Source organism: Coffea eugenioides, chromosome 7 (genome assembly GCF_003713205.1).
Source record: "Coffea eugenioides isolate CCC68of chromosome 7, Ceug_1.0, whole genome shotgun sequence".
NCBI lineage: Eukaryota > Viridiplantae > Streptophyta > Magnoliopsida > Gentianales > Rubiaceae > Coffea > Coffea eugenioides.
Window position 1 is genome coordinate 13,289,211 of NC_040041.1, and position 72,089 is coordinate 13,361,299.

The following is a 72,089-nucleotide window of genomic DNA, read 5'->3' on the forward strand; positions in this document are numbered from 1 at the left end:
ATGAGCATGGGTTATACTGATCTAAAGATCCTTGTTTCCACCATAATGGATTACTGGTCTTCCGAAGTATGCTGGATTTGGCCAGCAAAGTTTACTCATTTTACATGTTTTTTTTTTCTTTTGATTCCTTTTAACTTTTGTACTACTACTGGTACTGGTTGCGTTGCATCCGTTTTGCATCAAGGTCTAGTTGTTCAATTTCTCCTAGAACTTCTTTTTCCTGGGACAGAATTGTGTAGCGAGATGGCTTCCCAGATTTGATCTTCGTTTCTAAATAGCTAAGCGAATGAAAGGTTTTTTTTTTCCTGTTTGAAGCAGGTGGCATGATTTCCTGAATGTCTAGCACTTTTCTTCTTGTCTGTTAATTCTGCTTAGCTGCATAACAATAACAGGTTTATTCAGTTTGTAACCACAATTAATAATTCATTTGTCGAAGAGAATTAATGGCATCAATTGATAATAACTAATAGGATTTAACACTTATCCTTTATTTTTCATTGTTTTCCGTTACGGTATGCAGCCTTTCTTGACTCTTACTAATAATTCATGAAATCGTATAGTCAGCCAGCTCCGTTGCTCAGCTCTAGGAGTCCAGCCATCCATCTCGAGCCCACTAACATTGGTTAGTGGTAGGAAAAGAAAGAAAGAAAAGAAAAGATCGATATGATCTTTAATCCATTGTCATAGAAACACAAATTTGGTCATCAATGTAGTGGTAGATAATTTGTAAGAACCCATAAGCAACTTATGGTTTCGAAGCATATTTTGATTCGTATTGATGATTGAAATTCAATCCATCAAAACTTTTTTGTGTAAAGAAAAAGGGTTTTGTCTATTGGACACCCGTTAAAATGCACTTCAAATGTTAAATTTTTTAAAAGATAAGATCAATTAGGAAAAGTTAATAAATGCAAGAAAATGTAGTAATTGTTATATTGCGTGTATATATATGATTGATTGGGTGAAATTTAAATGTATTAATGACTGCCAATTCAACACCTGTTAAAATACCCTTATGATAAAACTTAAAGACTTTGTTATATGTCTAGACTTTCTTACCATTATTAAATATAAGAATTAATCTTTTATACATTATAGGGGTAAAGAATTGTTTACACAAGTGTAAATTGCATGTTACATGTCAAAAAAGCAAATTTATACATGTACTTTTAATAAAGTCCAAGCCTAATGCAATGTCTAAGGCCCTGTTTGATAACTCAATTTATCATTTAAATTTAATGGAATCAGATCTTAACATATTCAGACTGTTTGATAACAAAAAATTGAACATCTGAATTTAATTAAGTGGCACTGAATTTTCTAGACAAAACTTGCTCCCAAAATTAAGTGATAAGCTATATTCACTTATCACTAAATGTGATATGCACTCAAATGTATCATGTTTAATACTTAACAATTCAATAATTTAATGGATTCAGACATTAGTTTTATCAAATGCATCCTAAGGTTCCGTTTGATAAAACTGAATCTGAATTTTGAAATCTAAATACTAAAATAATTAATTTATTGAATTTTAAGCACTGAAAAGAAATATATGAATGTCTGAATCGTAATGTTGAACGTATTTATACTGTTTGATAAACAATTATAACTAAATGCTTAACAAGTCAAATTGTACAATTTTGCCCTTCTATCTTTTCATCCAAAAAAGAAATAGAATCTATGATTTAATTAGCTTAAAATTGTTAGGTAAGAAACTGACAATATTTATTTTTAAATCAAATTAATATAAAAGTTGAAATATATTATGGAAAACATTAAAAGAAACATTACGATCTAATAATTCATATAACATCTAATATTTTGAATAGAAAATCTAGAATTGGATAAGGATTTTAATTTGATAAGGATTTTGAATAGAGAATAGAGATTGTTTAATTAGATAAAGATTTTGAATAGAGAATATCATATTGTTTAATTAGATAAGAAGTTTGAACGTAATTAACAAATAATGGTAGATTTGATAGATAAGATAAGATAGTTGAAGTAAATCTGTTGATTCTTATCAGAATTAAGCATTCAGTTACAGTTCTTGTGCTAAAAAAATACACACAAATTCAGCCCCACTTAATGAATTTTGCAAATGAATTTTTATTTATCAAACACCCAAAACTTTTGAATATTTGAAAAAATTCAGTTTCAGCACTTTTTTATGTTATCAAACAGACTCTAAGTCAAAGCTGACGTAGATTAAATATATAATAATAACTTAGGGAAGTGTATGTGTAATGTAGTCGTGCTCCTATGCTTATGTATGACAATAGCACCCAAAATATTGAAATGTACTTGGTTAATTGTAACACATAACTATTAGCTATCAAATGATAATCATAACTCTTGATTAAATATTCATCGACACGACATTCTTTATGTACCTAATTTCTACTTAATTTGTTTGGTTATTAAGCACACAAAACAAATGAAAAGGAAGAAGCTTTAGAATTCTTTTATTTTTTTTGCAATTAATAAAAAAGAAGAGAATTAGTTATAAGTTGATAAAGAAAAATGTTTTAATTTAAGTTATACTTTTATAAGTGAAGAAGTAGAATGACTGAAAGGTATGTAAAAAGCATTACAAATTTCATGAATCATAGTAACTTCATCCAAAAACTCTAAAGGGGGCATTTTCATGAAAAGAAAAATACACATTATTTTGTTATCTTAATTTATAATGCGTAATTTGTGAAAGGGACAAACCCAAATCAATATCCCTCTAAGTTAGGGGCGCAAAGTTTAACTATGGCATAAGTTTAAGGGGTACAACGTAATTAACCAATATCAATTTCCCTACTAATAGTTAAACTTAAAATGTGTTGCAAAGGAGACACTAGTTAATACATTTAATTTGCACATAATTTATCAATTAAATGAACAAATTTAAATTTATTGGCCCCTATATTTAAACAAATTCCCAATTTACCTTACTTTTTCCAAAAATTAACATATGAATATCCTCCTAATACGTGCTCATTCGACATTCGTTAGACAAAATTTGAGTAAAAACTATCACCTTTAGGTTGAGCTCAAAGATTACCCTTTGCTCGCCCTACATAAAAGCATAAAGCGTGGAGTTGTAGCGTGTTAAATTTGTGCTCTCTAATAGCAGCAACTCAAAGACGCGGTTCACTGGCATAGGCCACTTATCGCGCCTTTGTCGCTTCCGCCTCTTTAGCACATGAAGGCGCATCAATTTTCCATTCTTTTGTACTCGCCTTTTCCTAGCGAGACACACAAACACTAACTTGGACTTGTTTGATAATTCAATTCATCATTTAAATTTAATGAATTCAAATTTAATATATTTAGACATGTTTGAAAATGAAAACTAAAATATCTTAATTAATTAAGTAGGTCTAAATTGTGTAGGCAAACCTTACTCCAAAACATAAGTAATAAACTATTCACTTGTCAATTAATGCAGAATGCACTCAAACGTTGGGATTCTAGTATTTACAATTCAATAATTTTTGGATTGAGATATCAAATTTTGGATTTCAATTTTATCAAATGCATCCTTAGTAATCACTGATAACATTACACTGTAACTACAAGAATGAAATCTTCCATGTATGAATTCATTAACTTTATTAGTTTATTGTTTCTTTTATTTTCTTCTTTATTCTGTTTGAATTTTAAAAATAATAGTAAAACTATTGCAAAACTGTTAAAATTTCATATTAAAATTACATAAGGAATGATGTGTCTAATATCATACCTTACATTGTACAATCGTTGCTAAGTCATCTATTGAAAGGGGTAAATCGAGACATCTAACATCTACTATTGGATTTCTATTTTTCTCCTTTTTAATCTTTTTAATACATTAAAAAAATAAGAAAGTGCCCAAGTGTCGCAAACCCAATCTCTTTTCTTATATTATCTATATCTATATAAATTTGAGAAGAGGCTTTTAGCAACAAGTCTCCACACACCTTCCTACTTTCTATTCCATTTTTCTAGCATTTTACATTTAATTTATTTCATAAAATACATAATGTCCACGTTTAAAACACACTACCACATTTTCATCAAATAAGAATTCCACTCCAACTAACACACCTCCCTTCACATACCTTCCCACTTCAATTAATACTCCTCCAATTAGCAATTCCATTTTGATTAAAACTTCTCCAACCCAATAATAAGAGATAACAACATAATTTTACCAAAAATCGCAAATTACCATCTCTTTCAATTTCCTTCTGGTATTGATCTTTTCCAACTTCTTTCTAGTATCAATCTTAGCCCTTAACTTAATTTCACCATAGAACATGTCCGCCTACAAATATTTCATCAAGGCCTAAATTTCAAACTTGCCAAATTGCAAAGGAGGAAACATTTGCAATCACACCTACGGTAAAAATTCTCTCAATTAATTTATTAATGAACAATTATCTACATATTATTTTGAATTAATAATTGTAATCTATACATTTGTTGAATGGTTTTAGGTTAAATATTTTTGGATACTTGCTTACATTCAAAGCATTAATATAGACAATATGTTCTATAAGTTATGCAAAAATTGTGAACAACCATGTCAATCTCATCTTTCAAAAATGGTGTGTATCCATTGTAATGATGTAGTCGACACTATTGTCAGGTAATTATTTTCATATATCTTTAATTTTAATTACATTTTTTTATTGTATATCACAATTTCCTTTTAACAGATAAAATGTTAACATACAAGTTAGATATTCCAGTGGTAACCTCTTGCTTTTCAAGGCAGGCATGCATGATTCACATTTTGCTGTGTTGCTTTTTATCGTAGAGATTTGAAAGGGAAGGTATAAATTATTTATATGTATATATTTTCATACAATATTATTTACAAACTTTCTAAACAAATGATAATTCTAAATTCCACATGCTCTTAATTGTTAGGAAAATGGCGATACATTGTTTCGACCAACACATTAATTCATACAAAAATCGTGCATTCTCATTTATAGTACGAACTCCACAAAATTCAACAGGATTAATTAAACCCCCAAATATCGGCATTCGTACTCAGAGTTGATTGGTGTGAAGAATGTTCCCACCTTCATAGAAGATTATCAAATCGAAGGCAAAATACTTGTAAGTATTTCATTTACTTATCAAATTAAATATTCAGTTATATTTAATTGAACTCTTATGTCGCTCAATTTATGATATAGATTTCTACTTCTTTTTTTTCAGGATTTAACTTCCATCAATGTGGTAATTTATAAATAATGGGGATGTTTTTATCGTATATTGAACTATTGCTACAAAATCTCATTTTTTAACTATACTTTCATGTGCCCTAAATGAGACGAACAATTACGTACATTTCTTACTCTTTTTAAATTCCTCCATCGATTATAATTTTTGCCAAAAACACGATCTACTGTGTGTAGCACAGGTGTTTAGACTAGTTATATGGAATAGGGAAGGCCAATCAAATATTATATTATACGACTTGGTTTTGGATTTGGTAATAATTTCTATATAAGCATGTAATTACTAGCATAATTCTTCCTCGATATCGTTCTTAAGTATACTCTTGTATGGAACAGGGAAGGACAATCCAATCTTATATTATAGGGCAAAAAACCGCGGTGGTCTTCAAACTTTCAACTTTGCACACTTTTAGTCTTCCAACTAATAAGTGCGTAAATGTAGTCCTTCAATTAATAAAAATGTGTAGTCATAGTCCTTCTGTCTAATTTGACTGTTAAGATGGATGGACGATACAAAAATGATACAAAAAATAAAGGGATAATTTCAGAAACCTCCCTTGAGGTTTTCAACAATTTCATTTAGCTCCCTTGATGTTTTAAAAATTACATATACCTCTCTTATCGTTTAAAATGACAATACTACCCTTGAATATTTAATGAAATTTCCTTGTTTGGTATGTTTATATTTAGAATGACTTTTAAAATTATTTTTTATTATTTTTCCTTCTTATTCCTTTTTTTTTAAATTTTTGCCAATAAAACTGTAAAACTATCACTATTATCTCTAGTTTCTATTGCAATCAAATGTCCAATTAGTGATTTTTTTGATGAGTTAACTTTATATGCAATCCAATGTTTTTACTGATCTTTATTTTCTATTTTTTGGTATTAAAATTAACAATAAATCAAAAGAAAATGATCCAAAATCACTATTAAATTATGATAATCCAACTATTTGAAAAATTCATAAATACTAAATGAATTATTTCAACATTTTCTTTTCTATCTTATAAATTTAAATCCATAATAAAATACCATCAAAAGTATTCTATCATAATGATAAAATTATTATTATTGCCGTTTATCAATAGTAGGTACGAATTTGAAAAATTGGGCACATTTTTATTATAATTATACTAGATAATCTTATAATTGTATAGGGAAGTAAATTAAAACTCATTGCACAAGGGTATTTTTGGAAATTTATTTAAAAATTTGACCAAATCAATATTATTTTAAGATTTTGTTACTTAAACTATCAAATCAAGGGAAGTAGGTGTAATTTTCCAAACATCAGGGGAGCTGAGTGAAATTTTTAGAAACCTCTAGGGAGTTTTTTGTAATTATCCCAAAAATAAATGTCATGTGAGCAATGTGTGATGTGTTTCCCGTCTGTCTTAACAGTCAAATTGGACGGAAGGACTACAACTACACATTTTTATTAATTAGAAGACTACATTTACGTATTTATTAGTTGGAGGACTAAAAGTGCGCAAAGTAGAAAGTTTGAGGGCCACCGCGGTTTTTTGCCCTACCTTATACGACTTGGTTTTGTTTCTATATAAGCATATAATTACTAGCATAATTCTTCCTCTATATCGTTCTTTAGTAAAAGATTAATCAATAATCAAATATGGAAGAAAGCAATAATAATTTGCCCCAACACTATAGCCCTTCATCAAATCCTCAGACTAGCGGAGTCCTCAGCATGATTTATATAGTGGCACGGGCACCTGATCAGCATGATGATGATGGTGACTATGATGATGAAGATGATGTTGAACACGAAAACACCATGCCAGACTTTGATTTAAACGTCGAACCGGCTCATCAGGAGGATGAGCTTGAAGATGATCAACTGGGATTCAGGGAAAACAGCATATCAGATTTTGATATGGACTTCTCTTGGGAGGAGAACGAGGTTCAACAGGAAAACATGGTACTAGATTTTGACCTGAACCTTCCGCCTCCGGTCAATGACGTTCAGGAGCAACAGGAAAACATGGCACCACGTTCTGGCCTCGAGTTGCCTCTTGAGGAGGAGCCTGAGAATGAACAGGAAAACATGGTACTGGAAAACGTCCAATGGCCGAGTCGGGAGGACGAGGATCAGAGGGAGAACCACCAGCCCAGGAACCAGTTTCAGGAATCTAATCTATCAATATATATCATCTATTACAATCGTTTTCGACAACAAGTGGTAAATTTCTTTCCTAAAAGTCTAGTATGTTTTTTGAGCTTTTCCTTTTTCCCCCTCCAAAATCTTGATTTTCTAGTGAAATTTTTGAATGACTTTGCCCGTAAAACACAGGATTCTGGAAGAGATCATTTGGATAGCAATGCTGGTGGGAATCATGGCGGCTTCCCTTGGGAGTCAGTAAACGATTTAATCGCTGCATTACAACAATTTTTCCAAGGTATTAATCAGAGCCGTAATTTGTCAGAAGAAACCATCTCAGAGCACCTTAAAACGAAAAAATATCAATCACCTGCAAATCAAGATTGTCAGGAAGAACATGAAATTTGCATAGTTTGCCAATGCGAATATGAGAATCAGGAGACAGTTGCAACCCTTGATTGCGGACATGAATACCACGCTGACTGCATTAAAAAATGGTTTCTCAAGAAAAATCTTTGCCCTATATGCAAACGTACAGGTATTAATGTACAAGAAAGGAGTACTTAGTGATTTGTTACATAGTGTTTGGGGCTATTAACAGAATTTAGTTGTAGCTTCAATTGTTAAGTCTGATTTGTTTGTCTCAGAGTTTTAATTGTTGATCTAAAGATAGTTGGGAGTTTTCACATTTTGATTTGTGTATAATTTATGTTTTCATTGTAATATAAATTGACTTTTTGATTAATGTGAAATCTTCACCCTTTAAGCTGTGCCTCTGTATAGTGCTACTTAATGTACCAAACCCTAGTTTTCATAACTTCAGTAACTTAGATTAAAGACCATTAGACCAATCATATGGTCTTTGAAGAAAATGTATTAGGATAGTGCCCTGTTTAAACTCAAGTAATTACAACTTTTACTTCAAAGTTTAGTGTCAGAATTGTGGGATTATGTTGGCATGTTACTTAAGGTTTTCTAAACCAAAATAAGTTGTTTCGAGTATTCTTACCAAGACTACCTATCCAAGAAAGAAAAGGCTTAAGATTCCAAAAAGGGTTGAGAATATACAGGGAGGAGATAGAAAATATGAAACCAAAAAGAAAAGAGGAAAAATAAACTGGTTTAGGAGTTGGTGATGTGCATGCAGCTTCACAAACAACTAGAGCTTGACCTACAAAGCAAAACCAAAAGGGATTATTTTAGAAACCTCCCTGAGGTTTCTGACAATATCACGCTTAGAAGTATTGAACTTACAACTCTTACTATCAAGATGGAACCTAAGGTCAAACATCACAAGGCATCCAATCCTCAGTGCTTTAGGCTTGTTTTAAGAAACTATTTCTCACCATAGAGTTTGGCAGGTTGATTCTCCGTTTTTTGGGAATAGAAAATTTTGGCCGTAGTATTAACGAAAATAAATAATTTGGTGCCAATTTAGGAGCCTTTGAAGGTGCAAATTTTGGATACTGGTCTATCTACCAGATTAATTGGTTCATATGTTCACCAAATTACCTTCATTCTATGTCACTTGAACTCGAGAAAGAGAGGCAGATATAGATATGTGTTTAAATGTCTAGTTTGTCAAAAATTCAAAATTAGGATATGGGAATACTTCTAAAGAGTCAGATACTGATACGTAGATACAATTCACATTTTTTTAGCAAGTATACAACTTATATACAAGGATTGTCATTAACGAATAGAGATTTTTTCTTTAGGGAAGTTTTGAGATTTCATGTATTTAAGGGAAATTTAAAATTTTAGATAGATCACCGTCGAAAAGAATAAAAGTTATATACCAATTATAAAAGAGATTATATTTAGTAGCATAGTTTGGAATTTAATCAATATCCTTATTGCAAATTAAGTGTAACGGTGTAACCTTTATGCCTATCTTATATTCAATCATTCCTTGTCTTTCCTCCAATTGACCTCTCTAATCTGATTAGATTATCTTTTCTCCTCGTGGATCACTTCTCCATTTTGGTCTATATTTTACGTTCTTTTTCACCTAGTCATCTTCTTTTTTCTTTCTAAAAGTCTTAACATTTTCCACATTGCTTCCCATCTCTCCTCCTCCTTCACCATACCAGTATTAGTTTACATAGTATCACGTAGACACGAGTACGCTGGGGTCAAACGAGGAATTGGAGTAACATAGATTTTGACATTAGAGCTTGTTTTGATTTTTTTTTTTCGGTTTTTGGCTCTTAAAATTCTGAATGTGGCGTTGTAATTAGAGCTACAATTTTGTTCTTTAAGTTGAAAGATGTTGGGAGATTGCATTACTTCCTAAGTTTGAAGAAACTCTACTTGTAGCTTTTGTACTTTCAAAATTTGCTCTTCAATTTTTCAAATCTTTTTAATCCCAACTCCCACTATATCCAAATTTGGCAGCATAAATAAGCATTGTTATTGTAAAAGCAATATGCATGATGGTTGTTGTTGCCATATTTCATTCCATTATTCTTACGATCCCCACACTTTTTTTTTCTTCGTTTGCTAACCTTTTATTATCCCTAACGTAAAATTCTGGCTATAAAATAACAAGAGGGACAACTAAAGGGAATTGTAGAATGAAAATAAATTTCTCTTTGCTTAAATGTTTTTCAAGCTTACCTTTTTTTAAATAGGGGTGAAATATGTTAAACAAAATCTGAATTAGGGAGGTTAGTTATGCTTTAATATATCGGCATTTTAAATGATATATTAATCAGCATTGCTATACTAAGCGAAATATCAACACCATATTCTGAAATGAATTGTATGATCCCTAATGGATTCTAAGATTAACTTTATTTACGGAAGAAAGGAAAAATAGGAGATGGTTAGAACATAAAACATCTTTCTTCTGTGGTAACCGTATTTTATATTTTTTCTATATCAATTGGTGAGAGGTGAGCTCAAAAAGGGAATAAATCTCTCTTTGAATTGTAGATCGGGAGTTCGAACCCTACCTGTAGTGAAAAAAAAATACAAAAGAGGTGTTAGAGCACGCCTTCAGTGTAATCAGATCTATATACTTGCTAATCGCTTACACAGTTTCTTTAGATTCCTCCTTCCTATAGAATAGGATAGATTAGATTATAAAATGTTATTGTTGTCGAAAAAAAAAAATTGGTAAGAGGTAAGCAACTTGTGCCCCGTGCCTACTTTTTTCGGTCATTGTAGCCTTTGAGTGCCAACATGTGGTCAGTAGTGTAAATTGGGTTTTTTTGTAAACGAGTTTTTGAATAAGCACGAGGCCAGCCCATTCTAAATTTCATATGTTTGGACAAAATTTGAAATGCCCAAGCTCACATTAAAGGACCATTCTTGGCTCACACAATTAATCAGGCTTTGGACCGAGTTGGAGCCACTCAAGCTCAATATGCTTTTAGTCTTCACACTTAATTTTCTGTTGGTACTAAAGAACCTAGAAATTTTTTTAAAGTAATCAAATATACCATTTCATCCTAAAGACCAAATACACGTAATTGGACTTGATATATAGAAAAAGCTATCATAGTTGACGAAAATTTAAGTACTTTTACAACAGGAGCATTATATGTGAAAGTATCATATGACAAAGCTAAAGAATGGTAGACGGTTGGGGGCGTAGCTCGAGCCAAACCTAAACCCAATTGATATTCTTAATTTCAGTTAATGTATTGAACATGAACAGGCAAATTGTATATCAAATTCAAAAACATGCCTTTGAATAATGGCTCTCTAACTCTATGACTTGAAAAAGATGTGCAAGAGATCCAACTAATTTTTGTACCTTCTAAGAGTAATAAGGTAAAAAGCAAAACCAAAAAAGATAAAATTAAACAAGGCAAAACTTCACAAAATATTGTTAACTCGTGATTTTGCTATTTCAAGTTTGTCCAGTAGCTTGTATGAATCAAAATTTTCGAGTAGGTGCCCTAAGCAGTACCAAAATATTGCACTATATAAGTCATTGGTTGTTTTGAACCCTCCCTCTCTGTACAATGTTCCTAGTTTGCCTTTCTCTACAACAGTTGCATAGAAACTTGCCATGTCTAAATCAGGGAAAAGAAAAGAAAGTTGTTCTTTCCACCTTGCTGAAAAATTTACCAACCATGAATGAACAAATCCGGCAAGCCACCTACATTCGATCACAGGCGACCTAATAACAAAAATCGCCAGAAGCAGCCTGGTGAATTCCAACAAAATATCAGGCTTCATTTTGCTAGCCTGCTTGGGATATCAATCAGCCAAGGCCACGTTATTAGGCCAACCGTTGTTCGTGTTTGCTTTCGCCATGCCAAATATAATCATCAATTGTGAATTACCCTTGTTCTTGCATCCTAAAGATACTTTGCCATCCAGTGCCAATAAGAGCAGGTGTAATCTTTTATATACTGATAGCGTATAATCTCTGTTACACCAACCCGTATAGGTTTGTGCCAGCCATGTGTACAAATGACATCCAAGCCTGAGACCCGTTCGTGATGTAAATATTGCACTGTCAGTGTAGGACAAAGTCCAAATATTGTAACGCTCACAAAAACTCAAGTGCATGAACACCAAGGTATAGAGTCATTCTTTTGCAACTGTTGACATGGCTTTGGCCAAACATCATAACTATAACCTGAAACAAATTCACAGCTCCATGCCATTGATGGAGCTAAGCCAACTATACTTATATTTTTCATGCAAATGCCCTCAACAGGAGAACCCTCAATGCCCTCTAATAAAGGAGCCTTTTTAGTATCCAAACTAACCACATTACTCACAACAATGCCTTTAACCTGTGGAAGAGCTTTAGGATCCCATCCTTCATCAGGATGGTCATTGGCACCTCTACTAAATCTCAAGGGTATTTTCACTCTTTCCATTTTAATGTTATTTATGGTGATATTTTCGATATATCCCCCTCTTCCCTTATCAGTCTTAATCCGAATACCAGCTGCAGAATCTCGGACGTGCAAATCCTCCACAATAACATTTGAAATTCCACCAGACATTTCACTTCCAATTCCAACCCCAGAACATGTTGGAGTTGTACCTGAAACTCTTCTAATGATGATGTTCGAGCTTGGACGAGCCATGGTGATGCCATATTGGTCCCAACCGCTCTTGACTGCAACAAGGTCATCTCCACTCTCAATGTAACAATCCTCAATGCACACATTCATGCTTGAATCTGCATTAGAAAATGCAAAGGCAAGTCTCTTTAGAGTTCTACATTAAAATAGATAATCCATTAATATCTAGAAGCTTCAACTTATAAAGCCATAGCTCTAAGTGATTAAACCAAATGCATCAAAATTTTACATTCTCTAGATAGGTAAGTGCAATCGAATAGACCGACTTTGCCTAAGAAGTTATTAGAATGGTTAAGCTGTTCAAAAACCCTCATAGACTGCATGGCATGACCTAGTGATCAGGGGAAACCAGGTAAACTATATGTCTTGGCTTTTTGTTCATGCCTTTATGAGTCATTACGCTAAAATGTGCTTATAATTATGAGGGTTGACTGACTCTACACAGTTGAGAAAGTTGGTCTTCTTTGGTTTTTTCTTTTTTGTGGTTGCTTTTGGTAGGTGTTTTCGTAAAATTTATGTACCACACTACTATGTAGTGTTTGACAATGTTTTCAGAAAATATATGTGCCATACTAATATGTAGTGTTTTGACAAAAAAAAATTACTCTAGCATTTTTATAGTTAAAAGGATGGTTGAAAAATGTGTTTTTAAGTTTTCCAAATACATGTTCTTAGGAAACAGGTTCAAACAAACAGATCCAATATCTGGAAATTAAACACACTTTATCAAAACAGGTATAAGCCCATGGGAGGGGAACAAAATTGGGATGGCCACTGAATAAGGAAATAAAATTTGTACCTGGGTCTATTCCGTCTGTGTTTGGGGCTTTGAGTGGAGCTAATATTGTCATGTTTTTTATTAATACATTACTGCAAGAAATACAAAACAGCAACTGAAAGTGTGAGGATTTGATTTTTGTGCTACATAAGATGATGACAGACAATAAAGTTGGTTATTTAGGTATGTGGACCAAATTGAAGCTACTGATTTGATCAATTGTATATGATGACAGAAGCAAGAATTTGTCATGCAATAATCAAGACAATAAGATTTGTACTATTCTGGCTATAGGTTATTATCTTATAGATCTGCATCTTTTTCTTGACAAATAGTTTATGCTCTTTCTTCTTTTACAAAGTTACAAAGAAAAAAAAAGGTTAAGGGCTGAAATATAACAACAAACTGCACCTGCAATAAACTGGATGGATGGTCCAAAATGGAGAATTTCGAAAAGTGAGGTTGGAAATTAGAATATTGTGAGAGTTAATGAGCTCAACAAGGTGGCCCCTGGTATGTTCCAAAGTCCTATTCCACCAAAGATCCCACCACATCTTCCCTTGCCCATCAATTGTACCATTCTGACCTACAAAGTGGTGGACATGATTGAAAAGAGAAAAAGATTTCATCAGTTGTGACAAAAGAAAGGTGGAAAAAAGGGTAATCAGTTAAAGTACTAGCAAAGAAAACAATTTGAGCAGTTGTCAGATGTCACCATCAGATCAGGAATGCTTAAACAGGATAGTCACTAAATCTGGAAAGTCTACACCTAAATGAAAACCACTCGCCTTTGGTTGGTGGTCACCACCAATGCATTAAGACTTGATGGAATGGGTGGTAAGGGTTCAAACCTTGCCTTCTATCAATTTGTCACAATTAAATGTGGCTTTGCTTAAAAATTCAGATGAGTGCGTAGTGCATCCGTTTGATCTGGTGATAGTTCAGTCCCCTCCGAATTATCCTAGAACCTCTTCAGGCCCTCCTCTTCCCATAGTGTAGGATGCTATTGTATTGAAAAAAAAAAAAATTACACCTAAATGAAGCTTAGATGACAGAAATTCATGAGCACAGTCTTCAAAAATTGTACCGATTTTCCTTGGATTTCATAGGAATTCGGCTTACCCAGTGTAAGTTTACCGGAGGGATAGTTTGGAAACCTCTCTTGAGTTTTTTTTTTGCTAATGTCACTTATCACCTCTAAAGTTTTAGGAGTATCGCTTTCTTTCCCTGTCACTAAGATGGGACTACTAATTACTGTCACAGTTTATGAGTTGACAAAAATATCCTCACTGCCTTATTAATTTTTTGGCAAAAAATATGGAAGAGAAAATCTAAAATTGTGAAAGTAAAATGGCTATTTTAACAAATCTTTTGGCACTTATTGAGCCCTCCTACGCCAATCATATATTAAATTATCCTTGCTATTCTAATAACTATTTAAGCAAAAAAAAAATTCAAAATCAATCAAACAATTTCTATTCTAAAAAATGTCTGTTCTAGAAAAACATCTCTCCTCCACTTTTTTAATTATGCCAACCTTATAGTAATTTCTCTCATTCTTCTAACAATTATCTAGGCAAAAAATTGAGAAAAAAAAGGACAAAAAATTCACTATTCTAATAATTTGAAATGAAAGGGTAATTTGAAACGAAATTGCCAGAAATATTTGGATGGTAGTGGAATTAGATTACATGTTGTAGAATATAACGAGTCATTATAATTGTAGAAAAAATGTGAAAGAAGTTTAGAGAGGCCATCATGACCCCAATTTTCATGTTACTACGAAGTTACCCTTATAAAAATACTAGAATTTCCATAAATAATATCTTATAAAGGAATCAAGAACTGCACATCTTTTCTCTAGAAGGTTGGCAATATACAAAAGACGCCCTTGATTTCTGAGCACTAATCAATATTCTCTATGTGCTACCTATGGACCACAAGCAAATATTACCACCTCCAAAACCATTTGGCTTTTTCTTCTAAAATGTACAAAATTAGACTCAAATCAAGCTTATCATATTGGAGGAAAAAGATTCTCTTAATCAGTAGCCAAACAGCCAAAGAAACCAAAAAAAAAAAGAACATAATAAATAAATCCCATCAATTAAAATTTTTTTTAAAAAAAAAAGAAAGAAAGAAACAGAACCAGCCTAGACAAGTCTTTGCCCGTGAAAGATGGAAGTTGAGGATGCTGAAATTGTCAGTTCACATGCAGAAGCAGCAGAATGCTTCAGTCACATGAAGCAGTTTCTTAAATGTACATATGATCAGCAGTAAATTGTGGTACAGGTTAGAAACATCTTCTTCTATCTCAAATTCAAAACCCTGTTTTTCTTTCTTCTGATCCCACATAAAATTGAAATTGACATTTCTAGTATTTCTTCTGTTCAAATATTGTCCTCCTCAAAACGTGTTAAGGTTTCACATGCTCCCTTCTTAAACTTCAATTAGTTGGTATGATTAGGCCTCTTTAGTCAACACTCTTTCTTTACCTGCTCCTTACTATCAACATCTACATTGCGTGTCCCTCACATTTTTAGACACAATTCAGAAAGTAAATGATTTCTTTTGCGGTCAACACCGGCATTAAGTAAGCCCTTAATTTTTGTGATGTGATAAACGTGAATATTAGCGTTCATGATGCACGCAAGATAATATTTACAAATTTCTTTTCTCAAATTATACTATCCAAACGGATCCCATATCATTACAAAACTCAATAATCAAACAGTAGTGAAAGAAACCAACTCCCTCTATAGGAGTTGGTCACCACATTAATTGTGGAGTGGGAGGTCAAGGGTTCAAACCTTGCCTTCCATCAATGTGCCTCAATAGAAGATTTGTTTTAAATTCATACGGGTGTGTGGTGCACCCGTCTGGTCTGATGGTGGTTCAGTCCCCGTCAGGTTCTCCCGACTCAGTTGGGCCTTCCCATAGAGTAGATTCCCCCCTCCCCCACCCCCTAGGAGTAGAAGTAGTTTAGACAAGTACCGTTACGACAAAAAAAAAAAAAAAAAAAAAGGTAGTGAAAGAAGGGCCCAAATAAAAAAAATATTAGTGTTGAACAAGATTCTTTGTTTTAATTATTTTGAAACCAGTTGTCTACAGCGGATCAAGCTGGTTGAAGGGCACATAAAACAAGTATTGACTATTCCAATTTAATAAAGCAATTAAAAAAAAAGATTTTGATTTTGTCCCTTGATTAAAATAAGTAGTGGCATCTTGATTAGAGTGGTTACCTGTAATGACAACATTTGTTAGGTTGTTGCCATGGATGAGGCTTATGTGCCTTCCTCCAAGCCTTTCTCTTCCTCTTCCATAAGAAGGCAGTGGCTCAATAATAGGCCAGTCCTCTGGATCCTATTGTAAAAAAGAAGAGAAATTACATAATTAATTGATAAATTAATCTCTTATATAAGCCCCAGTTTACTAATAAACAGATGTCATTCTTCCAAAACAAAAAAAAAAAAAAAAAAGTTATTGTCCAAAGAATAGGAAAAATATTAGTAACAAACTACTTAAGGGAGTTGTGTGCTATCTATGTCTCCAACTGGAACAAAACAAAACCAAGATTATTTATTTGGAAAATAATAGGAAAATATTATTATTTTAAATAGATAACAAGAAAGTGTTGAATGCTATGTGATCTTTTCAGCATTTCTCAATCAGCAGATTAGACAAGATATCAACAATCCAACTCCAACTACAAGAAACCCCATCAAACCCCTGCCACAAGAAATTGATTAAATAATTTTACTAATTCTACAACTTTGTCAAATTAGTATCCACAATCCATATTTCAAATTTCTCAAAAATTAATGAACAATTAGTCTAAAAAACCTTAAACAGAAATGAAAAGCCAATAAATTAACCAAGCATTAAATTTTTACCTCTGATCCCAAAATTACTGCACCTTCTTCAAGAAATAACGTTAAATTACTGGTGAGATTAAAATTCCCAGTAAGCCACCGTCCTCTGGGGACATTCAACTGGGCCCCACCTGTGTCTGTGAAACTTTCCATATACGCCATAGCCGCCCTAAACGCCGCCGTATTTGACGTTGTTCCATCGCCGACTCCACCAAACTCCACAATGGATTTCACCACCTTTCTCGGCGGCACCTCCGTGAAGAACCCAGAACAACTCTTCGGGCCCCCAAAGCCCGAGCCCGTGCCCGAGTTTTCGATTGTCGCCGGAAATAATGGTGGGATCGGAAAAACTGATTTGTTGGTGATCTGAAGGGTGAAAAGGGTCAAAACTGCGAAGATAAGCAATAGAATTGCCCATGAAGGCCTTGTAAAACTGGCCTTTATTGTATTGAAAATTGAGTTTTGATCACCTTCTGATATCATCTCTGTTAATATCTACTTCTGGAATTTCTATACGTTGCATGAAAAATCATGCACAAACGCACGAACATGTGTGGAAAAAGGTGGGGAGATTTCTGAAAGGTGAAAATTGAAAAAATATAATGGTTTTTTTTTTCTGGATAGTTGTTCTTGATATAGTTGAGTGCCGATCAGAAGTTCTGCAGCAACATAGATAGCAGATATGGTGTGTGTGTGTGTGTGTGCGCGGGCGGGTTTTGAGGTGTGTCTGTGCGATTATGTGTGTGAGTTTTCCTTCCTGCTTTCATGAACAGAGAGGAATAGATGTCATTTTTTTTAGTAGTTATGTATAGAAATCAGAACGGTGGAAGAAAGACAGGGCAACCTAGACTTCATACTGTAGTGCAATTATTCAAATACTTGTCATAAAAATAGAGGATTACATTGCTATTCACGTTTCTATTTGTATATATACTATTATTGTTAGATATAAGATTATTAATTAAAATTTATTTTTAAAATTTTATATTTACATCATACATTCAATCGTGTCAATATATACAATATTAGTGTATATAAAATTAATTTAAAATAAATTAAAAAATAAAAATTGAGATATAGTTTCTTCCATTATGTAGCCTTTAAAAGGTGTCACTATTTCAATATTTTGGCAGAAGGATAAATACTTTCGGCCAAACTGTATGGATTCAGAGGTAGATGCCTAGATGTTAAATTTATAGCTTGGATGATTTCGTGTTTTTTTTTAGTGTTCTTAGGGTGTAGAGAAAAAAATTTACTCGTATGCATATTTGTTCTCTACTTTCTTTCTTTTTTTGCCAAAATTTCTCAAAGTTTAAATACGATTTGGTAGAAGAGATTTTAATTCAGATTTTAATTTCTCAAAGATAAAAATTCAGATTTTTTTAATTCATCATTTGGTAGAAGAGATTTAAAAATTTAAAATTCGGGAATTTCAAATACAATCAAAATACATGTCATTACATTTGGCGTATTCACATGTTGTCTTTCTCTCTAATAGGCTCGTGTGTTGTGTACAGATAAGTGATTTGCCAAGTCAAATCGGGTTGTCTGGTTCAACTGGTTGAATTGTAAAATCCGGTATAGCATCTTTCTAGTTCTATATTAAACTCGGAAAACTGCATCAATCAAACCCAATCAAATTTTGGTTAACCGGAAAAAACCAATAAAAATCAAATGATTGAACCGATTGCCGCTAATTGTTTTCTTTTATTATCCTAGTTATATAACTAGAAGCTAATCTGATTCATCAACCAGTTTGAGTTTTAAAACATTAGTATAAAATAAAAAGATTTGATGTCTAAAGCGGCTGCTATTTGACCGGAACGGTTTAACCGTAGATTAGAAGCTCATCTGGTTCATCGACTTGTCCGTGTTCAAAACAATATTGTAATAGAGAGAGATTTGACCTGTCCGAAGAACAAATTACAAAAAGAAAAAGAGAGGGCATACCTTTGAATTTGATAGCCCATTTGTATTATGCTCATTTGATTTGAAAGCCACGGGAATAGAATGTGTGCATGACAGAAATCAATAACATTGGCCACCATTGGTTGGATCCTCCACCGAAAAGAGAAACATATATATGTGGCGCCGTTGAAATATGATGCTTCTAATGTTTGAAAAGGAAAGTAATATGAAATCTCCACATCTAACCTTTTAACTTTCGAGTTTTTGAGTTCCTTTCCCATTCTTTTTGGTTATTTATAAATTTTCTTTATCCTATCATGATAGTTAGCCAAATAATCTACTTCAAATTGGATATACGCATTTTATATCTTATTTTCACGCGTGTAGATTCAAAATTCTTTCTTGAATCCAAATTTACTAGGTCATGTTTTCTATGCTATGCTCTTGGATAAGTTAGAAAATATAAAAGGTGCATGTGTAGAAAGAGATATTAGTCATTAGATGATTTTACGAGTTTAAATTATTAAATGATGTGATAAGAATTTATTGGATTACAATTATGTGTATGATACCCCAAAGAAATTGTAGAATTTTTCTATGTTTTAAACATTATCACCTATATCTCTGAATTGAGTAAACTTTAGGGAAAAATGCAAATATTTCACTTAGAACTAAACGTGGGATCACATTTTATCCTGTGCCATAGAGCAGTATAACAACTCACAACTCATCTGCTAAGCGACATCTGAGCGACATAAATAAATTAAAAGATGGCACGTCACTTTAATTTTAGATCTCTCCATATTTATGTCTATCGTTCACAAATATCTTCTTTTTTTTTGGTAATACGTTGACAGTGTATACATTATTACTGTCAGATTCACGATATATATATATAAAAGTTAAATTTTAAATTCAAATTTTATATAATTATTAGTCATTCAAAACTGACAGTGTACACACTGTCGGTGTAAAAAAGATTTATCCTTTTTTTTTAGCTGGACTCATTTACTAATTCCAACCTAATGTGTGTCTTTATATGTGTTGTGTGGTTCTGGACTTTGTTGGTGAAAAGGGGAGTTCAAAGGTTAGCGGATGCCCCGTTTAGCTTAGTGCGCGCATGGGTTTACTAGGGTTGGCGTGATAAGATAATCTCGGAAAGTACGTGAAAAGCGTGATCCTGATTGTTTGGTGTCGGAGCCTACTCGGAGGAGGGATCTAGTATTTTCCGAAGTATGATGTTTGGAACAAATTAACGAAAAGCATAAAGCGATGGAGAGCCCAGATTTTTTTTTGGTTGACGTGGAGCAATTCTACTTGATAATTGTTAGGATTCAATGTGGTGGAGGCTACACGGGAACCGAAATGATGAAGGGAGAAATGTGTGACCGAAATAATAATGGGGACAAAACGGTGCTTTTGCGGTAAAGGTCAAATGAGGGAGCCGCTCTTCACGGGGGAAGTCTCGTGTTATTAATAGCCTTTTTCGTGGACTTACTTGATTGTAAATTTGTAATGAATTGCGTCAGTGTTTCGAAAATCGAAAATCGAAAATCGAACGGACGGTGAGACCGGTCGAATCGTAAATTGGCCATAATGTTAATCCGATTCATTAATAAATTTGAAAAATCAATTGAATTGGTCAAAATTATAGCTCAAACTAAATTTCTCTCACTCTCTTTTCTAATTTTAAAGTCCTCTAATTTACATAATAAATGAAAGAACAAAAAAAAAAGAAAAATATTTGAACCATATTGAAACGGTTGAACTGATTTGAACCGAAAATTTATTCGTTTCATTTAACGGTTCGAGTTCAAAAATATTGATTTATGCTGAGAACAAAGTATTTATTGATTAACTATTGCAATTGATCCAATTATCAAGAAAAGGCTCTTAAATCTCTTCTCGCATCCAAATTCAAGATTCAAATTTTGGGCCTTACAGGAGAAGTGGAAAGGGAATGAGGAAGGGTGTGAGATAAAACAACAAAAAAAGTATTTATTATTCACTACGAATTTACAAAACTCCACATGCCTATGCTAATGCCAAGGACTATGCTAATAACGTGATAATATTTTGTTTTTTCCGGAATAATAATGTTTCATTCTTATAAAGTCACGAGGCATTATTCATGATTGACAAAAAAACATGATGGTAATTGGGCTCTTCCTTGCTGAAAAATCGGACGAAAACAGTAAATTTTATTTGAAAACTAACAAGTTATTAATTTATTGGTTCAACCACTTGCTGATCGATAACTAGTCACGTCAACCTACCGAGTTATTGTCGAAACCATGGTTAATAACTATAGGTGGCACACACGACATAAAAAGAGTGAATGTGATACTAATTAGTAAGCGCAGGGGTACTTGACAAAAAAAAAAAAAGTAAGCACAGGGGTATTTACTATATTTACTCAAAAAACTTTTTTAATATAAAAGAAAATTATTAACTTTTTATACATAAACAATGAATACACTATCATCGTTAATTAAATGTATTACAACTAATTTTAATTTGAATTTAAAATCTAAATTTTGTATATGTATCATATATCTAATCGTAATATATAAATATAGTATCTATAAGATTAACTTGAAAGAAAAATATTTTCACCTACAATTTTATTCGTGTATAGTTGTATGTATATGTAGTACTGGAATGCATACATGCATGGCGCAGTTTTACGTTAACAAGAGAATGAATGCAATTTATTGATCAATTTCCCTTACTTTTTAACCGAATCAAGCATTCACACCTGATGAATGAATGGGATGGATTCTGAAATGACATCCTCGAATCGACCGGAGTTTGATTACTTGTTCAAATTACTCTTAATTGGAGACTCTGGCGTTGGGAAAAGCACCCTTCTTGTCAGTTTTGCCTCTGACGCTTTTGAACAGCTTTCTCCAACAATTGGTATATATATCTTTACGTTAATTTTTTTTTCTTTTGTTTTCGTGTGATCTATTCTTGATTTGATGAAGTCTTGACTGTTTAGAGCTAAGAAAATTGCGGGTTCTGTTTGGAATTTGAAAATTTTGTCGGGTATACAAGAAAAAATTTCAAAAATCAGGGCCGAATGTTCGAAATCTATGAACCTTGTTTCCCCTTTGAAAAGCCTTAAACTCTGGGTTGATGATGGAAACTTCTTGTTGGTTGAAATTTGTTTTGCTATGAGAAAAATTGCGAGAAAATGTGAATGAAACTATTTGATCTGAGTATCCAATTTGTTATTTCTATTTGCAAAAGCATGGTTCAGTTTTTCAATTTTCAATTTTTTAGATAGTTTTACGATTCTCTTCAAAAATGGATTTTGCATTCTGATTGATGTAAGTGGTCAACTTCGCATAGCACCATAACAATAATAAACAAGAAAGGTAAATGTGGTTGTATTCTTGACTTTCCAATTGCATTCAAATTAATTAATGCGATTTCTGTACGTTATAGGTGTTGATTTCAAGGTAAAATATGTAAACATTGGGGGGAAAAAGCTTAAGCTTGCAATTTGGGACACAGGTAAGAAACACATTGTGATGCCAAGTCTGCTGTTTATTCATGCTTGGTGTAGTATAATGTCCAGTTTCAGTAATTTTGTATCTACTGCTTTTGCTTTCTACATGAGATTTTGATTGATCAAAATGTTGATCTTGATGCTGTCTAGCTGCTGAAGAATTAATACAACATGTTAATTATATAACCATCCTTTTATGTTCTGGACTACTTTACTTGATGAGCCTGGAACTTGTTGAACTGATGGAACTTTTCAAGTTTACATTCTGGAAGTTTTGGATGCTCACTTGCTATCTTCTGTAGATTATATAACTTTTGGTGATATCTCTTGTTAGATATACTTTCCACAGGCATTTATGTGTTCGAACATACGTCAGTATGGGGGATGCCTTTGATCAATGTCATAGTTCTAGGGGAAAAAATGGTTGGAGTTCTTTTCATTGTTGATGAGGTCTTAGCAAAGATTTAACACTTTTGATTGGGAAGGGCAAAGGAAGCTTTGGAAGAGTGTTTTTTACCAAGGAGTGGAATGCTGCAGCAGCAAATTTAAAATGGCAATCGAGTCTTTACTGGAATTCTTTTGTTGTCAGTGACTGTTCTCTGTTGTATAGAACAAAGATAATTTAGCAATAGCTCTTCTAGTTGCAGGAGGCCTTCTTTTAGCATGGTGGCTCACATGAGAAAATCACTTGAAATGGATAATGGCAAGAGGGTGAGAAAGAGAATGAATTAGCATGTTATTTAAAAGATTTTGGAAATTAGTGGCAGTTCTAATATATATGTCTTCCCAGTATTCTTTAGTCCTGAGTGTGAAAGTCCAAGTACTAATGAGTCTCAATAGTTTTATTCCTATCTGGTATTTGATCCAACTATCCTATAAAAGCCACATAGATTCATGTAGGGATTCTGGTGTAAGAAACAATAGCCGACTGACTGAGAATAACCGATTCTTGTATCGATAGCAGGTTGGACCTTTCCTCCAAAACTTGTTATGATGTTTGTTGATTTAATGTGCAGCTGGTCAGGAAAGGTTCAGAACATTAACAACCTCATACTACAGAGGAGCACAAGGGATTATCATGGGTATTTCATTTACATTTTCATTGATCAATGTTATTAGCATGACACAAGGTTTCGGCGAAGCACACCTATTTCTCCAATTCAAACTTCAAGATGATCCTGTTTACATGCATCATCCATAGAACTTTACTACTTTGTTGATCTTGTTGTGACACAGTTTATGATGTAACAAGACGGGAAACATTCACCAACCTTTCTGAAGTTTGGGCCAAGGAGATTGACCTTCACTTAACGAATCCAGATTGCATCAAGATGCTTGTTGGAAACAAAGTTGACAAGGTAATTTGTTCATCTATCCAGGAATTGATTTGAAGAACTGTAAGGATAACACCACTTGTGTTGAAATAAGATTTTGTAAAACATTTCGGTGAAATAAGATGAATGTGCCAGAAACATAAGAGATAGCCATGGGAATTTCAAAGAATCAACCTCCAATTTAATATTTCCTTCGGTTCAGATTCAGATAATAGTAGCAGGTATGAGTATCTAAAAGTTCAGATTTTGAAGCATTTATAGTCTTGTCAACTAATTCTTACATAAATCAGCCCAAGAGAATGATCTTTTTCTTTTCTTCTAATGGTGTAACACAAATCCTTCAGTAGCTAAAATTTTATTATCATGTGCTGCCTTTCTTCCTGCCATAGCCCTCCATCCAATATACACGTACATATGCACATAACCAAAAAGAATTTACATGTTTGTGGACTTGTCCTGATTTCTTGACAGACTCGTAAATACGAACAAGGTGCTAATAGAATTGATTTTTGCCCTTGTCTCATCTTCTGTTGGACTTTTGTCCTTCCCTACTCTTGAATCTTTTGCCAGTGGGCGTAAAATCACTTCTTAACAGATTTTGTGCATTGTCTCCAACTAAGACGCTGAACCTGAAAAAGTATCCTTCATGCTATATTAGTCGAAACATCTCATGCTTTACTTTTCGTATTCTGTTTTTCCTTGTGTATATGCAATTATAGGCCTCATTTCTTGTTTGATTGTAGACTATAGTCCTACTACATAAGAGGGTCTAGTGCTTCTGTTTGATGATTTTCATTTGATTCATTACATGACTTGTCAAATCATATGGCATACACTCCATTTCTGAAACATGAAATTTTGGTCAAGTGATATGTGAAGCTTTTTCATTGTTCATGTTCAAAATTCCTCCAAGATGTGTTGCTTCTGGACTTCTTTGTTTCCTGAAGGCATCTCTCCCCCAGTTTTGGTTGGATTCAAGCTGCATTTTGCATACATTATGCGCCTTTTGCTGCTTTTTTTCTACTCTTATTCTTCTTCACTTATCATTGTTTGTTTTTGAAACTCTTGAAGTTTTCTGTGATCTCAATTCCAGTACGAAGTCTTCTTCACATTTGAGCAGAGATATCAGGCACTAATTCTCTGATTCTTCCAGGAGGGTGAACGTTCGGTAACCAAAAAGGAAGGAATAGATTTTGCTAAGGAATATGGAACCCTTTTCATCGAATGCAGTGCAAAAACTCAACTCAATGTGCAGCTTTGTTTCGAAGAGCTTATCTTGAAGGTTAGTCAAATCTGAATCAACAAATTTGTTTTGTAGACCTTATCAACAGATTTTTTTCAAACAAGTTTTGCTGCTATTCAATCCTTGGGCTGCAATTACTTCTCCCATTTGTTGATGGATTCAATTTCTTTCATTTTTATTATACTCCTAATGAACTATGTTTCTTAACAGATTCTGGATACTGAAAGCCTCTTAGCTGAGGGCTGCAAGGGTGTGAAAAAGAACATATTCAAAGAAAAGCCACTGGAATCTGACACTTCCTCAAGTAGCTGTTGCTAATCCTTGTTTCTCCTAAAACTTCTAACACCTATTTTGATCCCTTCAGTTATTAGCCACTATTACTTGTATAAAACTTGATCTAAGCAATGATATCACAAGTTGGCTTCCACATTGTATAACTTGTTATTGCTGTGCAAACTGGAATTTTTTTTGGGAACTCTTTTGGCTCAACATTTGACAAATGGCTTGTTTATGGTTTCTTTTTTTCTTTTTTTTTCATTGATTAGATTTAGGATAACATCTGCTATAAATATTGTTTACAACTTTCTCTCATTCATCTCAACATTTGTGCTATTAAGATGATTATTTCGTACTACCCTTAAGTTGAGCTTTCTGCTACTTCCAGGGGGGGATTTTCCCTTTTCTTTTTCTTTCTTATTATGAGATAGAAAATTTCAGAAGATTTCCTGTAGGATCATCCCCAGAATAAGAAGCCACTAAAATTAGGTTACCACAATGAAGCCTCAATTTAAATGTTAACATACCCAATCTTCTTTTTTTTAAAAAAAAAAAATTGAGAAAAGAAAGAACTTCATTAATAAGATAACTGGATATCGTCTAACACGACTTGCTTGATAAAACTTGGAAAGGTAGATAGAAGTTCTTCTTTATCATTAATGACCTTGATAATTGAAGATGCGTCGCCCTCCAACATGAACAGGTCTACTTGATTGCTTTAAAAATTACACCTTACGTTAATAAATGAAGTGTGAATCCAGAGAGGGAGAATTAGTAGTCCAATAGATAGTCTAACCATTGGAGCTTTTTCGGCACTTTCATACAAGCATGAAGCAAGTTGGTAAATTGCGTCTACCTTCTATATTTTAGAGGCATATTTGCAGTCGAGAGATATATCTGACTTCAATGCTTAATTGTTTTATTTAGATTTTTTCTTTGGAATACAATATTATTACAATTGGTCCTATACTGAGGGATAGGAGAGAAGGATAGACCTATTGAATCAATTGAGAGGTTTGTAAGGAGCTAAAATCTTTAACCGTGCTTCAGAAAATTCTAGAGAAGAAAAGGAGTCATGGGGGTTCGACCCTCCGGCTCGTGTCGAGGGAGGGACTTAACCCCTCCTCTAGTAGCCAACTAATGCTTAATTGTGAAATATAAGAAAGTATAAATTAGTTTCTCAATTCAGGGTCATTCTTGAATGGTGTAACATTTTTTGAATATTTTATAGTAATTCTGAGTGAACTGCTTATACATCCTTACAACATAGGCACGATATTTTATTACTGTTCATGTAGATAACATGCGTAATAATTACACGTCTGTTATAAAATTTTATAAGTAGTTTACATAGAGTTACATCTTATTCAAAAAATATTACACTGTTCGGAACGATTCTCACTGACCGACAACCCTCGGTGGCCTGGTCCCTGAAAGATGATAGTCGGGTACAGAGTTAAAGTCAGCTTCAAATACGGCATGAATGGATTGGAAGCCATACAAAACTGCCATTCTATATTACTATATATTGGTTTCTTACCAATTCTATCTCTTCCAAGGCAGCTTGTTCAGCAGCACACACCGTTGGTACGTGCTAGGCCAGATAGTCAACGCTATACTTGAATCTGCGCAAATTGTGCAGTTCAAATATAATATATAAACGCGGCCTAATTTTAAATGCAAAAACCATTCGTTGTTTGTGCCCCATAGGGTCCATAACCTCCCAACCCCATGACACTGGCCAAACCTTAAAACTTGGTAAGATGGAACTGAGGGCTCCCTATACTTATTCATTTCCCGCTACTTTGAGATCTTTTACATTCTTTGCAAGACCATTCAAGAATAAGTTGCATGATTTCTAAAATTAGTCTAAAGTTTACCAGATTAAGTCGTAAAAGACGGTTAGCTTTTCATACAATTGTCGGTACAAAAGTTGAATTTGACATGCTCATGAATCAATGACAAAGAATTCCCTCTTGGACATCAAGCTATAAACCAATACAAGGCATGCTTGGTTGCTTGGGTTCTTTTTATTGTTTTTTTTTTCTTGGAATGTGTATTTGGACAAATAATGTACATCTTAAACTAATTCACCATTTTTGGCTCAAATAGATTGTATAATACAGCTTCTGGAACTTTTCCACCTGAGGCACCAACTAGGGGCTAGCAGCCTCTTTTGGTTGTTCAACCCAAGTGGAATTTAGCAACTTGAGCAACATTCTTGCCTTGGCCTTGGTCCTCCCACTACACTGGCTCTGAAGGAGTAAAAGCAGCTGAGTCAAGACACCTGCAGAGATTGCTTCTTCCCTGGCATGATTAGAATCACAACACAAGGCTAATAATGAATTCACAGCACTCTCACTTCCTTGATGATCTGATACTCTGAAAACCATCTTGACTAGAGCTCTGACACAACTAGGATTACTGATGACTACTTCTTTGGCACTCTCCACCACCAAGAGCCTTTCGATTGTTGCTATTGCTGTTGGGGCTAATTTCCTTTGATATTTTTCGGATTCCAGGATATATGCTATTAGCTTTTCAACTGCACCTTCTCTTACCAAATTTTCTCTAGTTGTTTCCAAACAAGATTGTGCTGAAATGGCCTTGATTCCAGCTTCAGAAGCTTCAGAAGTTTCAGCCAAAAGATTGAGAAGTTCTTGCTGCAACTTGGTTGATTTTCCTAGCATAATAGAAACCTGTTGTGTTTCCAAGGATGAAGAAATTACCTCAACAATATGGCACAAGTACCTCTTGATGTTCACATTGCCTCTGTAGAAGAGTGAAAGGAAGCAGTCAAGGACTGGTTCTTCTTTAAGCATGTTTAATGATGTGAGATCGCTAAATGGTAACAACTTCAAGGCACAAGCCAATGCTCGTTCGGAAAACCTCAAATCATCTTCAGAACAAGAACCATTGACCTTTCTGAAAATTTTTTCTAGCAGTAAGGGAAAGAAGTCTAGTTGGATCAAGCAAGAATTCTGCAAAGGAAGCTCCTCAGATAATATGTAAACTTTTTCAACTATTTCAAGCTTTTCTTCCAATGTGGAATCCTCTGAATCAAGTCTGTGCTTGAGTACAGAAATGCAATCGACGTGATTGATCATTTCGCAGTAATCAAGACAAAATTGGCTATCCTCTTGAAGCCATTGGTCGATCAGATGGCGAAGGGTGTGGTTGGGAACCATGGAAAGATCATCAAGCTTCTGCATTGTGACAGGACACGTTAGATTTCCAGCAGCAAGCCATTTTTCTATGCTGGATCGATCATAAGTTTGTCCTGTGCAAAGAGTTACTGGATCTGTGAACAAATCAAGACTGATAGGACACTTGAACAAAGGTGGAATAGCCATCTCTCTTTCTTTCGTGGATTGATAAACCAGTTCTACAATTTTATGAACCAAAAAAACTTCAGGCTATGAACAATTCTCATAAGACATAAAATGATGAAGATGAGTACCAATCAATGATGCCTCAAGACTAGCTGGCCTCTAGAAGGACTAAATCCGATGTGGAACATCAACGTCCACAACTCCGACTAGGCAAGTATGCAACTGTAAAAATGCTTCCAAACCTGCTAAAATGGCTCAAGAATTGAATGCATTTTCAGTTTAGATACAAGGGATAAGTTTGAAATGACAAGCTAAAATTTATACTTAGGGAAAATCACAATCCAAACAAAGAGGGGTGTGAAAGTGAACGGTTAAAGCTAAGAGACAGGAGGAAAGCTGTAGAGTATGGGATCTTAGTTGGAAGGATCAGAAGATTATTGCAGCATACAAACACTAGAAGATGGCCCCAAACCAAAAGTAGGGGCCTTATCCTAGTGAGAGTATTGAAGAGATTGCAACCAATAATATAGAATGATTAAGATGGGGACCCATTTTTTCTTTGCTCCAATATTTATCATTCAGTCAAAGTGTCGCACCAAGAAAAGCACTCCAATTGCTGATGAATCTTTGAAGTTTGAATCAACTTTGAATATAAATAATGTATCCGTCCTTTTCACAGACGTATATGATAGATTTATCCTCTGGGGCTGAGAATCAAAACATTGGTTCAATGATATTGGCCCTTATGGAGATTTTTCGTTTGCCATTTTGGGTGGTTTGGAAATTTAATATGGTTTATTGACTGGTTTGATCTTTTTGTCTTTTAGTGGGAAAACCATAGAATACTTATATTTGCACAATATCACTCGGCCAATCTTCATCAACATGAACCTCTTTCAGTCTCTGAGAAACCACAACAAATCCATAAGAGGAACAATTTTTTTTTTTCCCTTAAAGAAACAAATTCTGTGGTAGCCTAGCGATACAGAAACTAAACTACTCGATACTTGCATTAAGCATGCTTAGTAAGAGTTCTTTCAAATTTTGATTCACCAACTAATCAAACGAAACGAGAACGGCTTATTATATTTATTAAAATTTCAACCTCGACTCGAGTGTGACTTGATTTTAATATGTAAAAAGAAAAAAAGAACTACTTGAGTATTATTCGAGTTTGGCTTGATAAGTGAATAACTTAAACCTGATTTTAAGTTTGTTCAATTAGGTAAAACCAAATAGAAATAATTTCCTCTTTAATATTCAGCAACAAGTTTCACTTCAAACTCAAGTGAAATGGTGATGTAAATGTAGATATGCTTTGGATCATACAAACTTTGAAAGTTTACCAATAATAAATCTATGGCATATTCTATTTGAAACTATGCAAAATTCCTAAGAAATGTTATTCCCATTTTGGCGGACCTAATGAGGTAATTGTATCCAATAGTTGGTCGTTTGGCTTAAATCCATTATACACCACAAGTGATCAAAAAGAGAATAAAAGACAAAGAGGCATAAAAAAGAGAGAGAGAGAGAGAGAGGATAAAGTCACTTCAAAAAAAGTTTGTAATCCTCACGGCAGTATTCAATTTTTCCTCCTTCGATCCTTCCTAGCAATGCAATTTTAACTTTTTTTAATAGAAGAAAAAACCTCAATAAATTGGAAAATATTCCCAATTTGGGTAACAATCTGACTGAAATTTTCATAAATCAATTAATTATTTTAAATCTTACCTTTTATAAATCAATTAGGCACCGGAAATCTTATACTGTCTAATCTTTTGAATTGTTGCCATTTGACTGTAAAAAAGAATGTTAATCAAACACAGTTCTAGAACAAATTGACCTAAGTAAACAAATCAGAACATGATACATGATCAAAGTTGAATTTTCTATTATTGCAAAAAAAAAAAAAAAAAAAGGCCACATCATGTTAGAAGTAAATTATTTTCTGTCTCTATTTTCTTTATAGAGAATATAACTTTAGAATGTGGATGTTTGATGGTAATTGACTACGACTAAAAAGGACCCATCAGTTATCCGTTATCCTTACGCTTAGGAATTTGAAAATATTATGGTAACTTACATAACAAACAAAAAAAAAATTAAATACAATTGATCTTTCAAATAAATAACTATAATGTGCTAAACAACGTAAATGAATAGTAGCTTAAATTGTATTCTAAACTATGACGAAGCTAAATATAAATACTTAATGAAGAACATAATTTTCTTCTTTGGAACTCTTTCGCTCTCCACTTTTCCTTTCCCTGCTTCTTAAATCCCACCTCTCTTCTGCTAGAAAATATTTATAAAAAAAAAAAAAAAAAAAACTCTTCCACTCACATAATTCGTTTGCATAAAAATTAGTGTGTAATCGATTACTAACAGCTGCAAATCACATTCGTGGTTCTTGGACTTAAGCTTCTACTTGTTAAAATTTCTTGAAGAAATTTCCAATATTTGGCCTATATTCACCACTTTCATCCCATTTTTGACTGGATTCTTTAGTGTACCTCTTCAATTATATTCTCCCGAAAATTCTTCGTATAAAGACGGAGTTCAGCATTATTCTCCATGTATATGAAACTCAAGGTTGCTAACATGTAGGTTACTCTTTCAATTTGTGCTACACACAGTTCATATTGCTACGTATTCTCATCATGGTTCAGATTGTACCAATTAACTTTTTGTAGGCAAAAAATTATTGAATTTCCGAATACTATACAACGTATTCAATTTCCCACAGAACTAATTAAATACGTTGAATAAAAGAAGTTGGTTTAACATTATAAGAGTTGAGAATCATCATGTAACACAAAGTATTTGGTAAGAATTTCTAATTTGTATAATCAATAGGCCAAGTGCATGAACTTATTGCATAGAATATTACGTGCATGTATCAAAAGAAGAGGACCCGTAAGCAAGAAGAAATAGTGCGTAATAAGCCCTTTGGCTTTTGACTGGCCTAACATTTTATGCCTGTCTTTGCCCATCAGAATTCAAAATGAAATGGGATGGCTGCTCCAGGGTCCTACCATCACTGTTTAACTACAGTGTTAACAACCATTATCGCCTTCTCATTGTCGTTTCTTTGTGAAGCATATAGCTAAAGAAATAAAAATTATTTTGGCGAGAAAACTTTGGTCTAGTGATTAAAGTTTAAGTTTTAAATATTAGCGATTTTGGATTCTAATCTTTTTGCACCTTCTCCCGTTTTTTAATTCCGCCCCTCCCTAGCTAGAAATTTTTTAAAAAATACAACATATATTTGCTCTGTTTTTTGTTAAAACAATTCATGCAGTTTCTTCGGTGGTCAGAAATATTAAGAATTTTTGCCGTTAGAATTCTTTTTTGCTATGTGCTAAAAGAAACCACAAAAAATTAATTTTCTTTATTGGTCAATTTTTTCGCCATCGCCATCGTTTCTAACCAAAAAGAGCATTGCATGTGGAAGCTGTACTGATGGTTGCATGCCTAACAGTGAAAGTTATTGTAATATGTTGGGTAAATTACACTTTATTCTCCTATGGTTTAATTTTTTTACATAACCCCCCTATGATTTTAAAAACTATACATAACTCTCTCATGATTTGAATTAAAGTGACGAAAATGATCATTCGTAACGGAGTCACCTAAAATGTCAAAAATACCCTTATGTAAAGTTGAAAATTATTTATTAACCAAAGGGGGTTATGTGTATATTTTAAAAACCATAAGGAGGTTATATGGTAATGTATTAAACTATAAGAGTGTTATATAGTAAAACATAAAACCATACAGGATCAGTGTGTCATGTATTTATAAGGGTAATTTCAATATTTTTAAAAGTTCCGTTATGAATGATCATTTCTGTCATTTTAACACTTTAATCTAAACTATAAGTGAATTATGTATAATTTTTAAAACTATATAGAGATTATGTAGAAAAATACTAAATCACACGAGTGTAAAGTGTAATTTGCCCATAAATGTCTGAAGTTGAGTATGACTGTTCACACGGTTCACGGTCTTTGAAACCATCATGTACCATCATCATAAGATTAGGGAAGCAATTATTTTGCCCAACGATACAAAAGGAATGGATGTGAACCATCTTTTGTATTTAAGTGTTTTGATTTATCATCTAGTGGGGAAGGTGAAAATCAACAGAAAGAGTCAAAGGATGGCCAAAAACTAAGAGACAAAGCGAACACAGAAAGAAACATAGGAACATCAAGATTGCTATGTAGAATTTTCAGCTTTGACTACTATCTTGTCTGCCACTAGATGATTCTACTCCAACGAAACTTGCAAAGAGCCCTCTCTCTCTATTTAATACTGCATTGGTCCCATCTTGATAGTAGTGTTAATTTCTTCGTACAGTTTGAGAAAAATTAATTAACTTTATTAGAAGAGTAAATCTAATCTATTATTTTTCTAAAATACTCTTCTATTAATATTAGGAATATGATTAATCATTATATCTTTACATTAGTTACAACAATAATACTATGGAATATTGCAGCATTCAAGATACCAATCAAATCAATAACTGAATAAGATATGTTATACTCGTTTACATTAGATAAGGATATTTTAGAAAAATTACAAGTTTAATGTAATAATAACAAAATGATCAAAGTGGGACAGAGGGAGTATTAATTTGGTATGTTTGGATAGCCTCTATTTGCACAAAAATTATTTATTTGCATCATAAATATATTTTTCAATACATCTTTTTATTTTTTCAATCACATTTTTATCTCACATGCATGATACATCACATCACAAATAGTGCTACAATAATTATTCTAAATAATATCTCAAATAAACTCCTAAAGTGCTACATAAATGTGCAGTAAATGTGCATATTAAAGGGAAACTCTTACATTTTTTTGTAATATTTTGAGATTCAAACTATAATATTTACAAGGATTTTTTTTAAAAAAAATATTTACAAGGATATAAGTGAAAAGTTTAAACATTCTAAGTATGGATGTGAATTAGACCTTTGGGCCACGTTTTGATATGCCCAAGTCTAGACCCAAACAAAAATCTAAAAATTGTGCTTGGGGCCATGCCCATTCCGGTTTAAACTAGTATGGATCAACCTTACCCCTTTTGTTTTATACGGTGTCGGGCTCTAAAAACAAGTTGGTCCAAATTTAACAAATCACCCTTAAAATATTATCTTACAAATAGTATAAGACATTAATTAAATGTAATGTATTTAAATTACATCAAATTAAAGATCTTAGGTTCAAATCTTCCTTCCCCTCTTATTAAAAAAATTTTAAAAAAAATATTAGTTAAACAAATCAAGGTTTAAGATGCTTAATACAAGAGTACTCATAATTTAAAATTATGAATTTCTTAATGACACTATATTTTTAAACAATGAGTATGTGTATGTGTTTGTGTGTGCGCGCACGCGCACATGTTGAGGGGTTCTTCCATGAGCTATCAAGATCCGAAACCTATAAGAGTGCAGCTGCTGCTGGCTTTAAAGGGTCACTAACCAAATCAATCCAGAGATCTTGAAATAGATAGCAACCAAGGCCTTGCAAAGGGTATAGACAGGACACAAGAATAGAATCATAGAAGAGGGCAGTGAGAGCTCAAGAATTATGTTTATCTTGAAAAAGATCTACTCTTTTCAAGGCAGTAAATTTATTCCATTTATATGTACCTCCCTCAAACCGCCTGTCAAGTATCCCATCCTTAAATGGTATATCTCCATTGGTCCAACACTCATATAGACTAGTGGTCAAACCACTAATTGTGGGTGGATCTCATAGTATTGTTCCACTACTTGGAGTGGAGAAATCTTTTTTTCATTTTGTTTGCCCGACACGATTGATTTTAAGGATATCCTGAATTTTTAGAACGTGCAAATCAAGGGATTTGATCCCCTAAACTATACCTAAATAGAATCTTAGAATTCTTTTGCTCGCCAACTAGCGTGTAGGAGTGATTGGTTACTCGAAGAAATCTATAGTTGTCCTTTTGTCCTATTGCACTGGTAAGAGCGACTTGTCCCCAAACCATCCACCTTTGTTGATTTCACCACCATCTTGCTTTGCCTCCTATTCGTCCGTCCTGAGCTCTCCCTTAGTTCCATCCCGTAGCCCTTACCTTTTATCAAACCAGTGGTAGAGCGATGATCAACCATGCTGTTTAAGGTAAGAAGCCGAAGTAAGGGCAATCCTTATTTAAGTCACACATCCAAGAACCATTTGCTATCCAAGTCAGGGCTAATAACCCATTCTACAGTGAACCCTTTATATCAATACCTTAGTACGAGTCCTGCTCCCATTCTATATGAAAACCAAGATTGGGTTACAGCCTTGTCCAATTCTAAATTGGGGGTAACATCCCAATCAATCTGCTACTACATATTGACACAAACAATACACAGGCTTACATCTAGTTAAGCTTATAACTATCCAAGTTTAAGTCCATTTTAAGTTCAGGCAATGACAGAGTCAAGGAAGGACTGATGGGGGTTTTGAAAATTTTAATTCACAATGTATAAATACATGCATAAAATAAAGTTGTCCCCCTCCCCCCCCTACAATTTTTTACAATTTTAATTTATATTATGAGAGTGTGTATATATATGTATGTATTAATCACCTCTGAATTAATTTTTTTCTTCAAAAAAGTTATTTATTTTTTACATACCTTTATAATTAAAGTTAATATTTAATATTTTTTGATGTCATATATTTAAATAGATGAAAATTAGTTTGAACATAACATATTAAGATAATATTGTTTGGAAAAATTTTGGCCCCCCAGGAAAAAAATCCTGACTCTGTCACTAAGTTCATGCTTAGTTTTCAGACTATATCTAATCTAACCTATTCCCAGCCCTAGATTTTTAGAAGAGGGGTCGGCTCAATCTGATTAATAGTCCTATTTCTAGGACGTCCAAAAGAATTTTTAAAATCTAAGAGAGCAAATTTTAATTTATACATAAAAATTTAAATGTTTTAAGGGAATACAAAAATATTTCTAAAATCTTAGGGGTAGCTGCTCTTCCTGCCCCTTTACATCCATTAGTGCGTATCTCATAATTATGAGACTAGTTTAAGATTAGAGCTGAAACAATTATGTGGTCCTATTTTCTTGTACAAATCAAATGTCTTTGCAAACAAGCAATACATTTATAACAATTAAGTTGCAAACATTTTTAAAAAGGATGTAGATATGGTGTGTTGTACACCATGAACATCTTAGCACATAAATAGGTAGAAAAATATTTAACACCAGTATGTATATGGAGAAGACGGGTATATCATTAATCAATCAAATTATAATTAAGAATTACCTTTTTATCCATTGAGACTTTCCTACATCACTCAAACTAGTTTTTATACATAATAAGGCTAAAAAAAAAAAAAAAAAAAAAAGAGAGTGCACATTTTGTAGTTGCGAGTTCTAGATGGCCAAGAAACTTCATAGTAGTTTTTAATAATTTAACGAGGCAACCTTCACTTTTGTTTGTCAATTCTGCGTTTCATTTTTCTTTCATCAATCTGTTGCCCTTCCTTTTTTATAAATATATCTAACTACTATATGAAAAAAAAAAAAAAAAAAGCATAAATTTTTGTAACAATACATCGAACAATGCCTCGTGGACACAAAAGAAGCGAGCTTTCTTCACTGATTTTTTTTTTTTTTTCTGAAACGGAAGTAACACACACCCAGCTAATTTAGACAAACGCAAAAGTTATCGAGAAATTGGCCCTAAAGCAATTTAAGTGAGAATTGCATGTTAAGTGAGGCCAAGTGGGCTAAAATTACTTTTCCAACCTTGATGTTAAACATATTGTGGTTAAAGTCAATAACTCTTGAGGGACAATCTTATGAATGCATAATTTAAATTACATTTTAAAAATTTATTCTCTGTCGTTTCATATTAAATATCGTATTTGCCCTTCCCAATTTAATTGAGTGGATAAACAGTTCGTAACTGTATACAGGTTTGCAAGTCAATTTGTAAAACTTTATTTTCCTGTTTCTTTTATTTTCCTTTCCATTAACAAAAATTACTTTATCTTGTCATGTTTTTGACCTTTGGATCACTTGTAAGTTTTGATGATCGATTTATCAATGTCAGAAGTACAATAATTTTTTCCAGAATTTCAGATAGGAGTCGATAGGATTTTTTTTTTTTTTTTTGCGCAGAAATTTAGTGAATATTTTGACTTTTGTTCGCTAGAAGAAAGGATTAAAGAGAATAGAAATACTATATGATATTGTTCCTTCGTCGCTCTTTGTTTTCCACTTATGTATATAGGCATGGTTTCCTATTTACTCCATTTATAAAAGCTTTTGGCTTTGCTCTCTTGCATTGTGATATGCTATTTTTCATGCATGTTCTTTTTTTTCAATTTGGCTTAATTTTTCCATTTCTTCACCTTTGATGTCTTATTACTAATATTTTATGGGACTTTGTTTTCCTGAATTTATTTCCACAAATCTTATGTTTTCTCTGTTATTTCCCTGATTAATTTGTTCGAAATTTCATTATTAGTTGTGATTAAACTTTTTGTTTTCCTTTTATTGCATTTCTTTTTGGGCAAATTTTTCATTTCGCCTTGCCCACAAATAAATAGGCTTAGCTTTCAGTTTCTTACTACTTTGGTTCACAATATGCTAATTAAGGTATGCACCTTATTTCTGTGGATGAATATTTTAGATTCATTGATCTGTAATTGCTTAGTACTTGTCTGTAGGCTATGGATTAAGTAGTTTGAATTCAATAGACTTTTGGAGTTGCCTTTATATATTTTTCTACGTTGAAGCATTAATTCGATCAGCCGTTTAGGCCAGACAAAAATTCTATATAGTTTAACTGCACATATGGTCTGAGATGAGCTTTGCCACTTTCACTTCCTAGTGTATTTTTTAAAAAAAAAAAAAATTTGTGTTTTGTTGCTCTTCATTTACAAAACTAGATGTCAAGTAAAAAGAGTCTAATTAGTGGACTATAGACAAGTCCATCTCAACATTGGATGGTGCTGTTAAACCAAACCCTGTGTCTCTGCGCCTGATTCAAGATGGTGCTAGTCTCAAAAGATTTTTTTCTATTTAAATGTATTGTCTTTTCTTTTCTTTTTTGAAGAAATACTTTAATATACTTTTACTTCCTTTGTAGTTTCTTTGTCTACTAGTATATATGGAAAAACTTATTAATGTATTGTTTTTGTTTCAGCTGCTATCACACTCTCCCAATGCAAATTTTCCACACAAGAACTGTCCATTTCATTTGAACAAAAAATTTATGTAGACTACATGGTTTTTAATCCATAACATAATATTCAAATTACATTCTTGATTCTAAATAAATGTTTTCGTTGGATCTTGAATTCTCATTTCCAAATGAGTGTCTTTGTACAAAAAAAAACCTTAATATTTGATGCATAGATATGGATTTAATATGACTAGTTTTTTTTTTTTTTTGACAGACAGAGCAATTGATGATTCGCACAATAGAAAATGGTTTTTAATATAAAAATTATAATAGTGGTGGCTAAAGAAATCACAGCTATAACCATCACATTTCACTTGTGAGGCCATATTGCTAGGGTTTTTGTTACACTAACTGAAACCTATAGGGAAATAAAATAATGATTGGAATAAAAGATTAGTAATTAAGAGGCATTTTGTAATTTTTACTAGAAATTTTGTTGCAATTGACTAGTGAAAAAATGTTCATTTAATAAAAGTTTGGCTATATAAAGCATCGGATTATTTGCACAAGCTTAGATTTTGTCATTTGGAGAAAACACAACGGAGATAAATATAATCAACTCGATTTATAAAAGGGCATTTTAGGACATTCATAAATATATTCTGCTGATACAAGCATCATTTCTGATGGCAATTAACTTGAGGGGAACATTTGATAAACATTTTGTACTTCAAGGAGTTTGATTGCAATATAGCCAAACTATAGAGTAGAAATTTGACCAAACTACAGGGAAGGTAGATGTAACTATATATAACCCATCTCTAAAGGACACTGCCAAATGCTTTTCAACGTAGGAACTATCAAAAACAGAAAGATATAGAAGTTCCATATGACTTTTATTATTGTATTAATAGACCATATATTATTCAGTTTGAATTTTCGTAGTTGTTAGCAATGAAATATATCTAATTGGTTATGTAGAGTTCTTACACTTGTTATTGGGTTACCAATCAATTCTAGAACATTTACTTAAGAACAAATTATTTTGTGGAATCCAAACTAAAGATTCTACTGTTTTATTTCTCCAGATGATCAGCATATAAGGCTTTGTATTTTTGTACTGAATACAGAAAACATTTTAATGCATGCTGCATTGTATCTTATCATCCACTAGAGAGGTCAAGAAATCACTGAAAAGGGCGTTCAGTTTTTGCCACCCAAAATTTGGTTGTTGTTAGAAACTTTTTATGGAAAAAAAAAGACTCACTTGCATATAAATGAACATATATTGCTTGCACACAACAAAGTAATAAATCCCTCTGCGTCCACCCCGTTTCTTAAATCCCGCCCCTACTTTGTTAGAAAGAAAAAAATTTAGCAAAAGTGATAAATTAAAAGTTTATTGCCAAAAAATTTGGATACTTGACAATGGCCAAGTCATGAATATCAGATTAAAGATTAAGAAAATTTTCATTGCTATGACAGGTTGAACTTTGATAATTCTTGACAAATGGCTTACCTTTTGTTCAATTTCTGATAAGGGTGCTGTCAAACGCTTTTCCTGGTGAATTTGGACACAAAAATCTATGAATTGGCCAAAAGTTGCGTACAATCGACTTCATCCGAAATAAAGCAAAAGTAATGCCCTCTTAAAGAAATTTACATTTCGCAAGCCCTTACCAAAAGTGTCCTTGAAGTTCCATGGAAATTAGATTTTCAGCTACACATGGTGCTATATTGGAGTTAAATTGGCTAGGCAAGTTGATGGTCTAGATATTGAATGCTGAAAACATTACAACTACTTCTGAATTTAGGTGTAATTAATTGCATACACATGAAATTCCATTTGTTCTATGAATCATTTGGTTGTATTCAAATCTATTTTACTTATCTCTTTCTCCACAGGTGGTATGCACGGAATAGATTGCACAAACTGAACTTTGCAAGACAGAAGGCTATGTCTTGCTTCTTTTCTCTGCCGCAGCAAATATTTTCTTACCAGAACTACGTGAAGCCCGTATGTCATGGGCCAAAAATAGCGTACTGACTACTGTGTATGACTTCTTTGACGTAGGAGGTTCCGAGGAGGAGCTAAACAAACTAATTGATTTAGTTGAAATGTCTCCTTCATCATCTTCTCACTATTCTGAAATCTGAACGTTCTTAGCCCCTGTATAAATAATTTCCTAAGTAATAATATAAGATCCGTAAACTACAGGTGGGATATGAATTTCAGCAGAGATTGTTGCTCAGAGCCTGTCCAAATCTTATTTTCAGCATTACATAATGCCATGCCTGAGATCGGAGAGAAAGCAAGCAAACGCCAAACGGCAGGCACACAGTGTAACAAGCCACACGATTGAGAATGTGAGATGTCTACTCCCTTCATCTTCTTGATTCTTGTACTTGTACTATGCGTATGGATCATCCAATTGGCGCTCTGTATAATATACGATGACAATTAATCTTTTAAATGGTTTGTTGCAGACTACGGTTCAAAGACTCGGCCGAGCCGTCATCAGAACAAGGCTTTCCGTTCCGATACTAGGACGAGATGATTCCGAGGTAATAGATCGCCGAGAACTCAGTCTAGTCACCAAAAACTTGGCCGAGACATTTCCGAGACGGATGAAAACGGCCAAATCGTCCTGTATCATCCCGAGTCAATTTAAAATTTTATTATTTTTGTTTATCATATTTTTTTACAATTTTTAGAATATTAAATGTTCAAAAATTTACATTTCATCGAGATCGCGATCGATTTACCGAGACCGATGTGAAACGGTCCAAGCAACAATTGCGACCGCAGCTTTGAACCATGGTTGCAGTGGCTAGAGATGCTCTACACGATGTTAAGGGAGTTTGAATGGACTAGAGATATGAAGGTCCCAACATTGGATGAATACATGACAAATGCTTATGTATCATTCGGCCTAGGGCCGATTATCTTCCCTACCATTTATCTTCTGAGGAGAGGTTGTTCGCCATCCTGAAATGCAGTTCCTTTTTAAGCTGGTTTGCACTTGTGGTCGGCTTCTCAATGACATGCGCAGCTTTGAGGTAGAAATTTCTCCATTGATGTTCGCCATTGATGGTTTGTTTTTTTAATTTTATTGGTTAGGTTCTTATTCATTGTGTTTATCTGCCATCCTTTAATAATTGTGAACTAATTTTTATTGATATGATCACAAAGGGAAAGAAACGTTGGCAAACCAAATTCTTTGTCTCTACGCCTAAGCCAAGATGGTGCTTTTGTTACTGAAGCAGCTGCAATGGCAGCGGTGAAGTTGCTGCTAGAAAATGAAAGGAGAAGATTGCGAAGAGTGGTTCTGCAACAAGATGGTAGTGTAGTTCCAAGGAAATGTTTTCGAAGTCGAAGCAGAACACTAAATCATTTTTACTTGTATAATGAAATATGAAGGATTTTAAATGGAGCCGGGGTGGCTCCAATAAACTGGGGCCCAGCCTTGTGTATTACTGGGCAGAATAGATTTTAAATATTAGGTCAGATTCAACTGTCAGTCGGGCCTAGTCATACTTTTGCTCAACGTGATTAAAGCCCAATCTAGAAAATTATATTATTATAGTATGTTGATACGATATGTAGATACGAATGTATATACATACACATATACATATATATATAGATTAATTTTATATATACTGTCAATGTATATACTATTACTATTAGACATATAACACATGTGTAAAATTTGAATTTGAAAATAGACTATCACCATTAGATATATGATACATGTACAAAATTTGAATTTGAAATTCAAAATTTGCTCATGTGTCATCCATCCAACCGTGATAGTGTATACACTGATATTGCATATAAAATTTACAATATATATAATTAAATATATATTATGATATATACTATTTATAATTCATATTTAGTTGTATAATACTATATATTAATCTCGCCATCCTATTTTTATTGTAATATTTCACCTTTTTCACTATTCCAAAATTTGAATCACGACATAATTTTTATCTGGTATTCTTATTTTACCCTTGAAAAGTGATCATACATAATAGTTAAAAATACATTGTTTTAAAATTAGATCGGCGAGAGAACCGGCTTAGTGTTCAGTACTCAATTTTACTGGTTCAATTGATTCAATCAGCCAGATCACTAGTTTATTGTTTAATTAATCAAAAAATGGAAAAAAAAAAAATGGAAAGTCTATATTCCGCCAGCATTCATGACGAACCAATGAGGGCATCATCCTCCGCAATGATAGTTTCCAAGTATCAACACTTCATTCTTTTATTTTCTTTTTTGCATGATTGGTTTCTTGGATTTGGACAAGACGTCAAAATAAAACAAAAAAACTTTAAAAAATCTAACAATTTAAAAGAAATTTTAGAAGAACTTGAAAATTTGTTGATTAATCCGTTAATTGTAAGAAAAAGGTCATCTTAATTCCAAAACAGATATATATATATATATCTTACATATATAAAGAGCGAATGGCTTGTGAACAGTGTCTAATGGTCCGGTTATCCTATGATTGTTGTGAACTTGAGGGGTGTTTGGGTCTTTTGGCATTGGGTGGCAATGGTTTTGCTGGAAATTCACTGCTGTCCCCGTGTGATTCTTGGATTGGAGCAATTTTGGCGGTCAGCAATTTCGGCCTTGTTTCCTCTCATTCTTTTCTTGGCTTTCTTTACCAGGTGTCCAAGCAATTTAGGCGATGAGTTCAGAATTCAGACGTGTATTTGTATCTTCATTGTATAATTGTAGTTGCTTCAACTCCCCTGGTGAGTGGGCAGTGGATGGGGTCCGAAGCGGTCTGTGGGAGCCGCACAAAGCTCTCTTGCCTATGTAATCTTGAGAGAAAGCCATCTAAAAAGCAACATATTGGATGTGTTTCTTTCTCCAATTGAAGACCTGGATTTGGCAGTTTTGCAAGGTGAAGTCTTCACACTCTCACCTAGCTAATCTTGTGAGCAAGCCATCTCAAAAGCAATTTCTTCTTCCAATTAAAAGCTTCGGGTTCCATAATTTTGCGAGGTGAACTCTTTGCTTCATTTCTGCCTTTTGGCCGTTTTTTCCTTATAATGAGAGGCCTAATGAGTCAGAATGTTTGTTCGAATCATTGCAATGGTTCACCGAAAGGTGTTAAAAATTTTAGAGATATTTTATAGGTTTCAACTGTTGTGAAAGGGAAGCCATTGTTAGACTTGCTATGGCCATCTTGCTGCATGACTATGGTTTTTCTAGTGATCAGTTTTTATGTTTTGTCCCATTTGAAAGAATTTGCAGAACAATTGAGTGCATATGATGTATATACAGGGATTTGTCTAATGCATTGATTACGCATTTTAAGTATGGTTTTGGCCTCAATAAAAGGCCTATCTGTCCTTCAAATTTCTTTCATTTAATATGAATATGTATGGTCTTTGTTGGGTATATTTAGTTAGACCAAGTGATGTCATCCTGTATTGTACAAAACTTGTTTAACCTAGCACAAGTTAATCAGTTCTACTGCATGGTGAAAGTAGAGATTGAAGGTAAAACGACATGAGATCCCATCCAATTAATGATCTTTTTCTTGGTTGATTAGGTAATTGTTGATCATTCATTTTTTATCTGCTCTAAATTAAAGGTAAGCATATCTCCGGTGCCAACATCACTCGTATGCACAAATTCATAATACTCACATGTAGGATCAAGTTTGCTCTTATGCAATTATGTCTCGATGTCTTGTCTTGTTGAATTAAAATTACTGGCCACTCTCTAAGGCCATTAATTTCAAAGTAAGATTATTATAGAATTTACTGGCTTGCCCAAATTGGACCATGTAACAACCTATTACAGTTAGTTTATCTTTATTGTTCTAGCAAAAAAAATCTCGTTGCATTGACTGTTAGATCGTTGATAATTTATTGCAACTATGAAATACTAATATATCGTATCGATATCTCACGTTAAATCAATTAGTAGTCCAAGTCCAGTAGGTACAAAAATCTCGTCAACTTCATAAATAAATTGAGTAAACGAATAACGATAATAACCAATTTACCTAAAGTCAAATTCCCCATAGTTACTAGCATCCATCATGTATTTAATATATAATCATTTTATATTAATTCACTTGCCTTCACTTGATCTTGTTTAACACAGATCAAGGGCATCCTCACGCGTCGCGTGAGGTTGAAAAAAACTAGTATATATATAAGGTACTACAAACCGCACAAAAGGCCCAAAAAAAATTTTACAATCTGGCCATCATAATCTTTATCACCACCAATGAGAGCTCCCTGCTTAAATAGTTCCAAATCTGCAACCGGCCCAATTTTATCATCATCTTTACCATTTAAAATAAAAAATTAAAAGAAAGAAAACTTAGTGCATTGAGGTGATGGGAGGAGTGGAGACAACAAGGGTGGCGGTGGCAGATATGGTTGATTACTGAGGAATATTGGATTTTGGGTGTTTTGTATTTGGCCCATTGAATAGAATCAAGTGTTGTTTGAGTACAACTATTGGGCTTTGGTAGTCCCAAAAAAATCACTTCAGCAATACTTGATAAGTCCAGTAGTCCAACACAAATTAAAAAACCGGACTTGACCGGTTCAACTGGTTTTTACCAAATTTGACTGGATTTTTATCATTTTCTGTTTTTCCATGCAATCAGACCAGTGTCATGATTGGTTTTCAGTTCAGTCGATCGGTCCGGTCCAATTTTTAAAACCCTAATTGAAAGAAAATGTTAGTGTGGGAGGCATTGCAAATTTTTGCAGTTAGATTCCATACATGTTTCTTACCTCCCTTAAAATGAGTTTGAAATGACGTGAGACTTGTCGAATATTTTCTCACAAGAAAACTAACACCAAATGCATTTTCATAAAGTAAATGGGAAAAGATGAAACGAGCATCCGAAATTCAAACTTGTTTCAAATCTTACATAAGAAGGTGGAATGTGAAAAGTTTCCATTTTATCATGAAATAAGGGGTATCATAATATATATATCCTTAAAGTTTATTCTTTCAATGAATTTTGAATTGGATGATGGCTTTATGGAGTTCTTTTTTGTTTCAATTTTGATGGAGCAATGGAAATTGACTTTTATCATATTGAACATATAATGGAAGGCAATTGAAAATTTGAGAATGGAGGTAAGGATTTTCTGCAAGTTCTTATCAAAGAGCTTACGAGAAGAAGCATAATGGGAAAAGGAGAAGCCATTTGCAGCAAAGCATTTATGGAAAAGGGGATTGTGATGAGCAAGGTGCAAGGAAAAGCAACAAATGAAGCAGGAGGTATGTGGGTTATAATGTATTTTCATGCAATAAAATCTATGGATAGAAGAAGTTACAGATAGACTGCAAATATAATTTGCAGTTAGACTGCAAATATAATTTGCAGTGTATATATAATTACTTATCATATAAGATTGAGCCAAACTCGAAATACGTATAAAATTCTTTAGTTTTATAAGTCGAGTATGGGCCTCATTGTAGAATCCAAAGATCAAAACGAGAAAGTCTAAAATTCTACTTTTTGGTGTGAACTGAACTTTAGGTTTATCAGATATTGACTCCAAAAACCAGATTGACAGCTCCTACACATTATGTCTTAAAGATGCAAATGTGCATTGTGTGTACAAACATAGAATAAAGGAGCACATTGCCTCATTTAAATAACCGGATTTTTTAAATCTAATTTGGTTGTCTTGTGATGAAGTACTTAAATAGTTTTAACATTAGCATCCTCCTCTCTATGACTAGGCCTGTCAACGGACCTGGACCGGATCTGTCGAATTATTCCGGGTACGGGTAGGGATTTAATTCCGTTACCCGGACCCGGATCCGGATCCGGATCCGTTTTGTTAAACAAAAAACAGGTCGGATACGGAATATAGTATTTCGACTCGTATCTGACTCGAATTCGGATATAAATGGATTAATAATTTAAAATATATATATTTATCAATATAATTTGATTATGGTGATGTATTTGAGTAAGGTCAATTTGATTTCTTTTCTTATTTGGTTTTTTTTTGTATTAGTTAGAAATTAGTTTACAAATATTTTTTTCTCATTTTTGTTAGAAATTATAAGCTTTGTTAGATTTTTTCGGGTAGACCTCCGGATCCGAAACATAAAGTAGAAAACCCGTCGGATAAACGGATCGGATCCGGATCCGATATAGTATCCGGAATAATAAATTCCGGCCCGTTGACAGGCCTATCTATGACGACACATTTTCATCAAAAAAAAAATGGCCGTAATATCTATAGTAAGTTAGTAACTGAATAATTACAATAGGAGTGCGAGTAGCTGGCACTATTCTTGACGAAGAAGAGGACTTAAAGCTCCTTGCCTATCATAAGTAAGCTAGCCTTTATTTGAACCAACTAGGCAATCTTATGCCGTGCGTTGCGCGGTAATACAAGATTTGTGTCCATCCATCTTTGAAAAAATTATGTATTTTGTTTTTATAGTTGTTATATGCATGTTGGTAATATATTTTTGAAAACAAAAAGATTTGGGAAAAGGTTAGTAGCATTTAATTAAAATTTGATGAACATAATTTGTATATCGATACAAATGACAAATATTTTTTGAATATGGTATATTCTTAATGTGCATAACTTTATGTGATGAAAAGGAAGGATTAGTATTATATGAAATAAATAAAGAAAGTTTAGTTACAATGAAGATGGTGTTTAGCAAATATTAGGCGCATTTAGGAGAATCAATGGGAAATTTGTAATGAATAATAGTTAATGCCAGATTGGTAATAATTCATTGCCTTGTTACCCTGAGTTTGTTTGGATAAGAGTTTATTTGGATGATTTATTTGAGATAATTACTGTAGCACTTTTTGTGATGTGATGTATGTGAGATAAAAGAGTGATTGAAATTTGTGAAGCAATAGCTATATTTTGATAGAGTATTAATTTTATCACAGATTAATTTTATCACAAACTAATTGTTAAAGGTATATTTAATTGAGGATTAAGTACTGAGTTACCAGTAACCAATCACCATCTAATCTATTCATAGCATTAGTAATCAGTCTACTAATTATAACTAAAACATTGGGAAAGTGTAGGCAATTAAATCTAAAGTAGGTGTAAAACGCACACAAATTAAGTGAAAAAAAATTTACAAAAAGATTAGGAGAATCAGAGCAATGGCATTAAAACAGAAAAAAGAACAGCAAAAGGGAAATGAAGGACACAAAATAGGGATAATAAGCTTGGCAGTCAAAAATTAAGATTATGGAATACAAGATGTAAAAGATAGCACAAACATACTTCAGACAAAATTTGCAGTTTTTGGCACATAGAAGGCTGAAGAAAATAAGAGCATAGGTCAAACATCCATAGATTAGAGTATTTTAACTTCAAAAGTACTATAACCTAATGGCTTACTGCTAAATACAGCATGATCAAGCAATGACTTCTCCTAGAAGGATAAATTTAACCAGACATAAGTATAGTAAATATCAGAGGACAAAATACACAAATACTTTGTATAGAGAATAAGAGATGAATGACAATTGCATATTTCTAAAAGTAAAAATCAGGGAGCAAAAACCAACTTGCTAAGCTAAAGCATACAGAGCATCCAGCCTCCAAGTGCAAACAAAAGTATGGAGGAAAATAAAATAGATAAATTACAGAAAAAGCCCAATTTGATACAAAAAGGTCCATCTTCTAGTCCACTAACAAAAAAAGCCCGGTTTGATACAAAAAAGTCCAGACTCGAAACCCAAAAGATTCCATTTATATTTGAGAAATATAAAATTAAGAATATGATCTTTTATCTAAATTACAGCAAATAGGGCATACCAAACAGAGATTAAAATACCACCACTTATTCAAAACAATGGTAAGCATACATCCATGAAAGAAGTCAAAAAATTTATTGCCTTTCCAATATAGGGAATAAGTCCAGTAACATAAATCTGTACGCAGTCCAGAATGCAAGAGATAATTATTATTAAATCACAAGAATGGAGAGTTTTATCTTCTTGAAATATTAAAATCTTTTTCACTTGGAAGAAGAAGAAACTCAATGGGAATATTGAGTAGATTTGTTCAGCTATTCCAACTATGATCTTGGAAACAAATGAAAATCATTGATGATTAAATTCTGCAGGAAAATGTAAAGCTACTAAATTTTTTGACAGATAAGACCTCATTCAGCAGCAACATGAACACCATCAATTAATAAAGACAGAAATCCTAAGCATATTTCATACCCCATACTCAAACTACATATGAATAACACATTTTTCAACAGAAAGAAGTTGAACTCTTTTTTAAATTTAGAAAAAAAATAATATTATTGTCAATCCTTTCCAATACACCACAAGACATTTCCTCTAAGCATACAATATCTGTATATAACACCAAAAATATCAAAAAAATAATTCCAAAAAATCCTAAATACTCCTTCAACTAACAGGGACAATCATCAATTAAGGAATGAAAACGGACAAAGCAAGAAAGAGATGGACGGGAGTATCTTCCTAAAAGGATGAAGCCATTTAAGAGAAAACACTAGCTGGTATGGATTATAATCTCCCTCGAGCTTCAAATCAAATAGCAAAAATATGTGGATTGCTTTTAAACAAATTTATTTAGGAAGATGAAGAAATCTGTTTTAAACAAACGAATTTCTCTAGTTACCATATTGATTGCTTTTTCTGAGCAAGAGTTCAACAGAATACTTGCATGAAAGGCACCCAAAAAATGATTTTAAAAAACTCAATGAAGTTTGAAGAGAGCAAAGGCCAAAAGAAAATTACTAACAAGAAAAACATCACATCATTTGAGGTCTGAAGATAGCAATTTGAAGAAAAAAAAATAAACCTCAGAATGATAAAACAAAACTTATTACATTTTCCCTCACCAGTTGTCTTTCGCAAATGGCCATTTTTCCTCCGGACTGCAGAAGAAATCCAAGAAAGGCAAAAACAAAAAAACCAAAGAAAAAGTAAATAAATATCTAAAAGCTAACTAATCATCAATTATTCATCATATCAAACCATATTAAAAGTTTGTCTTCTAGTTAGAGAGATCGAGAGATCCAAAAAAATTAAAAAAAAATCACTGATAAAACTGAAATGAAATGGAGACATTAATGATGGGTGTTATGTTCATGAGTGAAGGATTATGTTCCATATTGATCCGAAAGATGAAAAAAAAGTGATTAATATGTAAGTAAGAACCAATGCCTAATGATTTAAGTTTTTGGATCAGAGTAAATTATTGACTTCTATATTGGACTTTTCGTAAGTTCTCTCGAGATGTTTCTTCGTAACAAGTGGTATCAGAGTTTGATTGCGAGATTAGACTACTCATGAGCAAGTGAATTCTTCTCGGAGTTGGGTCGGTGAAAATTCTCTTCTTGGTGATAGACCAAAGTACCAAGGAGTTTGGTTGGTGTTAGATCAAGTGCGGCATAAGTTTGGCAGAGGATCTAGTTGGTGTTAAACTAATGAGTTAAGGGTTGGTAAGGGTCCAGAATCCAGTTTGGATATTGAATAAGAGTAGGTCCATGATTGGAAGAGTTCATGATTTAAGGATTATGTTCCACATTGGTTCGAGATATGGAAAAAGAACAATTAATATGTAAGTAAAGGTTCGAGACCTAATAGTTTAAGTTTTGGGTTAGAGTTGAATTTTTGACTTCCATATTGGACTTTTTTGTGGGCTCTCTCAAGGTGTTTCTCACTTTTTTTTGTCGTAACAGCACATGTCTATCCTATTCCTACTCCTAGGGGGCGGGGGGAGGGAGGAATCGACTCTATGGAGAGACCCAACTGAGTCTAGGGAACCTGACTGGGACTGAACCACCATCAGACCAAACGGATGTACCACACACCCATATAGATTTAGGACAAATCTCATATTAAGGCACATTAATGGAAGACAAGGTTTGAACCCTTGATTGGTTACTCTAAAAATTCACATTAGATAGTGAAAATGAAAAATTGACCTTCACTTTCCTTATCCTTTTATCCTTTTAGAAAAGGACATAGATGTGGGAAAAAAAAAGGAAATATCAAGAAAAATGAAGAATGAGATAAAAACAGAAAAAATTAGCCCTAATTACTTGAGGGAGAATGGGAGAAACCGAGAGTAGGAGGGGAAGAAGATTACCAGCTCCTTTTCTATCTTGAGCCCATCATCAATCAAATCCTAAACAACCACTCCTCAAAAGAAAAAACTTTGGACCCTCCAATTGAGATTACAACCCCTTGCAAGTACAATCAAATGCCACCACCAGCCTTTGAGTTGGTAACCACCACCAATGTATTAAGGCTTGATGGGATAGGGGACAAGGGTTCGAATCTTGCCTCCCACCAATTTGCTACAATTAAATATGGTCTTAAAAAATCCAGGCGGGTGCGTAGTGCACCCATCTGATCAGGTGGTGGTTCAGTCCCCTCCGAGTTACCTCAGGACCTCTTCAGACCCTCCCTCTCCTCACAGTGTAGGAAGCTATTGTATCGACAAAAAAAAATACAATCAAATGCCAGAAATTGAGGGGAGACCTTTGGATTTCATGAAGATGGAGTTTTATCCAGAGGACAAAAGCAAAAGAACCGGTTTTCCAGAGTTCCATGATGAGAGAGAGAGAGAAATATGATGCTGTTTGGGTTACTAAAATGTTATTAAAAAAAAAAACCAAGCCAACAAAATAGCGATTTCACAAAAGAGGCGTGTTTGGACAATCACAATAAAGGAGGCACATGCGAGAGAGCATCCAAGGGATGACAAAAGTTGAAAAGGATGAAGCCTCTTTTGACTGTATGTTAAAAATGCCCATTCAAGCTCAGTTGTGCAAACCAATGTTTTGAAAAATCACATCAAATTGGACAGTTCGACCGGTTAAATCGTGAACTAATCACGGCACTGATCCAATTTACTATTAAATTTACAAAATCAATTGAACTAGCCAAACTAGTTCACAAACCAGTCAAATTGGTCAAACCCGATAAAAAAATAGACTTTTGAACCGATTCATATTAATTTTTTAAAATTTTAAAATCATCCAATTACTAAAAGAATTTAAAAAACATTCAAACTAGATTGAATCCTAACCAAAAGTCCATCCAATTAACAACGTGGGATCTGTAGCTTTCCCTTAAGAAAATTGCACATCTATGTAGGACAGGAAATACTCCAGCCCACTTACTAGAATTGACGCGCTGCATTCATCAACCCAGTCTGAAGGAATGCCTGCATGCATCAAAATCAATCAGCAACAAGGTCCCCTACTATTTTGACAAAAAGAAAAAAAGGTCCCCTACTAATTGCTTCGTAAATGATGATCAACTGTGAAATTTTGAATTGGATGCAATCCAAGGGTGCACAGATGGATCATGGATGGACCAATTTGCATGTTCACGTGTAGCTATCAGAACAAAAGACCACGAAGCTGCTGGACATGTCGCTGTAGTCGGTCCACATACACTGTTCATAAGGCAGCTGATACTTTCAGCATAATAATGGATAGACTAGTTTTTCAGACCTAATGCCATGCGCCAGGTAACTGACACTTGTGTCTATGTGTTTTTCTTTCTTTGTTGGATGTAGTAATCATGTGTTTGCTGACTGTGTTTCTTCCTCACTAAACATACAAACAAGAACTTTGAAATTAGGTTAGGTAGAACTAAGAGGCATATGGTTAATACATGTGGATGTGTAGCCTTGCTTATGTGTCACATTACTCCTTTAAGGTAAGTGATTTGACAATTTCTATTTTCTTTTGTGACAATTTCTGTTTATTAGTGTGTACTTCACATTTAATAGTCTGATGGGAGAGAGAAAGAAAGAAAGACAACCATAAAATGAATTTATTATTTTTTTTCTGTTTGCTAGTTTTGAATGAGCATTCGAGCATATTAATAAGACTTTTAAACCAACGTAAAATTGAATTAATCTTTTTTATGTATTCAGTGAATATCTTTCGTTTTACATTAGTAAGTTTGGATGTTTGACACGTAATTTTTATTCAAATGATAGATTTCTTTTGTATATGTAGCATGCATCCAATCTTACTTGTGTAAAAGAGTTTCTATGAAATAGAAAAGATTAAATTTATAAAATTTGATAAAAACAAATCATGAAAATTGAGATATTTGACGCTGGCTAGGCACTAAGACCAACTTTTATACCAGGAAAAACCAACCCCAAATGGAAAGCTATAAATCACAAACGGAGGCATTAGATTCAAGTCATCAAGATCAGCAAACATAGCTATAATTTTTTTTCTTGGGACATTCAAGACCTTTGAGCATTTTTAGCCATCCCAATCATTTTTTTTTTGGACATATAAGACCTTTGAGCATTTCCATACTTGTGGTTTCACGTTGCTTATATTAAATTCAAAACTTGAGATCGAAATCCTAAAGATGTAAGAGCGAATCTTTTTGCTTTTTATATTCTGGACAAGTTGCAAATACGAGGCAAAAGATTTAGATCGAAAAAAAAAAGGTATGAAGCAGAAGATTATGTAACGATTTGACATTAAAAAATGCAAGCATCTTCATACTGTGAGAATACAGTAACTTTAGATTGAAAAAGAAAATTAGCAAAAAGATTATGTAGTGATTTTATATATGGGATAATTTCAGAAAGATAGCTCCCCTCGCGTTTTGAAAATTACACATCCCTCCCTTAGAACATAGGTTTGGATTTCATCTTGATGATGTACGACCAAAAAAGTATATGAATGTCCAAAATTTCCCTCATCTAAATTTCTTTAATATGAATAATCACTAAAATTTTTTAAAAGTTGAGAATATACTTGTATACTACCAAAATTATGAGTTTTATTGTTTAGCCAACGTTTTGATATTTTTCATCCCCATGATTTTTCACATCCATCCAAATTTTCAAACTCTTATCACTTCTTCTTTCAAGCAAACTCTTTGTCTTAGATGTCGAAATCCACTGTCATAATTCTTACCTTCAAAATCTTTACCTGTCTATAGGTTTCTTCCATATATTGCCTATCAAATCGTTAGTCATAAAACTCACAATCCTTACATTTTCTCCACTCAAACGCCCAAGTCCTCAATTACCAAAATTCTTCTAACCTCTGCTCTCAATATTTGGTTTGGTCATCCTAAATCAACCCACATTTTTTTCTCTGAATTTACACAATTTTATTGAGAACAAATTTGATGTCCATTAAGAGGAACTAGGCAAAACATCAACAAAGTGCAAACTTGGGGTAGTAATTTTAGTACAATCTATCAAATTATACTTTTCAGTAATCTAATAGCTTTTTTGTGCTCAATGATATGAACAATTGAATTGTTGGCAGTGATAATTGCTTCCATCATCATCAACAGCAGTAGCATATTTAAGTGATAGAAAAAATGAGACATGTACCTTGATTAGCATATTTAAGTGATAGAAGGTTACCATTTAATGGTCATGGTTAAAATAGTTTGGCCACAATTTATGGTCTGGTCAAGAAGAATTGTTTTTCTTTTTTCATTTTCCTTTATTTCTATTATCTTTTCCCTTTTTTTTATCAATGGCTTGTCTTTTGAAATATTATGAAGGTTATTATAGTCATTGTCTATTATCAAGGGAGATAAGTGTGATATTGAAAATCTCAAGGGAGTTCAGTGAAATTATCAGAAACCTCAGGGGAGGTTTCTGAAATTATCCCTTTATATATACACAAGCCCACCGCTCCACATGGGCATTACTGATTTCCAAAGAAGCCCAACCCAGGCAAAACCAAAAGAATACCCCTTCAATTCACAGAAACCAACAACATAACTAGATATAGAGTTACTTTCATTTTTTTAAAAAAATATAAGTCAAATCAAGATATAAAAGTTGTTAGATTAAAGCAAGTGATTTTGATTGGTTAGTTGGAACAAGATTTCAATGCCACACACACATATATATAGGATTAAAAAATCAATTAATTTTTAGCATTGCTTACACACACACACACAAAGATGCATATTAGATTTCTAAGGTGGCATGGGATCTTTCAAAGGATTTGGCTAGTCCAATTTTACACTGTTTTGACCCTAAATTTCCCCTCTTATGATGTAAGTATCTTACACGATTAGCCTTGACAAAGGAAATTCTTAGATTTCTTAGGTTGGCATGGGATCATTCAAAGTATTTTGCTCAAACTAATTTTACACATTTTTTACCCTAACACGCCCCCTCTTACGACTAAGTATCTTGCATAATTAGCGTTGACAACCTATTTCAAAAGGCATTTGAGTGTACAAATCTACCATAGTCATTACATTTTGTTTTAGTCAATTGTCATCATCTACATCTACTCCTATTCCTATTTTAATCAATTATGGGAAATAATTCAATAGGGCCACGGAGAATCGACGGGAATAAAACTATTATCGAATCATACGAATGCATCATGCACTCATATAAATTTAAGAGCACTCATATAAATTTAAGAGAAGTCACATTAAATAATAATTTCGATGGGAAGCAAGTCACATTACGCACCTATAGTTTTATAGTGACAGTTGCATTATTAGAGAGAAAAGACAACCAAGTCATATTACGAATCTTTTAGATAATTCGCTTATTCATAGCTGTAGTGACTGTGACTGAATTACTGAATTGCGGGTACGGGGAAAATTTTTTAAAAATCTAAAAGAAGAATATAAAGTCAAGGGATTTTGATTACTTGGCTGACATCACTGCCACACGTGTGTGGAGATTTATCCGTGAGAGCCAACTACAACGGCTTCAAATCCTCTGTTCCCAAACTCCTCTTGTCCCTCTGTCCCTTGTCTCACTTCCTGCCACGTGTTTATCACAATAAATGATGTTTTGCAGATTCTTCTATTTTTCTCACAAAGTAATAGAAATGGGTAAATCATCATCATCCTCGCAAACTAGGATGGCTTTGTATTGACAGCATGACCTAATTTCCCCGCCTTCGTTCTTAAAAACTTAATTAGATTCGATGTGTACTGTGTACATCATCAATGGATAAGTATGCTCAATCAATCATTTAGACATTTTCTATATTACCATACATATAACTGGGAAATCAAAATTAACACCATATCAGATTTTTTTACGTTTCACATTAAAATTTCTATAGACAACTGCTACGTTTTTGTACGAAAACAAAATTTCCATTAGCTCTAAGTTCATTTGAAAATCTAACATAAAAAGACCAAAGAAAAATTCAGAAGAATACTTGGTTGTTGATGGCTATTAATGCTCTTTCCTTAACAAGTCTTCTCGCTTCTCCATGCTAGCAAAAGCACATAAGTTTAGACCTACCAGCAAAGAGGCTAAAATGGAGAAGAATGTACTGGTGGCTGCTTAGAAAATGTAGAAATTAAACCAAGTAATTAAGGGGGGTTTTGCAGTTTAGCATGACAAAAAATGATTTTTGACTCTACAAATTTGGCCCACTCGCTTTCAAAAAGGAAGAACTCACGTGGCAGCCAATGGTAACAAGGGAACAGAGGGACAGGAGTAGTTTTGGGAACAGAGTATGGCAAGCCACTGCAACGACCCATTCCACTACTTGGTTAAAGTCCGCCTCCACCCATTTTATTCGGCTTTGTACAACGTTTCAAACGTGTCGTCTGTCTGATGCCGTAATGGATGATGGAACCGTTTACGGTCAGACTTGGTTGATGGCCGAGAAAATGACACGCGTCTGATGGTAGTAAACTGCGTGTGACATTCTGGTTAATTCAGAGAGGAAAGGCCCACGCGCACCTGATGGTCATAAACGCATACGGCTTCCACTTTGTTAATTCCGTTGGGGGAGGCCTACCGGCTACCGGCATGTGCATTGAAAAAAATTGGAAAGTGACCGGCTAGAAGGAAACAGGAATAAAAAGAATCGAATCGGATTGCATATTTGTGTGCGGGACTGCATATTTGTGTGCGGGACCGAGGGGCATATCTTGTCTAACAAATATAAAGGGCGGGTTGCATGAATGATCTGTAAAAGAGTGTCACTGTTGGCTATTTAGGAACTACTTCCAATCATATTTTAGGGACGTCACATCAAATTTCAATTTGATTGGCTATGTAATACCATTACATCAGCTGCCATGCATGGAAACTACAAATAATTAAATGACCTAGAGGTGCAAATGAATCGAATCGAATCGGATTTTAACCTAATCAAATCGAGTCTCAAGTTAATTTTACGAAACTCGAATTCGATCTCGATGAACTCAAAATGTCAAACTCGATCTTAAAAAAATAAAAAATAATTATTTTATTTTTAAAAAAAATTAAATAATAATTTTTTTAATAAATAATAAAATATTATAAATATATAGATGTAATTTTACTATTAAAATAAAAAATATATATTATCGAACTCACGAGTTAACGAACTTGCTATTTTTGAGTTCGAATTCGAACTCGACTCAAGCTCGTATTCCAATCGCGAGCTATTCGATTCGTTCACAACCCTAGACACAACTATCAACCTAAACTTTGTCAGAATATAGCATCTATAGTTTCACAAATTCATTGAACGACCCTGCTCAATTTTTATTGCCATTCGTTGTTTGGTTCTTTTCGGATGATAATAGTCTTTGCCGGCTACCTTCTCTCTGAATTGGGCCCCAAAAATCTGAACAAAAATCCTCATACTGAGTTGTACTTCTAATAGTAGTGTTTCTGCGGTAGGCGGCGGGTGAGTGCATGGGAAGTTCATCCCATGATCATCTATAGAAGCAACCCAACCACTAAAATTAGCAAAGTGGATCCTAAGAAATTGCTTGGATCACAAGTAAGTGTTCAAATTCTACTTGTAATTTAAAAAAATTCAAAAAGGCGCGTGGTGAGGCCAATTCATCGTTTTCGGACCACAAAAGCTGGCACATTGGACCGCGCATGGCGGGACCATTTAATGTTGGATTCTACTACAGGAGGAACAGTAATTTATTGTTTTGTTTTTTTAATCTTTGGTCATTTATTGTTTGGTCCCTACCAGGCTACCACAAAGGACCTTTCAGAAAACATATGGACAAAATTTTATCACGGACTTAACGACCGTTTAGATTGCTGTTTTTAAAATTTTTTATAAAAAAATATATTATAATGATTATATATATATAATAAAAAATAATTAAAAAATATATTTACAAAAAACCATTAAAAAAATTTTCGCAAAAAATCGTAATTCATACAGGTGCCTTTTTAGTTCGCCAATTCCTGGGATTTTTGCCGCCTCAAAAAGTCAAAATACATACCCTACTAATAATTTAGGCACTGACGGAGCAATTTCTTTGTTTTTTTTTTTAGCTGACCCACAAGAGTACACTAAGTTACAGATGCCTGACAACATTGTGTTGAAGCTAGTGCAGTACTATTTACTACTAATAATTGTGTCGAAGCTAGTGCAGTACTATTTACTACTGCAGCCTGCTTCACGTCCATATCGTGGTAGGTACACATTTTTTAAGCAAAGCTGATGGGACCTTTTTTGCGTAAAACAGCAGAGTACATGGAAAAATGTGAGTTGGGGTGTTTTTTTGGATTAACTTTTTTTTTTTTTGAGTATTTTCAAAATATTTTACTGTAGAATGAAATTATTTTTTAAGTTATTTTTTCTATTTTTGGTGTTTTTTAAGGTTATTTTTTATGTTTTTGAAGTTATTTGTTATGTTTTTGAGGTTTTTTTTTTTTTGATATTTTTGAAATTATTTTTGAAGTTATTTTTATTTATATATTATTATAATATTATAATAAAAAATTTTTTTTTTTTGAAAAATAACCCATCCAAACAGAGCCGACACGACTCACGGGCAACTCTGCCTAGTGCGGGGAGTTCATCCCACCTTCCAAATCCGTGCAACTCTTTTGTTTGTCCTGACGCATGTATTTGACAAGAAGAAGGTTGTTGTTCGAGTAGAATAACTCAGTGGACTCTTGTGGGTCATCTGTCTCCTAAACATCAAAATTTTGATATTTTATTTTTAACACTTTTCTATTTTATTTTAAAAATGGGACAGGACAATCTTAAAAAACAAAAAAAAAAGGCAGCCATGCATAGCCACCAAAAAAAATAAAAAAATTGGACCGCTGGTCATCCACGTGATTGGCTATGGTAAATTGATGCACATCACATGATTTATGCCACAGACCATTACGAAAAAAAAAAGGCATGCAGGGGATGGTTGGTCCAATAATCCCGAACCACTTGGCTACGTAAGAAAGAAGAAAGTCAGAAAAAAAGGTCGGAAATCAAAATAAGAATGAGTAGGGTTGATGGTATTCTTCTAAATAGAGAATGAGACGAGGCAGAAAAGGCTGGCAGGATTCGTTGTTTGACATGGAGACGGAGTGATTGCTCCGTTAGTGCCTAAAAATTATTAGTGTGGCAAATCCGGCGACGTGACTTGGATAATGGTCACATCAAAGTTTCTGACTTTTGAGGTGGCAATTCCCCGAATTGGCGAACTAATTGTACTTTGTTTCGATAGCAAAATTTTTCAAAAAAATTTTTTATTTGCACCGTAAATATATTTTTTAATTTATTTTTAATTATTTTTTTATTTGATATATATCACATCCAAATAAAGTCAGAGACACACTTTTTCACCAACTCATAGCATCAAAGTTAATGGTTCCATTCCATCGCGTAATTTTAACTTAGTTCGTAAAAGGTATCTTTGTGCGGTTATAAATCGTTTATAGAAGTTTTTACAAATCATTTATTAACATAAATTTAATAGTAAAATTTAAACACTCGATCTTTTATGAAAAAATAGTCCATCCTTTCCCATTAAACAAGGATTCAAACCTACGATTTTTGTGAAAAAATAGTTGATTCTCGTCAATTTAATTAACTTGTATTGACAGTGATTGGCCCCTAACATCAAAGGTTTTTTTTTTTTTCTCTCCTGGGAGCAAGTGGAATCACTGACATTAGTTTGTATGAAATTGCATCCAAAACAAAAGAAAGGTGCTTGCAATAACGACAAAAAGCAATCAATAAACACGACCAGCGCGCAACATGGGAAGGGTAAATTATGCTTTACACCCAATATTTCCAAAATTTTGGTCAAAGATTCTTTCTTTTTTTTTTTCCAAGTGGTCAAAGATTCTTTCTAACACGTGGTTTGAGAGAGTAGTCAGAAAGACGAGATCATGCTTTTGTGGAATAGAGAGTATTAAAATCGTCAGCATACCGTCAATTCCTTGGAAATTTATTCTAGCCAAAACAAAACTTGAACGTATCTAAGTTGAAATTCGTAAGTGGACAACGTTGAAATTATTGCAACAAGATTGCTACATTGATCATATGAAATTAGTTTTTAGCATTAAGATGTTTTTCATCTTTACAAGTCAATTCAATAGAATATTTTTCAAAGAAAACTTTTGATTAGCCATTTTAATAAGTTGCGTGAGAAAAAAGCTCAATGTTGCAACAAAACCAATTTTCAATAGCTGTGTACTATCTTTTTTTATATGGTAGGTGAGAGTTTAGGACTTCAAGGTCAATAAAAGCATGCACGAGTAAATCAATCTTGCAAGTTGGTTGAAAAAAAAAATACTTTTAGTGAAGAAGGGTAGAATTGTACACAAGTTTTACTTTTTGGTTTATAGTACCAACGGAATATTCTTACCAGGCAAAGTAGCTAATGGTTGCTTTTTATCTGCCTGACAGTTGGGGTGGGAAGGTAAAACAAGAAAAAGAAAAAAGAAAATCTAATGGTTGCTTTTAGGGCAAAGGGCAAATATCTCATACATTTTGGCTGGCAAAATTTAATTAATTCTAGAAAATATGAAAGTCAAAATATGATAGACATAAATATCACAAAATAAATACTCAAAAGTTTAACTAATCCCCAAGAGACTACCACAAAAAAAAAAAACAGGAAAAAGATAAGTACATAGTCACCCTCAAAACATATACTAAATATGAATTATGACCCGTAGTTCGATAAACCTTGCTCTTCAACCCTATAAGTAAAGTTGTGCTTAATAAAATTGAAATCTAAAAACTGAAGTGTGAAAGCTGAAATCTAAAATTTAAATCTATTAAATTATTGAATTGTTAAGTATTAAATTTAACACATTTGAATGCATTTCACATTCAGTGATAAGTGAATAGATTATCATTTAATTTTGGCGGCAAGTTTTGTCTAAAAAATTCAATTATGTCACTTAATTAATTTAGATGTTCAATTTTTTGTTATCAAAATATCTGAATGTATAAAGATCTGAATCCATTAATTTTAAATGTTGAATTAGATTATCAAACATGGCCTAAATGTATAATTAGATAGAAATCACCTCTCAACATACTCCATTAACTAAATGCATTTCCAACACTTTTTAGTTTTTGGTGGATTGGAGGCCGAATCCTTGGTTTCAGAGGAATATTCCTGAATCTTGCAGTAGGTGACATCCCTTTCATTTTGAATAACTTCAGATCGAATCGGATCTTTGTAGGCTTTCATGTGAAACATATCAAGTGAGCGTTTTCACCAAGTCAATCTGTCCAACAGTATACATTCATTTGTTTTTGGTCTGATTGATTGATAGGGAAATAAATGATCAAAATTAGAGATTAGTAACTGATAGGCATTTTTGAAATTTTCATCAAAATTTTTGTTGCATTTGACTAGTGAAAATATGTTTATTTAATAAAAAGTTTGGCTATTTAAAACACCGGAATTTAAGTATACTGAACTTTCAAGATTAGCTAAGGAAATGCAAATTCTTGTGCTATTTTTACACTTCCACGTCATATTTAAGTATAGGATTAGCAAGACGACTCATCTATTTTCCAATGAAAGAAGAAAAAATGTATAATACATCACAGAAACGAAAAAATTAAAAATTAAAATTGAGAGGCTTTAATTCTTCTAGGGAGGCACAATATTTTCATATCTCTATCTTATATCCATGCTACTTTCATAGTAGACACTAACACCCCTAGCAATTCACATTGCTTAAAGAAACTCTTCTCCATAAATAAATGACAAATGAAAGGCATCTAGAAAAGATTCTCGCCATCTGCTACATAACCCTTCTAATTTAGACGATACCTTTATATATTTTTTGAAAGGGCTGAATTATGGTGTTCAAGGCGAGTTCTTTCCGATTGAGATTCTTTTGAATTCTAACTTTTACTTTCAGATGATTTGCATCCTAAACTTATAAAATTTTCAAATCTCTACAATGACTTTCACTGTTAGTGTATAGTAGATAAAAACACATGATTAAACTCTTTTTCTTGAGATTATTAAATAATAATATCCTTTTTAACTTGAAATAGGAAATATTTTGTGGTTTGTGTCTATCGACGTTACTTGTATATAGTGTGTTGTATATGTAGTGTATAATTGTATATTGTTTGTAACTCTAGTTAATAGCGTGTTGAATTGTGGTAATTTACAATTAACTAGGTGGCTTTGCTTTGCTCTTTGCGCAGGGTTGCCCATGATTTGGTAATGGTGTCTTTTTTTTTTTGGGTCATGTTTTTTATGGTAATAAGAAAATGTTAAGTGATGCTGTTAGTTGGCTAGTAATAAAGTTTAATAATATTATTATCGAAATACTTATTAATGAAAAAAATATTTATTATGCAATCATTCGCTATAGTATGCTTATTAATAGAAATTACTAAGGAAAAAAGCACACTGAAGAGAAATAAAACAGAGGGGAAAATGGGAAATAATTGAAAAAAAATCAATGATGATGATATAGAATAAAAATAGATATTATAGTTGTTATGCTATTGAAATGAAGAAATAGATAAATAATGGATAAAAATATTAGTGATGAATGTGTGTAAAGAACATTAAAATTGAAGGGATCTTTTTTAATTATTTCATAAATGAAAAAAAGGAAAAAAATTTTGTAATGCAGAGAAATCTAAATACAAAGGGATTTGGAGTGGAAGTGGTAGTAAAATATTTCACTGAATTAAAACAAGAAAGGGAAAAAAATCTAAAATGCAGAGAAATGTGAAGTAAAATATATAAAATATTTTTTTTAATCATGCGCTTTGTATTCAACTGGAGTTCAATATATTCAATTATACATGGTTTAATGTTTTTGTGAGGAATTGGGAGGTATTTGGAGCATAATTAACACTAAATTGTTTAACTAAATTCAAAGGGAAAAAGGAAAAAATTTGAAATTTAGAGAAATTTGGAGTAAAATCTAGGAGATGATTTTTTAAAATCACGTCATGTTTATTCAATTGGAGTTCACCATATCCAATAGAAAAGATATCATTATTATTATACTATTACAATTAAGGGTGTGTTTGATAAAACTGAAATATGAAATTTGAAAACTGAAAACTGAAATCTAAATCTATTAAATTATTGAATTGTTAAGTATTAAATCAAATGCATTTGAGTGTATCTCACATTCAGTGATAAGCTTTGAGTGTATATCACATTCAGTGATAAGTGAATAGCTTATCACTTATTTTTGGGAGCAAGTTTTGCCCAAAGAATTTAGTGTTACTTAATTCATCTGGATATTTAATTTTTGGTTATCAAATATGTTTGAACATATTAAAATCTGAATTCATTAAGTTTAAATGCTGAATTAGTTTATCAAACAAGGGCCTAAGTAATAAACAACTAATGTACATAAACAATAATAGTAGATTTGTCTAGAAAGTATTGAATAAGTGTCTAATCAGGAGATCTTTTTTTTTCATTTAACATAAATAGAAAATATGTGGAATAAAATTTATAAATTTGCAACAAATTTCATGCAATCTTTTATTGCACCATTCATTTATTAACATCAATACAAAGTAATCCATTCATTCTACTTTGATAGTCTTTTTTTTTTCATCCGTCCTAGATTATAGTTCACATTCCAATTGAAAATATAATTAAATAGTAATTTCTCTAATATATCTTTATTTAATGTACTTTATTATCAATGAGTATAACTTACTTTGTTCATTAATTGCTTAGATTCATGGTTTGAATGGTACAATCTTTTATGGTATTGTTATTGTAATTAATGTAAAGATTTAGTGATTAGTCATACTTTTGATATTAGTTTAACGGTATTTTAAGGAAATAGTAGACTGAATTTACTTTTTTAACAAAGTTAACTAGCTTTTTCTTAAACTATGTACAAAATAAAAAAATATCAATATAGAACGGAGGGAGTAATTAGGACACAATTTATCAAGCAAAAAGCTTTTCAAAGGAGCAAGCAAGAAAAAAATAAATTCACTCTTCCATTGTCTATGTGTTAGTCGTTTCCAGTTGTTAAACATTATTTTTCTATTATCTAAAAGTCATTGAAACAATTGGAGTTCAGCGCATTTGACACTAAAAAAATATTAGCATAATTATTTTTTTAGCAATGAAGAGATAAATAAATGGTGCATAAAAATAGTAATAGTTAATGTATCCAAAGAGCATTAAATTAGTGTCCAATCAAGAAAGTTTCTATCTTTTTCACTAATATAGAGGAATTTGGAGCAAAATGTATCCTGATTTTTTGTTAGATTATTAGATTATGTTCATTAAAGCAAGCATCTTTCATTAATACAGAGAAATTTGGAACATAATTTATCCTGCAATTTTTCGTTACGCTATGCTTTTATTAATACAAGTAATAGTTAGGAAAAAGGCCATTTAAGGAGGGGAAAAACTCATAGAAACAGGCAAGAAATAAATGAATTTTGCTTTATATGTTGTTTGTTTAATCATCTACTACTATATTATTTGGCTATTTAACAGGTACACAAGTAATTAAAGCTCACGATTATTTTTTATCAAGACTTTATATGTTGTTTGTTTAATCATCTATTGCTATTATTACTTTTTGACTATTTAAAACGTATGCAAGTAATTAAAGCTAACCATACTTCGTTTCCTTTTTTAGCAATATAGAAAAATTTCAAACAAATTTGGTATTAAAATATTCAATTGAATTTGGAACAAAATTATACTAATTTTTTTGAATTTGTGCAAAAATTGTTATAGAAGTGGCCAATCAAGGGAGCCTTTATTATTATTATTATTTTTTTGGTCAAGAGTGTGGACAAATTTTAGAGCAGATTTTTTTAGTGAGGAATGTAGACAAAATTTGGGGCGGAACTCATATTAAAATGTTAATCTAAATTTATATTTTCCTAATGGCTGAAAAAGATAGTATTAGTCCAAAATTAGATATGATGTCTTTTTTTATTAAATTCATAAGGCTCAAGGCATGGCGTTTCGGTTTGTTTGGATTGTAAGTTATTTGGGATTATTTGGGATATTTCTACTGTAGCACTTTTTGTGATGTGATGTATGTGAGATAAAAAGATATTGAGAAGATAAAAAGGTGTATTGAAAATTGTAAAGATGATGTAAGCAAATAAAATTGGGGAAATATGAAGCAATCCAAACAAACGCTCATCATGCGCTTTTTTCAGGCTTAGATCATGGCAAAATCGAAATAAACTGTTGCTTGGGGGGCATTAGAAACCCACATGCAGCACAAGGGCGAAACACTAAAATGGGAGAGGGGAAAAAGACAAAAGAAAGAAGCAGGCAGCAAAGAAAATCTCCTGCCGAAATTACCCTAAGGCAGCACAAAATCAAAGAACCCAGAGCACACCAGGAGGGAGTGACGACACTTTATTGTTCCTCAGCCTTCCGCTCTTTTAACAGGTAGGACCGGCAAATTGACCAAAAAAAAGTGCAATGGATTGATAACTTTAGGCTTAGGTACAATTTGTAGCAGACGAAAATTTAGAGGGCAAAATAGGAATTGTAAACAACATTTGCATCGGTTGATTTAGAAAAGTAGGTGGGGTGTGTTTGGATAGCAATTTTTTTCACGGTAATTTAAAAAATTGTTATATTTTTTATGAATATTTTTTAAATAATTTATTTTATTTTATATATATTAAATAGTTACGGTAATTTTTCTGAAAAAAACTAAAAAAATGTAATTCAAACAAATCTTTAACATTCTTTGCACCTATATATTACATGTATATGTATTCCAGCGCGTCGCCTGTCGGAGGGATTGAACAGTTGGAACATTTCCCTTCTTGTTTTGGCTCTCTCATTTTCCTTGCTTCAAAGTTCGTCGGGATTGAGTGAGGACTAAGCACGACGATCATGCTTCATCTCTCTCTCAATTTCCAGGCTCATTTGACTCTCCAGAAAACCCAGTCTTACCGTTACAGGAGACCTCTCATCTCTGCTTCAGGTTGGTTTTTATGTCCCTCTATGTTAGTATTCTATTTATTTGGCATAAAAGAAAGAGAAGAACCCACCTTTCTACTGGAAAACGATTTCCAACATCTAATTCCTTCTATGAGAAAACACTTGCATCCAAAGGATGGTTTAATCTTTTTATCTTATATCATGAATGTCATACAGATGGTCGAATTTGTAGTTTCAAGTCAAAAGACCATTAATAGAAAAAATTACTACTTCATTTAATCTTCTCTGATATAAGGATTTTGCTACTTACCCACTCAAAGACCCTGACAGATTTGCCCTGATTGTGAAGATGAAATGAAAAAAGAGCAATTAATTAATTCCGGTGTGTTTCAATATGAAAATGAAAAGCTATGGCAAGCTTTCAAATGGGTTTGTGTTTTGAGGATCCACTGTGAAAGAAGGTGAAGAAGAGTATAGTTTAAGCGCTGTTTTTTGTTGGTTGATTTTTCATCCATATGTGAAAAGTGAAATAAATTTTTTTCTAAAAAAATTTGTAAGTGTGTTCACTTAGTGGTTGACAAACAAAGTAAATAACATTAAATTGATATTTTGTTAAAAAGCATGTACTGTTGATAAGTATTTCATAGATACATATGAGACTTTTCTTTGTTTTATTATACATAGTTTAATAGGCAAATGACTCGTACATTCTTGATTCTTACAACATATGCGCATTAGGCGGGTGAAATTTAGCAGGGCCAGCAAATTTTGACTATGGGAGCAAAGCCCATTTTGATAATTCTAATTCTAATTTGATATGATACTTGAAAGTCACCTGGTCCAGTAGGTCCATTGGAAAATCTAGACAATTTTTTCAAGGTGTTGTATGTAGTATATCTATGTATTAATCAATTCTTATCTTGTGCATTTGAACCAATTACCAATTTGTTTGAATCATTATAAGTTATTTTTTCCTTTTTCATGTTAAGCCCAGAAGACATTAACTCTAATTGTGCTGTTCTTCTTTGTCCCTTTTTCTTTTGAGCAGTCGCTCTGGAGACTGGAGTTCAAGGATTATCATCCCCGCCTAATTCTTCTGTCTTAGTATGATTTCTTATAAACATCTAAATTTACTTTATTTTTAGGGGGTTCTTGTCATCCATGATGAAGTAATTCTTGCTCTTCAATCTCCATGCAGTGGGTTGACCAGAGTAAAGAAAGAATTAGGAAGCTATTCAATGAAGTTGACTATTCTGTTTCTGCCTATGATACCGCCTGGGTAGCTATGGTCCCTGATCCACATTCTTCCCAGGCTCCCCTTTTTCCCAAGTGCTTAAATTGGTTATTAGGTAGTCAGCTTCATGATGGCTCATGGAGTCTTCCTCATCACCATCCCCTATTGCTTAAAGATGTTCTATCCTCCACTCTTGCATGCGTTCTTGCACTTAAGACATGGGGGATCGGTGAAGAACACATCAAAAAGGGTAATTTCTAAATGGCTTTTTCTTTTTTTTTGTGCAAATCTGAAATTTCTTGAGTATATATGCCTCTATGAACTTTCACTGGATTGATGCAAGTTCCACACTAATAGGTGTTCGCTTTATCGAGTTGAATTTTGCTTTAGCATCTGAGGAGTGCCAGTTTTCTCCAGTTGGATTTGACATAATATTTCCAGGCATGCTTGATCATGCAAGAGATTTGAGCTTAGGTTTTCAACTGGAACCCAAACTCTTAAACGACTTGATTCATAAGAGGGATATGGAGCTTGGAAGGTACATCTCTGCCATGTTGTATTGTAATCTAATTATCTCTGGCTTCATTTGACAAAGTCATTATTCTAGATATGCATAGAGGTGTCAAAATAAGTGATTTGGGTGGGTTTGGATGGGTCATAATTGAGTAATAGGTATAATTGGGTCAACCCATTTATACTCATTTAAATAAATGGATACCCTTTTACGCCCATTTAATAAATGGGTAAGGGTATATCCAATTACCATTTATGAGTCACTTAAAATTCTACTTTTTTTATAAAAAAATTTTCGCATATTATTTGACAAGAAATAATGTATTTTATTGTTATTAAATTGGTAAGAAATTCAAATTTATTTGCTTAACACTCACTAAAATTAAGTTTAAATATATAATTATTTTTAAATGGGTATAAATGGGTGATCTGAGTCAACCCACTATCTATCAATTAAACGGGTTTAATTGGATACCCATTTGGGCCCATTCAAAATTAATGGGCAGGTTTGGGCAGGTTTAGGTGAGTCAACATAATTAGGTTGTGATTGATACATAAAAGTGGAGCCTAATGGTGCTATATGAGTAATTATAATGTAAAGTTCTTTTGGAAGAAGTAGAATATCTAAGCTGTGAATTGGAATAAAGAGCCAAAGAGCAATGCTGTAATCCTTCCTAAAATTTTGGACTATTTTCACTTTGCACCCCTGACATCTTCAAGCATTCTTACTTTTCACACTTACGTTTGTTTTGAGAACTGCACCCCAAGTTTACCACAACATCCCAAATCACCAAAAATATTGACAATGCAAATAAAAGAAGGCAAAAATTTAATGGTGCATGCAATTTTCTTGATTTTTGATAGACTGATGTCACTATTAATTCCACCCCAAGGATGCACGTATTTCAGGTGGAGTACTTGGAAGAATTTTCACCTACTTTTCTTAATTAGTTTATATTAATTGGTGTGGTTTGAAACAAATTGGTAAATTGACGGTGCGAAGTGTTTACAAAAATGTTTAAGGTGTGAAGTGGCAGTAGTTGGTATCTTTGGGAGACAGATTGACCAATGTATATATTTGAAAAGGTAGATAGCATGAAGAATTTGAAAAGGTAGAATTTTTTAAGCAAAATGATTTTGCAAGAAGAAGTTGAATCCAACAATTATGAATGTTGTAGTAGTCATTATCAGGTCAATCAAGTAGCATAATTGATTAATTTAGTCGGAAGACTAAATTAGTTTAAAATTGGTTATTTATAGGGGCAAAAACTTGTGTAGATCTGGTCTGCAACCCCACTCGTAGATCAAGTAGTGTCAAATATGCCACATCCTCTGGAATTTAAATGTTTAGAAATCATGGCAACACATTGATGACAGACTTTACTCATCACTGGATGGCACCTTACTCATGCTGCCTTGATTGAAACCTCAGCCCACCACCACCAACCTTCGCCTTCAATGCCTGGAACCTCAAAACCCCACATTCTTTATCCTTAATCTCCATCAAACCTGCCGCCATTGTCAGCTTTGTTTTCTTCCATATCTTCTTCTCCTCTTTCCCCAAAACATAAGGTTGGGATTCCAAATTACTTCTTATCTACATGGATTTTCAAGAAAATCCAAATTTTATTCCCAATATTTCAGAACAAAATTTAATCAGAAATCAAAAGCAAAAGAAAAGAGAAAATCAAGATTGTGGCACTTGTAGATTATTTTTTTTCGGTTTGGAGATCTTGCCAGGAATGGAGATGAGTTTGGGAAAGAAGGTAGGAAGAAAGTTTATTTGTACGTATCTTGATCTTTATGGTATCTCTAATCTTTTGATTTGTATGGTTAGTAGCTCTTTTTTTGGTGCAAAGCTTTCCATTTATATCTCTAAACACTCAAGTTTCAAGGCCGTGTATTAGAGATACCTATGGAATATTGACCAGTTTAGGTCTCTCTCTCTCTCATGTTTTTTACACTGCTTCAAACTATTGTGAGTTTATCTGTTTATGTCATTAAAATTGTAAATTTGTAGAACATTTTTTGAGAAAATTGCTTGTGTGTGAGCTAAGTTAGTAGCCAATGGAACTCAATTTTACTGTGGGGTGAAAGCTCCAATAGGTTTGATTCAATCTACAAAGAGGACAAAGGATTGATTTTGGGTTTTTTGAAGTTTGAAGACCAAACAAAGTGCCGGAGATGATTTTGGGGTTGGGGAAGGGGGTAAGGAAGGGAGGCAGTAAGATGTTTTGATAATGGTGGTGGCGGTAACTGGTGGATGTGCAGAAGTGGTGGGAGTGGGAGAGGGAATGAAGGAGGCGAGGGGGGAAGTGAGGAAGGGGTTTGGATAATATTGGTGGCAATAAGCAGGTGGGCGTTTGCAGAACCCTTGGGGGAGAGGAAGTGAGGAAGGCATAGTTATTAACTGGAGAGTGATTGGTTCATCGGGGTATCGGTTCAATCAGGGGTTGGACGGTTCAATCATGAGTTGGACAATAATTATATAATATAATATAATAATATATTTTAAATTATGAAAATAATAAATTTTTAAGTTGATGGTTTAATCAACGGTTCAATCGATGGGTTTTTTTCAAATCATCAGTTGAACTGTTGAATCGTTGATTAGTCAATAGGTTTGTTGTTTGATTGATCTGATTAATGACCCAGTTCGGTCTTATGACTAGTTCATTGAGTTGATCGGTTCAATCGTGAAGTTGGGCCGAATTTTATAACTGTGGGAGAAGGGATGTTCACGATGGTGGTGGACGGGAGGCGGTCATTAGGTGGCAGTGGAAGGTAGGTGCGGAGTGCTGAGGACATTGTGAAAGTTGAGAAGGTGAGACATCTTGGACTAAAAAAATCACATGATGATGTGGCATTATTTACACCACTCGATCTACATGGTGGGCCCGTAGACCGAGTCTACACAAGTTTTTGCCATTTATAGGGGCTATTCTCAATTAGTTTATGTGTGGTTTTATGGTTTCATTAAACAAATAATTTGTGCAGCAACTTAAATTTTGTAATATTAATAGCATTATAACACGAAGAATCTCAGAGATAGGATGTTCATTGTAGTAAAATAAATAAATAAGGACACATATGTGATTCATAATTGCCTCTAAGCCCCTAAAGTATCTATCTTTTCTTTGTTGCTCTTATCATTTAGAATCCGTGAGAGCCACTCAAAGAAGAGTGAGGCATTCTTGGCATATGTATCCGAAGGATTGTTAAAGTTACAAAATTGGGATATGGCCATGAAATTTCAAAGGAAGAATGGATCACTCTTCAATTCACCTTCAGCAACTGCAGCTGCTGCTATTAATGTCCAAAATCCGAGTTGCCTGAATTACCTTTATTCGGTTATTGACAAGTTTGGCCCTGCAGGTCTCTTTATATTCAATGTACCCAAATTGATACTTACATAGCTATCTTATGCTTCCTTACTGCTGCTGCTGCTTCTTTTTGTTGCTTTTTTCAGTCCCAGCAGTTTACCCTTTGGATATATATGCACGCCTTTGCCTGGTTGACAATCTTGAGAAGATGGGTATTTCTCAATATTTTACGAATGAAATTCAGTGTGTATTGGATGACACATACAGGTAATCTTCTGATCTAAAATTATGGGGCTTAATTAATAAATTTGCTTGGCTTAATTTTTTTTTTTATTTTACCAAATAGGGTAATGAACCTCAAATTAAAAGTTCACAATTGCATGTGGTTTTACAAGTCAATATCTTAGTTAATATCATTCCAATGCTATCTTAGGCCAACACTTGCTCAAAACATGAATTGCATGCATTAAATATCTAGAAACAAGTTGTCGATGGATTTTTCTTGATTGGTTCAACTTATTGACAATTAATAACATCCACAAAAAAAAAAGATGCTGGCTGCAGGGTGAGGAAGATATATTTGCAGAAACATCGCACTGTGCCCTGGCCTTCAGGTTATTACGAAAGCATGGTTATGATATCTCCTCAGGTAACTGCTAAAGCGTTTGCACATTTTGCTAAATACTGGTGTGTTTTGCAGCCCCAATGTCTTGCATAATTCCCACTTAGCACCATCCAATTTTGTTATAGACACCGTGAACCCAAACTTATTAAAAAGTTCCTTGTCACCTCAAAGGCTTGCATTTTTAGTGATGGTAGACCAAACCGTTCTTGGTCACTCTTTTTCTTTTTGTTTTTTGGATGAAATTAGTATAGACCGAAGACAATATTTAGCATTGAGAAGGAAAGGTTTTGTTGTATACCGGTGTTATTTATATGTTAGCTTTAATTGCATATGAGATTATGGTAATTTCTTGATTTTAAAACTTAGCCCGAACCGTCCAGTCGAACCAATCAAACCGTTAACTGGGCTGCTTTTTGTTATGCTTCAAATTTGGATGGGTTGAAAAATCTATCTAAATTTTGAAATCCAATCGAACTGTCCAGTTGGACTAGTGATCCATCAAACCTTGGTTATTTTTACTAAATCATTATGGTTCGTGGTCTAATCCATTGTTGTTGGCTCTTAAATACAAACAAGTAGGTCCTGTGCATTAAATGCAAGGATGAGAGGGACAGGTTGTGGAGCATTTATACATTTAGTCCGTATCACTTGGTATTAAATCCTCTAATTCTTTTAAATTTCTAAATCTATCCCTTTTTTTTGTTTATTGTCCCATTTCATTTTTCTAAAATTATACTTTAGCTTTAAATCGTTTACAAAATTTTGAATTACTGATGTAATTTCATGTTTCTTATCCTCATAACCATTGTAAATTTGATAAATGAAGAATCAAAGCACTTCATTTTCTTTCTTTTTTTAAAGGAATTTAATTTCTAATTTAATCGATTGGCCAAATATGTATAGAGAGGTTATCAATGGACTGTATGATAACATAAGTAACAACTCGCCCATTTATTATATATTTATGATGTGACGAGTTGGTAATAATTCATTAATGGTAAGCCCAATGATTTTGAACATAGTGACCCTTGTTCCAGTAAATTTGTGCTTGAGTTTCAAACCTTGGGTAATTTGGCTTGAATATATTTAATTGGTAACTTTGATGTGTATAATGTCCAAGATAAAAGTTTGAGATGCAATGTTGTAGTATTTGGTAACTTTAGGGTGCAAAGTGCCAAAAAATGTTAATGATGCAAATTAGAATGACTAAAAACATTAAGCGTGCATAATGAAATTACATTTTTCAGTAATTCAAGTATCTTTTGCGTGTGCCCATAAATGATAAGAGAAGATAAAAAGGTTCTTGAATCGATTTTGTAGATCCATTAATTGGTATCCTGGAAGATGAAAGCGCTTCCAGTTATTGTTGTAATGGATCCTGGAACGAAGTAAATGCTTTAGTGGAAGTATATCAGGCATCACAG

General features: G+C 33.2%; 5 protein-coding genes across 5 annotated transcripts in view; 3 read left to right on the top strand and 2 right to left on the bottom strand.

Moving 5' to 3' along the window:
- Window positions 1-6,861: 6,861 nt before the first annotated feature.
- Window positions 6,862-8,002, top strand: LOC113776954 (E3 ubiquitin ligase BIG BROTHER-related-like). Its single transcript, XM_027322006.1, has 3 exons — window positions 6,862-7,428; window positions 7,540-7,885; window positions 7,995-8,002. The coding sequence occupies exons 1-3, from the start codon at window positions 6,862-6,864 to the stop codon at window positions 8,000-8,002; spliced, it is 921 nt and encodes a 306-aa protein (XP_027177807.1).
- Window positions 8,003-11,265: 3,263 nt separating this feature from the next.
- Window positions 11,266-17,534, bottom strand: LOC113776955 (probable polygalacturonase). Its single transcript, XM_027322007.1, has 5 exons — window positions 17,073-17,534; window positions 16,422-16,542; window positions 13,591-13,765; window positions 13,201-13,271; window positions 11,266-12,499 (listed from the first exon to the last, which is right to left on the bottom strand). The coding sequence occupies exons 1-5, from the start codon at window positions 17,532-17,534 to the stop codon at window positions 11,865-11,867; spliced, it is 1,464 nt and encodes a 487-aa protein (XP_027177808.1). The 3' UTR covers window positions 11,266-11,864.
- A 4,199-nt stretch (window positions 17,535-21,733) lies between these two features.
- Window positions 21,734-25,477, top strand: LOC113778785 (ras-related protein RABC1-like). The gene is made up of 6 exons (XM_027324281.1): window positions 21,734-21,878; window positions 22,410-22,478; window positions 23,490-23,555; window positions 23,710-23,831; window positions 24,961-25,089; window positions 25,261-25,477. The coding sequence occupies exons 1-6, from the start codon at window positions 21,734-21,736 to the stop codon at window positions 25,366-25,368; spliced, it is 639 nt and encodes a 212-aa protein (XP_027180082.1). The 3' UTR covers window positions 25,369-25,477.
- A 1,812-nt stretch (window positions 25,478-27,289) lies between these two features.
- Window positions 27,290-31,237, bottom strand: LOC113776956 (U-box domain-containing protein 26-like). Its single transcript, XM_027322008.1, has 2 exons — window positions 31,175-31,237; window positions 27,290-28,742 (listed from the first exon to the last, which is right to left on the bottom strand). Exons 1-2 carry the CDS (start codon window positions 31,235-31,237, stop codon window positions 27,483-27,485), a joined length of 1,323 nt encoding a protein of 440 aa, XP_027177809.1. The 3' UTR covers window positions 27,290-27,482.
- A 33,590-nt stretch (window positions 31,238-64,827) lies between these two features.
- Window positions 64,828-72,089, top strand: part of LOC113777708 (ent-kaur-16-ene synthase, chloroplastic) — a 12,034-nt gene continuing 4,772 nt past the window's right edge. The window contains exons 1-8 of the mRNA XM_027322880.1: window positions 64,828-65,013; window positions 66,019-66,074; window positions 66,169-66,454; window positions 66,562-66,742; window positions 69,875-70,092; window positions 70,187-70,307; window positions 70,592-70,689; window positions 71,986-72,089. The exon at window positions 71,986-72,089 is cut by the window's right edge and continues 123 nt beyond it. Coding sequence (XP_027178681.1) covers window positions 64,923-65,013; window positions 66,019-66,074; window positions 66,169-66,454; window positions 66,562-66,742; window positions 69,875-70,092; window positions 70,187-70,307; window positions 70,592-70,689; window positions 71,986-72,089 — 1,155 coding nt within the window. The 5' untranslated portion in view covers window positions 64,828-64,922. The remainder of the gene's footprint in view (window positions 65,014-66,018; window positions 66,075-66,168; window positions 66,455-66,561; window positions 66,743-69,874; window positions 70,093-70,186; window positions 70,308-70,591; window positions 70,690-71,985) is intronic.

What these genes read in the sequence shown, in the direction of transcription:
- LOC113776954 (XM_027322006.1), top strand. Translation starts at nt 6,862, where the DNA reads ATGGAAGAAAGCAATAATAATTTGCCCCAACACTATAGCCCTTCATCA. An exon ending in ATCGTTTTCGACAACAAGTG is followed by an intron (nt 7,429 to 7,539) that starts GTAAATTTCTTT and finishes CGTAAAACACAG; the next exon opens with GATTCTGGAAGAGATCATTT.
- LOC113776955 (XM_027322007.1), bottom strand. Translation starts at nt 17,534, where the DNA reads ATGATATCAGAAGGTGATCAAAACTCAATTTTCAATACAATAAAGGCC. An exon ending in AACAAATGTTGTCATTACAG is followed by an intron (nt 13,766 to 16,421) that starts GTAACCACTCTA and finishes ACCACTTTGTAG; the next exon opens with GTCAGAATGGTACAATTGAT. An exon ending in ATCCATCCAGTTTATTGCAG is followed by an intron (nt 13,272 to 13,590) that starts GTGCAGTTTGTT and finishes TATTTCTTGCAG; the next exon opens with TAATGTATTAATAAAAAACA.
- LOC113778785 (XM_027324281.1), top strand. Translation starts at nt 21,734, where the DNA reads ATGGATTCTGAAATGACATCCTCGAATCGACCGGAGTTTGATTACTTG. An exon ending in GCTTGCAATTTGGGACACAG is followed by an intron (nt 22,479 to 23,489) that starts GTAAGAAACACA and finishes TTTAATGTGCAG; the next exon opens with CTGGTCAGGAAAGGTTCAGA. An exon ending in AGCACAAGGGATTATCATGG is followed by an intron (nt 23,556 to 23,709) that starts GTATTTCATTTA and finishes GTTGTGACACAG; the next exon opens with TTTATGATGTAACAAGACGG.
- LOC113776956 (XM_027322008.1), bottom strand. Translation starts at nt 31,237, where the DNA reads ATGGAGAATAATGCTGAACTCCGTCTTTATACGAAGAATTTTCGGGAG. An exon ending in GGGAGAATATAATTGAAGAG is followed by an intron (nt 28,743 to 31,174) that starts GTACACTAAAGA and finishes AATTGTTCATAG; the next exon opens with CCTGAAGTTTTTTTGGTTCA.